Here is a 70,094-nt window from a genome sequence, read left to right as displayed (position 1 = left end):
GACAAACATCCTTTGGTAAGCAGCAGAAGTATTTATGTATACTTTCCTCTTTTTTGTACAGGCTCTTAAAAAGACAAAGATGAGCACAGCTCACAGATTGAGATTTAATAAAATTAATGTATTTTACTGCTTCATCATGGATATTCAGAAATGAACTCTATTTGCAAATACATGGCAATGAAGATCTATAATGACTACAAGTACAATTTGATATGTTGGGAGGAAAACAATTTTTCTGCACCCTCTTTTTAAAAAAATTTTTTTTGAAGTTTTTTTTAAGTTTATTTGAGACAGAAAGCAAGTATGTGCGTTCATGTGCACAAGACAGAGAGAGAGAGAGAGAGAGAGAGCATGAGCAGTGGGGAGGGGCAGAGGGAGAGGGAGAAGCAGACTCCCCACTGAGTGGGGAGCCCAATGTGGAACTTGATCCCAGGACCCCATATCGGGACCTGAGCCAAAGGCAGATGCTTAACCGACTGAGCCACCCAGGCACCCCTTCCTCTATCCTCTTAAATTTAGAGTCTGGGGGCCTGTGAATTAAACCAACAAGACAGATTAGCAGGAGAAGGGCATGGAATTTTCATTAATATTTACATGAATAAGAGTTCACAGCAAAGGGAACTCGAAGAAGTGGTTGGGTGTGAGGGCTTACAGTCCTAGAGGGGAATGTTGGGATACAAAGGAAGGCGGTATGGTCCTCAAGGGACAATGGACTGTGGGAAAGTAGCTAGGACTTACAGGAACAAATTAATGAAAGAGAAGGCTTATCTTGGGAAGGTCTGTCCATACAGACTCATCTTGGTGTCTGTGTTCTGTCTCCAGGACTGAAGGTGGCTCTGCCCTTTCTGGTGTGGGGGAAAACACATCCACAAAGAAAAACTGACGCCCTGCCCTAGTCAGACAAAGGGAGGACAAGGGATTGATTCTTTCTGCATCTGCTGATTCTCTCTTGCTTTCAGGTCTGAATAATCCTTACGCTGAAGTGGCCTATTTGGGGGTAGGATATGCTGCTCCTTTTAGGTGCCCCTGCCTTAATTCAGTGTTCAGTTTTACCCACCATTCCTTTTTTTTTTTTTTTTTTTAAGATTTATTTATTTATTTTGTTGAGGGCGGGCCAGAGGGAGAGGGAGAGAGAGAAGCAGATTCCATACTGAGCCTGGAGCCTGATGCAGGGCTCAATCTCATATCCCGAGATCATGACCTGAGCGGAAACCAAGCTAGGCACCCAACCGACTCCACCACCCAGGTGCCCCTATGCACCATTCTTTTCAGCGATTAATCAAATGATAACTTAATGAAGGGGGCAAATAATATCTTAGTATCTTAGTAATCTTGACCTTGTGCATTTCTCCTGAAAGTACCTTAAAGACCTCCAGGGCCGGCCCATGGACCGCACTTGGAGAGTGCTGTCCTCTGTACTGTACTCTTCTTTTTTTTTTTTTTTAAAGATTTTATTTATTTATTTGACAGAGAGAGAGAGATCACAAGTAGGCAGAGAGGCAGGCAGAGAGAGAGGGAGAAGCAGGCTCCCTGCTGAGCAGAGATCCCAATGCGGAACTTGATCCCAGGACCCCGAGACCACGACCCGAGCTGAAGGCAGAGGCTCAACCCACTGAGCCACCCAGGTGCGCTGTACTGTACCCTTTATTTGTTTACCTTTACTGACAAATAAATTGTCAAGTACCCCTTGGTCGATCTCACGGCCAAGGGTAAACTACAATGCCTTGGCATAAGATCCAAAGCCTGCGTGAGTGGCCTCGCCTGGCAGCCTCCCGGGGACCCTCACCCAGTATTGGGACAGCAGCCATGCTAAGGGAGCCACTCAGAATTCTCAGCATGTATCAGCATGTGCAGCTTTCCTCCTGGCTGGCTCCTGTTTCTCTCAAGCATTCTTTAAGCCCCAGTCCCACAGGCACCTCCCTTGACTCTCTCAAGATAAGACAAGGGCCACCCTGCTTGGTGAATGGCTGGGGATGCCCAGTGGAGTTAGGATACAACGCAAACAGCCAAGCAGCTTCCCCGGGCCTGGGCCGACATAAGATCTCTGGTGTCAGATCTGAAAATCTAGGCAGGGCGGTAGGGGCAGGTGCTGGGGAGAGAGAGGACTGCCAGGAACTCAGGAGGGGACCTTGGAGGAAAGCCACTCCTTTCTGTTACCAGGGTCCTGGCTCTCTTCATGCTTTAGGGATTGGGTGTTGGGGGATGGTCTTTCTGCGTGGCTGTTTGGGGCCCTAGTGGGACAGGCCTAAGGCTGCCAGATTAATAATATACATGGCCCAGTTAAAATTGAATTTTGGATAAACAATACCATTTTTTTAGTATAAGGATATCCCAAATATTGCATGGGACATACTTACACTAAAAAAAATAGTCAGTGTTTATCTATAATTCAGATTTCACTGGGAGTCCTGTATGTTTATTTGCTGAATCTGGCAACCCTAGACCAGACCATTACGAGTCATTGTCCCAAGCAAAGTGAGCCCCTTTTCACGCACCACGTCACCTTGGTCTTTCCTGAACCTAGTCCTTGCTGCCCCAATGGGAAGCTTTTCAGTCCCAAAGCTGCCTGGCACCAGGGGCGAGCAGAGGCAAACTGAGGGCTTGGATGGATATGAGGTGTAAGGCCATGGCATTGGATAACTGTCTGTTCCTGCATGAGGGAGCTCTCCCTCACAGCTTGAGCCTCCTTCTATGGGGACACAACTTCCTTCCTTACCCCACTTCTTCTCCCCACTCTCCCCACCTGCCCCTGGTTGTCTCGCTAACTGTCCAGGCCTGGTGGCTCTGCAAACTCCCCTCCCCCACCCCGAGGGACTGGCCACCATGTCCCACAGAGCACTGAAACCCAGTTCTGGCCTCCCCGAGGGACCCCTGGCTGTCTGGGGTTTCCCCAGTGGGGTCGGCTCTGGAAAGAGGTTGGGGATGGTGATGCGCCCTCCCTCCCAGCTAGTCGCTCTCCACCAGCAACAGCTGCCTCTGGTTTTCTCCTTTTAAGGACCTGAGGGCAAACTCTCCTCCCTACTGGGAGGACTTCTTCCTTCCAAAGATCCCAGAGTGGGAGTGTACCCCCCAGCTTGCTTGAGGCCCTGATTTTCCTCTGATTAAGATGACCTTGACCCTCTTCTCTGTGGACAGAACAGCCCCCCTCTGTATTATGCTGAAGGTGCCTACTCTCCTTCCAGACCGGCTCAGTGTCCCCACAGAAGCTGAAACTGCCTCCTCCCAGCCTCTGACTGTCCACTCCTCCAGCCCAGGGTTCCCTCTGAGAATAGGCCGCTGCAGGAAATCTGTGGGAGGGGCCGCCGCAGTCCCTAGAAGACCCTACTCAGCTGCTCCAGGCTTTGATATCCAGAATAGGGACCATCTCCCACTGCAAGCACTGACTGGGGGAAATGGCAGCCGTCAAATCAGCGCAGGTTTGCCCTTCTGGAGGCGGAGGTGGGTGTACTCTGGAAGGGGTGATGCATTCTCCGAGGAAAGGTCACAGGAATGCTGAGGCTTTTGTGAGGTCTTGTGGGCCCTGTGACTGGGAGTGGAGCGGTGGGCAGAGGTTTGAGGGCCCACCTTCCAGCCCTGCCCTCCCAGCCGACAGCTGAAGAGTGAGAAAAGAGGCGAGTGACCCAAGAGGGCGCGGTGACTGAGTCAGGTCTAGAACCCAGGGCTCCCGGCCCTCTCTCAGGATAGGAGGCTGCATGGCCACGTGGCAGATTCTCCCTCCACTCCTGGAAGGGAAAGGATGGGGTTTCCTGGTGTCTTACGCCAGAAAGAGCCCTCAGGGCTAATTCAAACCTTCCTCCCCTCCAAGGCCTCAAACCTAGCTGCTGCTCTTGGATTCACAAGGTCGGTCCTCAGAGATGGGCACTGGGGTCCCGGCTGGATGCCTTCTGGCTCAAACCGAACAGTGTCACACAGATGTAGGTGTCTAGATCAGAGGGGACTGGCTGCCACCAGACAGCCACCACCCTTACACTTTGTAGGCCTGGGGCAAGAGTCCATATAGAGTTCCTACCCATGGCTGGCTCCCTTTCTCTTCTGAGGCCCGTTGTGTAGCCAAAGGTGGCAGCCACAGTGTATCTCAGCCCTCAGACTCTCCTCCCAATGTACTTGGACACTTGTTGCCTTGAGTGGCAGCGTCTGTACATCCCCCCCTCTCTTGCTTGGACAGCGCAACCGATGTTATATGACTTCTGCAACTGGGTCCCAAAGGATGATTCAGCTTCTGCCTGATTCTTTTTGAGACTCTTTCTTTTGGACCCACAGCTGCCACACTGTGAGAAAGCCCAGGCCTCGCCACTGGAGGTGGAGGTCTCTGACCACAGCCGGCATATGAGCGAGCAGCTTTTGGGCTGACTGTCACCCCAGCCACAATCTCCCTGCTACCACGAGACCCCAGAATGTCTGTCCAAGTCCTCTGCCCATTTGTAAATCAGGCTGTTGGATTTTTTGATATTACATTGTGTTTGTTCTTGATATGTTTGGGTATTAACTCCTTACTGGATGTATGACTTGCAAATATCGTCTCCCATTCAGTGGGTTGCCTTTTCACTCCCTCAATGGTTTCCTTCCCTGTGCAAAAGCTTTTTAGTTAGATATAATCCCATTTGCTTATTTTAGCTTTTGCTGCCCTTGCCTGAGGAGACCGGTCCCAAAAATATTATCAAAATCTATGTCAGAGGGGTGCCTGGGTGGCTTAGTTGGTTGGGTGTCTGCCTTCGGCTCAGGTCATGATCCCGGGGTCCTGGGATCAAGTCCCATGTCGGGCTCCCGGGTCAGCCAGGAGCCTGCTTCTCCCTCTCCCTCTGCGTCTCTCCCTGCTCATGTTCTCTCTCTCATCCTCAAATAAATAAAATATTTAAAAACAAAACAAAACAAAATAAAATGAATGCAGAGAACTGACCGGCTCTGGTTTCTTCTAGGAGTGTTATGGTTTCCAATCTTTCATTCGGGTTTTTCATCTGAGTTTCTTTTTGTGTCTGGTTTAAGAGAGCGGTCCCGTTTCGTTCCTCCCCATGTGCTGTCCAGTTTTCCCAGCACCATTTGTTGAAGAGCCTGTCTTTTCCCCATGGTGTATTCTTGCCCTCTCTATCATGGATCAGTTGAGCATGCGTGGGTCTACTGCTGGGTTTTCTAGTCTATCACATTATTATGTGCCTGTTTTCCTGCAGTACTATACTGTTTTGATTTCTTTAACTTTGTAATGTAGTTTGAAATCAGGGAGTGATACGTCCAACTTTGTTCTTCTTTCGCAAGATCGCATTGGCTATATGGGGTCTTTTATGGTTCCATACAAATTTTAGGATTCTTTGCTGTAGTTCTGTGAAATGCCATTAGTGTTTTGATAGAGATTGCATTGAATCTGTAGGTTGCTTTGGTTAGTGTGGACATTTTGACAATATTAATTCTTCCAATTCATAAGCATGGTGTATCTTTCCATTAATTTGTGTTGTCATCAATTTCTTTCATCAACATCTTATAGTTTTCACAATACACTTTTCCAACAAAAACATCCAGGTGGCCAAAAAGCACACGAAAATATGCTCCACATCACTTGTTATCAAAGAAATGCAAAGCAAAACCACAATGAGATACCCCTTCACACCCCTCGGAATGGTTAGAATCACAAAGATAAAAAGTAACAAGTGCTGGCAAGGGTGTGGAGAAGAGGGAACCCTCAGGCACTATTGCTGGGAATGCAAACTGGTGCAGCCACTGTGGAAAACATTATAGAGGTTCCTCACAAAATTATAAGTAGAACTACCATAAGATCCAGCAGCTCAGCTCCTGGATTTTCTTTTCCTGAAGAAAGGAGATACATGCCCGCTATGTTCACTGCAGCGTCATTCACTGTAGCCAAGATACGGAAGCAACCTAAGTAACCACTGATAGATAAATGGACAAAAAAGATGTGATAGACATAAATATTACTTACAGCCTTGTAAGTAAGTGCATGGGCTCCCCAGAGCTCCTGTCCATACTCTCCCCATGTTCTCCTTACAAACAACCACAATTGGGCATCCCTCGGGCCTAGATGTGCTGGTCTTTCTGCCTTTAGGAAGACAAGCTAGGGCTGAGGCCAGCTCAAGTCCAGGAAATGGGCTTGAGCGGGGAGCCCAGAGTGTAGTCAAGAAGGGGGGTGTGGGCGCCAACGGGGTTCTATGCTTGGTCCCAGCAGGGTGGGGAGCAGGCAGGGAAGGACCAGAATGAGGTCCTCCGAATCACAGGGCCCAAGCAGAGGCCCGCTGCCAGGTTAGGGCAGTTGTGACCAAGTATTTCTTCCACATCATCTCTCTCTCTCTCTCTTTCTTTCTTTCTTTTTTTTTTTTTAAGATTTTATTTATCTACTTGAGAGACAGAGAACAAGCAGGGTGAGGGGCAGAGGGGGAAGGAGACTCCTCGCTGAGTGGGGAGCCAGGAACACGGCTCGATCCCAGGACCCCGAGATCATGACCTGAGCTGAAGGCAGCTGCTTAACCGACTGAGCCACCCGGGCAACCCTGTATCATCTCTTCAACTTCCCCCAGCTCTGCCCTTCTGGGTTCACTGTCTTCATGCTGCGCTAAGAACACAGAGGCCGAGAATAAGGCTCAGGGCAAGGGCGCGTGAGCTCCAGCCAAGGCCAGGCCCTCTGCGTTACACCACAGGGCTTCCAAGGCCCTCCCTGCTCCAGATCACTTGATTGAGCCCTTCTTAGAGTCTACTTATCTTTGCTTCAAAACAAAACAGGACTGTAACAGCTTTACACTGAAAGGGGAGGCCCAGGGAACCTGAAATAGAAGGACCCGGCCTTGACCATGGAGGAGGATTCCAGAACCGAGGGCTGGAGGCGTCCAGCTGCCGTCCAGCCAGGAGACCGGTCGTCTCCGAGGTCATCAAACAAGCGGGCTGAGACTCATTTATCTCTTTAGCTCCCCACTAAGGGATCTCTTTATCGCCTGCCCAGCCTTTAAACCCAGTGTCCACCCCCAAAGAGTGTCTTTTAAAACCGTTCGGCCTTGAGAGAGGCAGTCTACTCTTTATCTCTGTTTTGTTCTGTGTGGGCTTCCCGGAGGGTTATCAGGGGAGGCTCGGGTTTCTCTGTCTCCTGTTATCTCCCTGCTGCGTTTCAAAGCTGCCCTCGCAGCAGCTCCGGGCTTGAGCTAGAGCCTTACCTGGCAGAGGCCAGCGGGCCTCCTCAGTGCAGGGTCCCAGATTCTGGGACCTGCCTGTCCCTTGCCTGCCTGGGCTCTCATCAAGGCTGGCCAGGTGTCATTTGTGGCCTCTCCAGGGAACTTTATGATACCAGGCAGAGCTTTGATTTGGAGAGTTCACAGACCACCCACTATTTTTTTAATTAGGGAAACCAACATAGGCTTCTCACTTCACTTTTGTATGTATGTTTATCTATTTGCCAAATACGTTACAAAAAGTAGCTTTTTTAATTTCTTTTTTTTTTTTTTTAAGATTTTGTTTATTTATTTGACAGAGAGTGACATAGAGAGAGAGGGAGCATGAGCAGGAGGAGCAGGAGAGGGAGAAGCAGGCTTCCCGCCGAGCAGGGAGCCCAAAATGGAGCTTGATCCCCAGGATCCTGGGATCACAAGCCGAAGGCAGATGCTTAACAACTGAGCCACCCAGGTGCCCCAACTTCTTTTATTTCTTAAGAAAGAAGGGACACTTTAATTCCCATTGAGTGGGAAGGCTATTATGTCAGATTAAAATGATTGTGTCCCCCCCTTCCAGCCCCACCCCCTGCAAGAAAGGACAGCTGGCATCCTCACATGACCCCTGAAGCCTGGGAAAACCTTGTCCGGCTGCATGGGCCCCTGCTCGGGTGTTAAGGCCCAGCTCTGAGAACACAAGGCTCTGGGAATTTCACAGAGCTGCCAGGTCCTCGCACACATTGTGCTCTTTCATGGCCCTCACTACTGCTCACGATGCTTCCCCTGGCACGCTCACACTCATCCTTCAGACTCAGCTCAGGCATGTACTCCTTTAGGCAAAGCCAGATGCAGGGGGGTGAGCTCTGGGCAGTCCACACAGGGCCCCGTCCTGCCTGTGTTGGGTCGAGGGGTCTGCTATTTGCCATCTTGAAATCCGAACAAGGGGCCTTGAATTTTCATTGTGCCCTGGGCCATACGAATTATGTAGTGGTCCTGCGTCCAATGACATCTTTCTGATATCACCTCTCACCCTGAGTTGAGTTCAGTGCCTCCCCTGGGCTGGCACAACCCCTCTGCTCCCTCCCTCCCTCACACCCCAGCCAGCCCTGATTCACTTATTTGTCTCCCCACTAGACTCTGAACCCCAGGAGGGCGGGGCAGAGTTTACATGGACCCCACACTGTATGTATTTAGCACAGAGCAGGTGCTCAGTAAATGCATGTTGAAGTGAATGGTCCAGATGGTTGAAGGCCTGGCCCACTTCCCTCTGTGATTCTGGCCAGAGCTGGGCCTCAACCCATTTCTCTTGCTTTGGGGCCAAGACAATCCTCCCTGCCCTCTCGCTCTCCTGACCAGTGGCTGAAGGCCAAAACCAACCCAGACCAAAGCCAAATATAAATTTGTTTTTCTGACCTAGGACCCAAATTAATGTATTTTGTTTTTCCCAAAGGTACTCTACCCTTTTCTAAAGCAGTTAAAGTCAGCTAATCCAGAACATCAGAACATCCTCAACTATCCAGGGCTCGGTGGGGTGGAGTTGGGGTGAGGACCAAAATACCACCCAAGGAGGACTGGGAGCCCTGCTGGGTCATGCGGGACTCACACTGGGCCCCAGATCCGAGGAACTAGTGAGGTCCGGGCCATCCGCACCCTTGAATGTGTGAGGCAGGAGGAGTAGCCAGTGGTGAGGCCGACTTTTCCAGGAGGAAAGGGAGGGTATGGCTTATACCAAGCCTGCCAAATTCACCGCACAATCCCCTTACAGCCTTTCATCCAGCTATCCATCCCCGTCGGTCTTTTGTTGTCTTTAATAGCAGTCCTCTCCTGGCTCTGGGACGAAGGTCCAAGTCCAGAAGCGAAGTCAGGGCCGGTGGTTATCTAGTGTGCAAGGGGCAACACTGGGCTGTGCTCTGAACTTTCCCCATTGGACCCCAGGGTCCTTTCTCCTCTCTCTTCTGTATTCTCACCCGGTAGGGTCCGGGCCCCATCTGACCAGTCACTAGTGGAGAGCAGACCACAGCCACCAGGTGTCCCTTGCCCATCCTGAAAGCCATGGCCACCAACAAATACTTGAACATGGTCTGGACGCCCAGCTCTGGGCTCAGTTACCCTGAGGAGGGTATATCCAGCTCCAGAAGCCAAGGGCCCTGGTCTGCCTTCTAGAGCTCTCGTCCCCCAGTATCTCAGAGCACCTGATTAGGAGTTATTGGAGAAACTAATGACCAGGCTGGGCAGATTCAAACTTCTGGATAGTTTGTTTGTTTTTTAAGATTTTACTTATTTATCTGACAGAGATCACAAGTAGGCAGACAGGCAGGCAGAGAGAGAGGAGGAAGCAGGCTCCCTGCTGAGAGCCTGATGTGGGGCCCAGGTCCGACGACCCTGAGATCACGACCTGAGCCAAAGGCAGAGGCTAACCCACTGAGCCTCCCAGACGCCCCACTTCTGGATAGTTTGAGCACAGATGATCCCTGCGTGGCTGCTCAGCAGGGAGAAGGGGGGGGGCGGGTGGGGAGGTCAAAATAAAAGGTTTCTATTTTCTAAATTCAAAAAAAGAATTCTGCGCCCAAGTCCCAAGATGTGGACAAAGCACTATAGGTCCATTTAAAACCTGGCCCAAACAATCACAGACCTCCTCACTTGCCACCCTGAGAGCCAGCCAACCAGTGGCAGGCTCACTCCAGTGTCTACCCCTCTGAGAGCCAGCCAATGAGCAAGAGCCTTACTCCCCAGCAGCGCCCCTTCTGAAAGTCAGCCAATCCCTAAGCTCCAAGGCTGAAAGTCAGCCAATCTGCAAACAGACCAGCTTCTGAAAGTCAGCCAATTGCTGACCAGCCTGCTCTTCCCACTCTATATAAGGTCATCTCTTGGCTTGCGGTGAGTCTGTGCTTTATTCTGAGTAGGGTGTCTGTCTGTTTTTGCAATTCCGCTTCACTGTTTCAGATACACGTTCCCAGCGAGGAGGGCTAGCACTCAGCATATGTCCCAGTGGCTCTTGGGGGCATCCGTGGTACCGTCCCCTCACCGCCACTGCACACACACCAAGGCTAGAGCAGACTCCCTGGGCCCCTGGCCATAGAGGCCTGACTGGTGGTTTCAGGACCTCCTGGTCACTTCTCTAAAATCCTGTCCCTTTCTTTTCCGAGCTGTGTCCCGAGAGGGTTGGGGGAGGGAGGCTGTGGCTGAGGAGGATGTGTGTGAGGGAGGTATCTCCATAAGGTCTTCTGTGGGTGCCCACAGGCAGGAGAAGTTCAGCCTAATGGGGTGTCCACTGACAGGAGACAAAGCTTGCTCTCCCAGGGCTGGTCTGAGAGGGACAGTGACGGATGGGAGCACACCCATGATATCACATCTGTTTGGTGTGACATGGTTTGATAGGGGAGGCAGGATACCTTAAGAGCCCTCAACAAAACTCTAGAGCCCCCAGGCCACATCCAGTTAGATCCCTCTTCCCTGGACCTGCACTAAGTGTTGAGAGAAGTCAAGAAGCAAGGGTAAGTCAAGAAAGGCTTCCCAAGGGGAGCGAGGCTGAGGAGGATGTGCAACTGACCCTAGCTGGCACTTGAGGTCAAGGGAAAGAAAAGGACAACACAGCTCACGCCTTTCTGTCTTCTCCCATTCCTGTCCCCCAGTATCCTTCAGGCTAAGTCTCTAGTGGGGTGAGCCCACAGCAGGAGATCCTTGCGGAAGAGAGCTTTTGTGGGCTGCAGGGTAGAGGAGGGAGGAGGGCAGGATGGGGCATTTAGAGTGGCCATAAGCAGAATCAGCCTGCTATGAAGTTTCTTGCTCTGTTTGCCCCTTTCTTCCCCTCCCCACAGACGCCTATCTCTGCAGCTCCCTTTACATCAGAGCCTCAGTCTTCCCTTTGTGCAGTGGGCACAGCACCTGCTCTGTCCCCTTCCTGCAGCGTGGCTACTGGTGCCTTGTCACTTGGCCTCCCAACCCCCACCCCATGCAAACCTCCAAGAGGCTGATTTGCAGAGCACTTTGCCTCTGTTTGCCAGGTGGCTTCTTTTGGAGCCAGCCAGGCATTCTTAGGTTCTGGCTCCAGCGAGCTCTACTCCATGCCTATCTGCCTCAGGTGGACAAGGTTCCTCAGTGCTTCTTCCTGGAGTCCAGGCTGGGACCAGGCTAAGGCCAGCAAGGTGCCTACAGTGGAAAAACAAAAAACAAAAAAACATAAAGAGGCAGTCACTCTTCAGTGCCAAGCCTGCACTTGTGACACTCTGAGAGTGAGTGCTTCCTGAAGTCTCGCCCCTAGATTCCTCATCTGCCTCCCCGGAGCCTCCACTGGGAGTGTTCTAGCCTCTGGGGTCTGAAATAAAATTTCATCAAATGTGCCCTAAAAGCTGTTAGTCCAGAGCCCGTTCTTGAGCTGGCCCCGGCTTCCGCTTCCTTGGCCCCAACCCCCTCTTGGAGGGGAAGCTGGAACAGGTAAGAAGGTTTGAAGTAGGTAGGACTATAAGATGAACCTGAGGCTCAAGGATGGGAGGGGAGCCCCCACCACATGCCAGAAACTGAAAACCATATTGAAGGGCTCTCCTTGGTTCCTGCAGAAGGAACCAAGCTGGCCAGGCTGTGATTGGGACCAGTGCTGATGTGAAACCCAGAACTCTGAGTTGAACTTGGTCCCAGAAGGGTCTGAAGGGCTCTGGGAAAGGCCAGGCTGGCTGGGAAAGGCAAGGGTTTAAATCCAAGGTCTCTGATAGGACTTAACTGTGAAAAGGGGGGCTACTGTAGAACTAGGAGAGACATGGCAGTAAAGGTCCCCAACCTACTGTGTGTGCCCAGTGAGGGGTTGTGTGTCCCCCAGCTGTACGCCTGGGCCTTGGGACCTGGCCAGGCACTGGGGTGACCTTGTTCCTCTCTTGGCCCTGCCTGTTCTTTGCCCTGTAGGTAGTTTATCATTCCTGACTCCTTAGGTATCCCTCCTACTTTCAAAGTGCATCCAGAGCCCAAAACCCACTCTGTGCCTGGGTCGCTATTTGTGGTCTCAGAAAGTATCTTCTGTGAGTCTAGCAGAAGGAGAGGCTGTCCCTGCTCCCTGGCCCTTCTGGCGATCAGATGGCAGGGGTCTATAAGGCAGTTGGAACCCTGCCCGTGTTGTAGGGTGAGTGCCCTTCTCTGGGGAGGTGCTAAGCCAGAGCTGGGCTCTGTGTGTGTGTGTGTGTGTGTGTGTGTGTGTGTGTGTAGGCGCTCCTGGATTATTCCAGGCCGGGCCTTCTGCATTCTCTGCATGGCTGGGAGGCCTGAGCTCACTAGACAAACAGCACCTTGGCAGCTGGCCTGCAGGGTATTGTTTCCAGGAGGTGCTTCCTCACTTGGATCGGCAAAGGTGAAAAACAGACAACAGGCTGAGGATTCTGAGCCTCACCGACCAGAGTGTCCACTGATCCCAAACTCTCTGCCTCCCCTATATTTCTCCTCCCAGCTCTCTTGGGGCTGAGGAACTCCCAGGACAGTCTGGACCCAAGCAGCCCCCCTGACACTTAGGAGACTTCTGATTGGCAGGCTTGGGCCTCGCTTTGGCTTGCCTCCCTCCAGTGATGGGGAGCTCAGTATGCCCCCAGAGAGTATGAGGGGTGAAAAAACAGAACAGACTTTGGAAATAGGCTGAGATGGTCACTTGGGGAGGCTGGAAGGACATGCGTATAAACCGGAACTGGTGAGGTAGACCCCACAACACAGGCCCTGCCGCTTCGACAGTAAAGGGGAGCAACACGCCACCTTGGAATGTGCTTCAGTGTGTAGGGTATTTGAAGCTGGACATTGGGGGGCCAGCAGGCTCGGGAAGGGCTTTTTACCTCCTCTTTAACTGCCTGAGACAGTTTGGAGGGGCACCTGGGTGGCTCAGTCATTAAGCTTATGTCTTCAGCTCAGGTCATGATCCCAGAGTCCTGGGATGGAGCCCCGCATTGAGCTCCTTGTTCAGCGGGGAGCCTGCATCTCCCTCTCCCATTCACCCTGCTTGTGTTCCCTCTCTGTCAAATAAATAAATAAAATCTTAAAAAAAGAAGAAGAAGAAGAAGAAGAATTTAGATAGGGGGCCTGTACCAAGAAGAGGGCTCTTACCAGAAATAACTTCTTACATCAGAAAGAATTATCTGCAGGGCATGGCCAACATCTGCTTACCAAACTTTTGCTCTTCCCGTCTTCCTGTGAATTGTCTTCCTCCACTTTGAAGTCCCAGAACCCTACCCCCTTCTTAGCTCAGAATAGCATATAAGCCTTGATTATCTTACTACCATTTGGAGGTCTCCTATTTTTATGGGGTTCCTGTATTTATGAAATGTGTTTTTCTCGTGCTAATCTGTCTTATGTCAATTTAATTATTAGGCCAGCCAAAGAACCTAGAAGGGAGGAAGAAGAAAGTTTTCTGACCTTACAACAGTGTCTGGGGCCCACTGACCAATGAGGTAGGTCCCAGGGAGAAGGGGTCCAGCTCAAAAAAAAGAAAGACCTTCTCTCAGCAGAACTGGAGGCCAGTGATCTGGGACATTAATGAGCTTTCTGTCACTGGAGGAGTACAGGGAGAGAGTAGCCCACAGGCAGGGCTGTGAGGGCTTCCGGAAGGGCCCTTCCTGATGGGACCGGACTCTGCTGACAGAGACAGGCCTGGTCCGAGGACCCAGAGGGGATCCAGTAGGACTGGCCAAGAAGGTCTTTGGCTTCATGCAGGAGAGAAGTCAAACGTGAGCCCAGAGGAAGTGAGAGCAGAGTTTACAGTGAGTAGTGAGCGATAGTGTACAGCAGGTGGAGGTTCTGGGAGACTCAGAAAAGGAGAAGTGAGGCTCCCCGCTGCTTGGGGTTAGGAGTTTATATTGGAAAGGGGTCCCGGGTATGTGTTCCTTCAGGAACCCAGGGTAGGGTCTGATCAAAGGTGAGTGTCAGATGAACGATATGTGTTTTTCCATAAATCACCAAAGGTAAGGGGGGTATTGGTGCCAGTGTTGACTGAGGTTTGTTCAAAGCTACTGTCCTGGAACGTGTTTGGGATCCATTTCCTCTTAGATGTTATCAGGTGTTTGGTGGCCTAGGATGAACCTTAGAGAATGGTTAACTTTATTGTCTCCCCTTGGAGTGGGATCCTAGCTGCTTTGCTTTACTCAGATACAAAATCTAGAGCATGAGTAAATGGGACTTAGGAGAGAAACAGCAGAAGGGAAGCCTTTCTTTTCTTTTTTTAAAAAAGATTTTATTTATTTATTTGACAGAGATCACAAGTAGGCAGATAGGCAGAGACAGAGAGGGGGAAGCAGGCTCTCCGCCAAGCAGAGAGCCGGATACGGGGCTCGATGCGAGGCTGGATGCGGGGCTCAATGCGGGGCTCGATGCAGGGCTCTATGCAGGGCTTGATGTGGGGCTCGATGCAGGGCTCGATCCCAGGACCCTGGGATCATGACCCAAGCTGAAGGCAGAGGCTTTAACCCACTGAGCCACCCAGGCGTCCCAGAAGGGAAGGCTTTTTAAAATGGAGTCCTTTGGGGGCACCTGGATGGCTCAATGGGTTAAAGCCTCTACCTTCAGCTCAGGTCATGATCCCAGGGTTCTGGGATGGAGCCCCGCATGGGGCTCTCTGCTGGGCAGGGAGCCTGCTTCCCCCACTCTCTCTCTGCCTACTTGTGATCTCTGTCTGTCAAATAAATAAATAAAATCTTTTAATAAATAAATAAATAAATAAATAAATAAAATGGAGTCCCTTCAGCTTCTCTATTTTACTCCTCTGGGACAATGGCCTGGCGTATCCCAGCTGACCTGTCTGAGAGAGGGCTGGGGGCTGGAGGGATGGGGCAGGGGAACCTGGGCATTGCCCACGTGGCCTGCTGTCAGGACAAGCCCCCCCCCCCCCCCCCCCCCGGCATCAGTAGTTGGCCCTTGGCTTCCTCCCCGGGTCTGTTTCTGTCCCAGCTCCTGTCACGACTCCGCAAATTCTCACAGCCAGGTGAAGGCAGGATTGTGAAGGAAACAACCGCCCCACCCCCCAACCCAGCAGAGAGCAGAGCGTGCAGTGCCCTCAAGACTCTTCAGGGCCTGGCCTGGCCTCCCTTCAGGACCTCTGGGACCCGGCTGGGTGAGGGGCCTCCCTTCTCAAGGCCCAGACCTGCTGTACCAGTGAAGCGGCCGGGGTCTGATGAACAGAACTTGCCCCTCCGTGCTGTCAGCCGGGCCTCTCCTAGGGAGAACTCCATCACAGACAGGCTCTGGGAGGGCCTGGCTGCCTCAGGGACAGGCGCTGACTGATAGGAAATGCACAGGGGAGGTTGTGGGGGCCAGAAGGGGTCCTCCTGAGTCCTAGGATCCTATAGATGGGACTGCTCTGGGTGTGAGGCAGCCGGGACGCATTCAAACGAGATGTACATCACCCCACGGTGCCCCAGCCAGTCTCAGAGCTACCCCTTCCTCTTCCTCCCATTCTGGGAAGCCACACTGGGTCTGAGTGGCCACCAAGGAGGCTCAGAGTTGGGTCAGGCTCTTCCCCTCAGCCTCACCCTCAGGCGAGGTTCCTTTCCTCCCAAAGCCTCAGTTTCCCCACATGAACCCATCTCTAAGGGAGCTTGTCTCCAGTGACCTGAGGCTTTCCAGTCAGGCCCTGGGGTGAGGTGGCGTAGGGGTGGGGAGGTCTTGGAGGCCAATGAAAGCCAGAAGCAGTCTGGATCTCCAGGGCCTGACATCCCAACAATGCGGCCTGTCAGCCTCCAGCTCAAAGGTGAAAGCCCATGGGCCTGGGGGTGAGCACAGTTTGTGCTAGTGGTATACAAAAATCAGGATGGTGGGAGCTGTACAGCCCAACCGCAGACAGTAAGGGGGGGCATCATACGCAGAGAATTTAAAATAATAAAGTCCATCTGCCTTTTATATTCACCCTGTGCTAGCAGTTTTTTTTTAATTTTTTTATAAACATATAATGTATTATTAGCCCCAGGGGTACAGGTCTGTGAATCGCCAGGTTTACACACTTCACAGCACTCACCATAGCACATACCCTCTGTGCTAGCAGTTTTAAACCATGTCCGTGATAAAAGAAACACTCCTCTCTGGAAGGCCTTTATTGGTCAAAGTTCTAAACAATTGCTACAATTACTACTGAATTTTTATGATAAATCAAATAAGTTCAAATTAGCACCTTTGCTGCTTATTCATGAATATTGTGTCACACATCAAAGTTCACTCAGAGAATTCCCTGTTACACACGTGCAGACCAAGCTGCCAGCACACGTTTGCAGTTCCTGGAGGTCCCCACCGCCGTTTCCGGGCCATTCCTGTCTCCAGCCCCCGCAAGACAGAGTGCTGGGTGTAAACTGTGAATTCCACATAAGCAAGGGTAGCCTGGTGATTGCAAAGACAAAGGAACAGACCTCAAGTGCCTTCAGTTCTGTCACTCTGGGACAGCTTGAAGGTCTTATTTCTGTTTAAAATTTAAACTAGTTAAATTGTGCAAAGAGGTGTAATAATTTTTTTTAAAAGATTCTATTTATTTGAGAGAGAGCAAGTGCATGAGCAGAAGAGAGGGGCAGAGCAAGAGGGAGATGTAGGCTCCCCACTGAGCAGGGAGTCTGATATGGGGCTTGATCCCAGGACCCTGGGATCGTGACCTGAACCAAAAGCAGATGCTTAACCCACTAAGGCACTCAAGTGTCCCATGATTTTTGTCTGATAAAAGCAAAGTTTAGTTTATATGGAATATATTCGTTTCATTTCATCATCTTTGTGGTACTGTTACGTCAAGGAGGAAAGTATTAAAGAATGGCCCACTGTGAGAGTCAAATGTGCTTGAGATGCCATTGGCTTGAGCTGGTCTGCAGAGGGGGACACGGCTGCTTCTCCACCTGGGAGACCCTGACCCCATGGGGAGGGCAGGAAAAGTGGTCAGCCTCCCCGGACAGAGAAATGTCTCTGCTGCCCTTCCCAGCCCAGCAGTAGGCACCGCCCCCTCTTCCAGCTGTGGGTGAGGTTCTCCAGAGTAGCCGGAAGCCACCCCATTGCACCAGGTCAAAGGGGCAGGGAATGGAATGGCTCCAGCTTAGCCCTGAGCGAGCTCTGATAAGGGGCAGAGGCCCCAAGTGGCCCAACCTCCGCCAGGGAGGCCAGTCTGAAAGGCATCTAGAAAACTGAAAGTTGCCCTCCCGCTTTGGCCTACATCTCCCACCCTACCCCATCTTCTCCTGTGTCTGATCAGAGGGGTATAACAGACGCCACTGTGTCATGAGGAGTATTCTGAGCTGAAGATATCTGAAAATCAACACATACAGGAAGAGGCGCTTTATTTCCCCCTGAACTTCCCTTATCTGCCTAAAATCAGAGCCTCCCAAAAGAATTCAAGGGTCATAAATCCCCTCCCCAGAAGTTTCACAACCACAGAAGATTGACTTCTGTCACCTGAGACCAGGATAAGAAGTCACCTAGACGGACAGTATCACAGAACGACCCTATCTCCCATCTGTTCTAGAGGCCCATTTATCTTTCCTGAAAGTCATTTGTTTTCCCCTAAGTGTCGTTCCTCCCTTCCCCCTTCCTCTATCGAGATGGTATCTAATATCTGGCGAGGGGCAAGTATCTGAAATACATAAAGAACTCAAGAAACTCAACAGCAAAAAACCACAAACAATCTGACTAAAAATGGGCAAAAGACCTGAATAGAGATTTTTTCCAAAGAAGACATCCAAATGGCCAACAGACACATGAAAAAGATGCTCCATATCACTCATCATCAGGGAAATGCAAAGCACAATGAGATGTCACCTCACACCTGTCAAAATGGCTGTCATCAAAAAGACAAATAACAATGATTGTGGGCGAGGATGTGGAGGAAAGGGAACCCTCGTGCGCTGTTGGTGGGAATGTAAATGGGTGCAACCACTTTGAGAAACAGTATGGAGGGTCCTCAAGAAATTAAAAATGGAACTGTCAGGGTGCCTCAGTCAGTTAAGCATTTGACTCTTGATCTCAGCTCAGGTCTTGATCTCAGGTTTTTGAGTTCAAGGCCTGCACTGGGCTCCACGTGGGGCATGGAGCCTACTTAAAAAAAAATAGAATTACCATATGATTCAGCAACCCCACTCCTAGGCATAGATACAAAGGGAGCAAAAACAGAATCCCCAAGAGAAGCCTGTGTGCCTGTGTCCACTGCAGCATAATTCACAATAGCCAAGACACGGAAACAACGTTAAGTGTCCATAGATGGATGAAAAGATAAAGACGTGGTACATATGTACAATGGGATATTATTTAGCCATGACAACATGGGTGGATGATGTGAGCATTATGCTAAGTAAAATGTCAGACAGAGAAATACAGATACTGTGTGATATCACTTTATGGGGAATCTAAAAAGCGGAACTCATAGAAACAGAATGGGGTGGTATTTGCCAGGGGCTAGGAGGATGGGGGAAATGGGTAGATATTGGTGAGAGGGTACAAATTTTGAGTTATAAGATGAGTAAGTTCTGGGGATCTAATGTACAGCATGGTAATTATAGTTAATAATACTCTATTATATACTGGAAATTTGCTGAGAGTAAATCTTAACTGTTATCACCACAAAAAAGAAATGGTAATTATATGGCGTGATTGGAGGTGTTAGCTAACCCATGGTGGTCATCATTTTGCAATACATAATTGTATTAAAATCAGTACATTTTACCACTTAAACTTACACAACGTTGTATGTCAATTATATCTCAATAAAGCTAGAAAATAAAATAAGGTGATATATGAGCTCCCCATTTTTTTTTAAGATTTTATTTATTTATTTGACACAGCGAGAGAGCACAAGCAAGGAGAGCAGTAGAGGGAGAGGGAGAAGCAGGCTCCCTGCTGGGAGCCTGATGTGGGGCTCGATCCCAGGACCCTGCAATCATAACCAGAGCCAAAGGCAGAGGCTTCACCATCTGAGCCACCCAGGTGCCCTATGAGCCTCAAATTCTAACTGCTTCTTTGAGCCACATTCCCATGAGCTCCTGCCTTGGTATACAAATAAACTTTATCTTTTCTCCTGTTCATCTTGTAGCCTGTCAGTTTAATCCACAGGTCCTCAATCATTGAATCTAAGTAGGTAGAGGAAAACTTTGTCCTCCCAAACAGGATTATAATAAAAATAGTACTAGATCACATTCGTTGATCATGTACTTTATACCAGGCTCTGTCCTAAACCTTTCTTGGTGTTACCTAATTTAATCCTCTCAATGTCCCTTTGAGGTGGATGCCACTGTAAGCCCCACTTAATAAAAACAAAAATTAGGGGCGCCTGGGTGGCTCAGTAGTTAAGCGTCTGCCTTCAGCTCAGGTCATGATCCCAAGGTCCTGGGTTTGAGCCCTGCCTTGGGTTCTCTGCTCAGGAGGAAGTCTGCTTTTCCCTCTCCTGCTCCCCCTGCTTGTGTTCCCTCTCTTGCTGTATCTCTCTCTGTCAAATAATAAATAAAAATAAAAACAAAAATTAAGACATAAAGAGGTTCACTTGCTCAAGGCACAGAGCATAAGCAGTGGAGCTGGGATTTGAACTTAGTCATACCTAGAGGTCAAGGCTACGGAGCTGGGGCTGGGCAACACATGCTGGGAGTGAGTCCTGCTTCTGGCTCTGCCACCACTGGCTCTGTAACTTGGGGCCTCAGTTTCCTTGTCTTCACAGTGCGGTAGTCATTCCCTCCTAGCTCTGAGGGTCCTCAGTCCTGAGTCACTGGGGCTGACAAGGAAAACACCAGCTTGAGTGTGATCTGTCTACATGGTTCACCGAGGCAATGTCATACTACAGGAAGAAGCCAGTGGCTGCAGGGGGGTGACTCTGGGCTGAAGCCTAAGGCTTGGGTGTGCCCGCCTTTTCTGCCCCTTCCTTGCTGTGGACCTCTGGACCACTTGCTTGTCCTCTCTGATTCTCAGTGCCTTCATCTTTATCTACCTGGTCTTGAAGATCTGAAGAGAAGGTGTAAATTATGTAGAATATACTCAAAACGTAGAGTGTATCAGTGCATAAATTAGGAGTCCCAGTGATGTTTTGACTACATCTGAGCATCCACGTACGATGATTGCCTAATTTAGATATTGATCAGACCTACAGCCAGATTTGAGGGAGTTGTGGAGCCTGCATACATGCCAATTCTATCAAGGGGAACACCTCAAGTTTAGCTAATCTGCATATTGCCAATCATAGTGAAGAAATGAATGGCAACCCCCTTACGGGAACTGTGGTAAGATTAAAAAAATATTATACATGTGATTATAAGTAATACATTTTATGTGATATAATATATGTAGTATGTATCTACAATATATATATATTCCTGGTACAGACTTCCTAAAACCTTTGGAACTTCCTGATAGGAGTGTCTTTTGTTACTAATAACAGGCTCTTGGACTAACCCTGAATTTATACTAATGAGGTGACTTGGGGTGGGGGGGCCTCCAGATAGTTCAGGATGGGGGCTGATCACCAGAATGGGGGAGGATCGCCACCAAATATGTGAATAGAGAGTGGGAACTTTCAGCCCCACCCCCACCCTGACCTCGGAGGAGGGGAAGGGCTGGCTACTGGATGATAAAAACTATTTTTTTAAAATATTTTATTTATTTACTTGACAGAGAGCGAGAGAGCCCAAGCAGGGGGAGAAGCAGAGGGAGAGGGAGAAGCAGACTCCCCACTGAGCAGAGAACCTGACTTGGTGATCGATCCCAGGACCCTGGGATCATGACCTGACCCAAAGGCAGCCGCTTAACTGGCTGAGCCACCCAGGCGTCCCTTAACTGTTTCTTTGTATCCTTTATAATGAGCCAATAAATTTAAGTCAAGTGTATTCCTGAGTTCTGTGAGTCATTCAAGCAAATTATTGAACTGGGGGGATGGGGGCAATTGTGGGAACCCGAGTTCATAGCCCACCAGAAGTGTGGATACCCCAGATACCCCATTTGCAACTGGTATCTGAAGTGGGGGTAGTCTTGTGGGACTGAGCCCTTTAACCTGAAAGATTGGACACCAACTCCTGGTAGACAGTGTCAGAACAAGGATGACTTGTTGGACACCCAGTTGGAGAATTGGTTGTTGGTGTGGAAAGAAACTCCACACAGGAAACAATTACAGGAAAGGAGTTCTCAGGGCACCTGGATGGCTCAGTCAGTTCAGCATCCGACTCTTGATTTCGGCTCACGTCATGATCTCAGGGTCTTGAGATGGAGCCCCAAATCCTGTGTGTGGGCTCTACACTCAGTAGGGAGTCTGTGGGGGATTCTTTCTCTCCCTCTGCCCCTCCCCGCCACTCTCTCTCTCTCTCAAATAAATAAAATCTTTAAAAAGGTGGAGAGGGAGTTCTCCACTGCTCAGAGTAGGAACCCTGAGCTTCCTCAGCCCCATGCTGGAGGCACGCTGTCTCTCAGCATCATGCACGAGAAGGTTTGAAATAAAGGGCAAATCTCCATCAGGAGACTCCGTGTGTGGCTCTGAAGAGCTTCACACCAGAGCTGATGAGAAGAACATTCTAGGCAGCCACAGTTAGTGAGAGAGAGCATCTATACCAGCAAAGCGGGCCACCATGGGCATCCACCTCAAGCCTGCCCTGCTTTTATTTCTGCCCTAAAGCAAGGTGTATGTGTGGCAAACATCTTCATAGAGACTTTTCTCTAAGTAGGTGGACTAATTCTACTTTCGCATCTTGTATGTTGAATAATCATATCATAAATGTGGAAAATGTAGAAATGCTGCCCATTTTGTCCTGGGGCCTCTGAAAACTAGTTTGCTGCAAGGACTAAGGTGCTAATGCTTTATTCCGGAGATGAGGGGAAGGGAGGGAGGCCAGGAGCGCTGGGCTGCAACACAGGGCTTGTGGCTGGAGATGCCTACAGCTAGCTTCTCGACCAACAAGCAGGGCGCTCTGCCTGGGGATGTGGCGAGAGGGTCACAAAGAGGAGTGGCACCTTGGAGCAGTCCAAGGAGGGACAAAGGAGGGAGAAGATATCTGCCCAGCCATTTCCCAGCTCCTATTTCCTACCGGTCAAGTTTCACCTCAGTTGGAATGAAACCGCCCATAAGGGGTTCATGGCCAAGTTCCTCCGTGGTGAGATCTATGCATGGGATGCGGCGTTTTATCCAATTCTGAAAGTGGAGACTGGCCTGGTGCTGCTGGCGCCCCAGACGAGAGGAGGAAGGCAGATTGCTGAGTGAGTCGGAGTAAGCACCCGAGGTCTGCGCCTGCAGGGAGTTCCGTTTGGGTTCCCAAGCTGCTTTGAAGCCAGTAGAACGAGAGCCATTGCCCACTGCAGGCTGCGCCGTTTCTCCACCTGTAAAACGAGGGACTGACTGAGGATGACCCTCATGTCCCCCTGTTCCAATTCTGACCATTTCTTGGCGAGGTAGGCCTAGGACCACAACTCCACAAGCCCTCTTCTGGCCCAGCCAAGCCAAGGCCCAGTAACCGAATCCACATTCCCCAGTCTCACCAGAGACCCACAGGTGAATCACACCCAGTCTCTACTGTTTGATTGCTAATAATCATAATAGCCTCCCCTATTACCATCTGTTACTATAGCAACAGCTGTGTGTCTGGCATATAAACGTGAACATACACACATGCATCTTGTTTAATCCTGACCACAACCTTGAAGATGGGCATCAGTTTCTCATTTTACAGATAGAGAAACTAAGGCTTGGATAGTGCTCTGGGATTTGTCCAAGATCACCGAGGAGTAAGAGGGGACTGGGGTAGACTCAAAACACTCTGTAGTTTGAATTTCTATGGGGAAGCCAATCGAAGAACATGCTAGAGGGGTGCCCATTTTCCCTTAATCAGACAGGTTTTCTCAAGATGCTATCAACTGGCTTGTGACAGGTGTCCCTGCACACACTTCAGGCTAAGGGTCCTAGGCGACTTCCTGTCTGGATAGTTGTGTGTGTGTGTGTGTGTGTGTGTACGCGCTCAGCTGGAACAGTCTGGCCCTTTGCTCCCCTCTTCAATGCAGCACAGCCCGAGAGCTCGAGAGCTGAGCTTGGGCCCCCATGGTGGGTCATCATCCAGACAGAGCTCAGGGGCACACAGCTCACAGGCTGGACTTGTGTCATCAGGCTTTGCCCACACTGTGTGGCCCTCCTCCGTGAGGAGATGCCCCCCTCCAGCAGCTGGCCTGGAGCATCTGGCCATGCCTAAGAAATTGAACCCAAACCACCCTGGTCTGGGGCTAGTGTGGTAGGTATGAAGAGCATCTCTTCCAAATCCTCTCAGTCAGGAAGTAGCTGCCTGGGACACCACGGTCATTCCCCTCAAGGGAACAAACGACCACACTTGATATGTGGAAATACTTTGTAAGCCAAGAAACTGCTGCTCTAAATTTGCTAAAACTGGGTCAATATTTGGCTTCAATCCCCAGGACAAATACCAGTATGGGAAAGGGTTTTATAGATGTGGATGCTCTGTAGACCAATGAATGTAACCCGTCACATGTTGTCCAGATGGGCAGTGAATGGGGTGTTTGACAATGTTATCTCTCATTTGTTTAGAAGCAAAAGACACATTTTTAGAAAGTATTTTCAGAAGGAGCAAAGCAGCACAATGCAAATGGAAGAGATGAGGCCCGATAGCTGGGTGATCAACGTTCCATAACAAAACTGTGTCTTTGTTTGTTTAACAAGTTCTTGTCCACTTGCAATGCCCTGTGAGTGCTTTCCCAAGTGCGGGAGCTTTCTCCTAGGAGGGAGGATTTGGGAAGCTGTTTGGCCTCTCCTCCCCCCAGGATCTCCCCAAGTATCTCCCAATTAAATAACACTGCAGTTCCTCCTGGATCCTGTGGGGGCATCCTTCCCTCGCTTGGCAGACACGCACTCAGGGTCGGAGTTGAGGACCCGTGGTTCAAGGCACTGGGGTCTATCGGCATTTAGAATTCTTCACCGTTTTAGCTTTGAATGTGTGGAAGCGAACTTCCGTGGCAGTGATAGAGCCGGTGCAGGGGCTTAGAGCCTCCTGCTCACAGCAGGCCCCCACCTCCCTGCCTCCCTGGACGGAGTTGTTGGCGGTGGCTCACTCACCGTAGGGTGCACCTGCCCACCTGGGCTCCCGCTCCTCCCCATCCTGCAGTCTCTGGCCCTCCTTCTCCAGACTCCAGCAATGAGGTACATCTGGCATAGCGCCAGGGACAGGGTGAGCCTCTCTCCCACTCCTATGCATAAGCATATCCTGTCCTGGAGATTGGGACCTGGGTGGGGACCCCAGGCCTTTGGGGTGGAAGATGGCCTGACTTGACTTCCTGGGGCAACTGTCTGGTGGCTGGCAGGGGGCGCAACCTCGTAGTTGGTGGGCCCCATGTGAGCGTGCCATCTTGGGGTTCATCCACTCCCCCCCCCAACTAGCAGGTCTGCACTTGCCCTGTGAATGTCCCCACACTGGAAGGAGTGCACCGTTCACTAAGTAAAAAGAACATTATGGTGGGTTGAGAGAGAAATCACAGAAAGAAGGAAAAAGCTTTCCTTCTGCACTTTTTGAACAAAGGACCCTGTAATTTCATTTTGCACTTGGCCTGGCAAATTATGGAGCCAATCCTGTAGGCAGTGTTGTGCTGGGGCCAGCAATCACTGGCTCCCAGCTCCATGATCTGTGATGTCATGTTAGAAGCTTGAAAGAGCCACGGTGATAATATTAACAATACAGAAATCAGGCAAATGCTGCAAAACAGAACTTTTTTTTTTTTTTTAAGCTGGTTGTTAAACATTTACTAGCATACTGTTGCACAGGGCATTAAAAAACACAGGAAACTTCTTACTCTTGTTCTTTTTTCTGACTAAACCTGTAGGCCCAAATTTCTGTGGGGACAGTGCAGAGCCAGGGAAGGAAGGCTAAGGGAGAAAATGGCTCACTCAGTGCCAGGACAGACCCAAATCATTTCACCACTGTCATAGGGATGAGGAAATAAGAGAAGTAATGGGACTCACCCACGAAAACACAGCAGGATAGCTGCTGAGCTCACGTTTGGACCCGAAGTCCTAGCTGTTGGGATAGGCTCCTTAAGAACCGCACAGCGCCCGTCCTTGCACAGCGCTCAGCATGGGGTTCCGGGTTTCAGGGGTAAACTGGGACAAGGGTGCTCAGAAGGAGCAGGCAGGAGGGGAGCTGGGCGGAAGGACCCGGAAGTCCTAATCCTGCAGTTTTGTCCTCTTCCAGGATCTTCACAGCCTGAGGCAGAGGCCTGGACAAATGAGCAACAGGACAGAACGTTCCAGCAGCCACTGACTACATCAGAGGCACAAATATTTGCTAAGACCAGGGGCCTCCCAGACATGCTGGCAGGATTGGGGAAAGCAAGTGTATGGAGCCTCTCCCTCTGGGGCCAGGTAATCCAGAGAAGGGAGAAGCCCCTTGAAGGAGTGTCTCTGACTCCATTCTCTTTGTTAAATTTGTATATGAGTATCTCACACCCATAAGTATGTAAAGTCCGATCACAAAACACCTTCTCAGCCATGAACGGAACAGAGCGCTGACCCCCATTTTACAGATGAGGAAACTGAGGCCCACAGAAGGAAGAGACTATGCAAAAGGGCTGGGAGATGGGAGAACCTGAAGTGGAGACAGGACCAGATTGCTGACATCCAACCAGTAGTCTCCCACCTGCGCTGGATCTGCAGCTCCCCTACTCAAGAACTTCCCTTGAGCCTTGCGGGCTTGGACTAATTGCTAGTCACTAACTGACCCCTTCTCTGGTCAGACACCCCCCCCCCCCCCACCGCCTGCTGCAACCTTGCTTCTTACAGCTCCCCTGGGCTGCTCCTGTCCAGAGGAAACTCTCTTCTCTTCCGGCCTCCAAGCTCAGGGAACCCTTCCAGCCCCACACCCTCTCCTAGTCTTGACCCTCCTGCCTTGCCTCGACTTCCAGTCCGGAAGGCTGTCCTGCACTGCTCCTGTCACGGGGCTCTTGCCCTCTCAGGAGTGGGATCATGAAGGACCAGGAAGCAAAGGTCTGGATCCTAGTTGCAGCTCTGTCACCAACTTGCCAGGTGACCTGGGGCTACCCTGCTCTCTCTGAGTCTCACTCAGATCGCTTGTCTGGACTCAGCTCTCCTGCCTCACCAGGGGACTGAGAGTCTGGGTGGGAAAATCCTAGCAGTGGACACAGGCCACAGCTGCTGGGGCTCTTGTTGGCATCCGCATTGCCCCAACTTGTGGCTCCATCCAGATCCATTGTCATCCAGGCACACCTTGTCATTGACTTCTGCCTCTTCCCAGGCCATGGGGTGGGGGGTGGAGGGGGGTGAGGTGGAGGGGTGGGCAATGCTATGTCTGGCCTGAGAGCTCAGCTGGGGTGGGTCCCTGCTCTCCTCCACTGGCCCCAAGTGAGCCAGACATGGGGCTGGGGGCTGGAGGTTGGGGGCAGGGTGCTGCAGCAAGAGAATTTGGAGGCCACCTTGTGTCCCAGTCCTGAGGGTTCTGCCCTTCAAAACTCCAGGGTGTTAGCAACTTTTCCCAGGCAAGAGCAAACTCCCTATCCACACCAGCAAAATTAGAAAGAGCCCCTCGGAAATGCTGGAGTCTTTTTCCCCTCCCTCCGAAGCAGACTCTTGGAGGGCTCAAAGAAGTGCTCCCCACAATGCCTAGAATCAGAGACTGTCGCAGCAATGCCCTGTATTGTACAGATGAGAAAACTGAGACCTAAAGACATAAGGGGACTTGCCACCACCGCTGTGGAGACGCTGGTGTGTTCAGATGGAGGGTCCTTGTCTTGAGGCTGCATGGGCCTCCCAATCACCAGCTTTTTATTTAGTTCGAATGTTTTTTGGAGGTGTTTTGGAGGCTCACGCCCTTTCGGACTCGCCGCCGCCACTGCTCCCGGTCTTAGCACGTCTAAGGCGGAAAAAGGACCGATCCCCGCGGGCACGGAGTGACCTCCCGGAACTGGTTCCGAGGCTTCGGACTCTTCGGATATCCCAGGTCTTGGCCGCCCTCCCAGAATAACGGGGGCTGGCTCGGAGGGCGGGCTATGGGGCGGGGCCGGCGGCTCTGACTCCGCCCCCCGGGCAGGCCCCACTAGGGTAAACAGGCGGCCGCGGCGCCTGGGGGCTTCTCCTGCAAGCCAGGCGCCGAGTTACATCACAGTTCCCGGGAGCTTCCCGCCTCGGCGGCCAGGTCCCCGCGGCCCTTGCCCGCTCGTCCGCCCGCCCGCCCGCCGCCGGTGTCCGAGGAGCAGAGGGGACCAGGGACCGCAGGGCAGGGAGGCCTCCGCGCTTTCTCGGGAGGCCCCTGGGACTTCGTGGAAATCTGGCTCGGCTCGAGGGTGGGGGCTGCGCCTCAGTTTCCCCAACCGAAACCAGGGGGCTGAGTTAGGACTGTGCGTCTCCCAGTTGGGCGGGGGGCGGAAGGATGCGCCCTGAACCCAGGGAGAGTGGCGGCTCCTGGGGTGGGCAGTGACTCTGGCCGGGCTTTCCACTTTGGCGGGGTGGGGTGCTCGCTGAGCGACGTAACTCAGAACGCAGTTTCCCCCCGCCCCGCCCCCCGCCAAGGCCTTAGGCACCACTCAGCCGCGCAGGGGACGGATGACTTTGTAGTATCCTAGCATCCCCCTCTCTCCACTTGCTGCGGACACAGACCCTCTAGGTAAAGTGAAAACCGTAGTCGCAGCGTGCCACCTTCCTGCTTGTTCGTGCCAGCTTTGTAAAAGATACTAGATTGCACAAACAGGAGGCAGTTTTCCGTGCAACATCAACAGCTTCCCCCTTGAAGCCTGAGAGGAACAGGCTGCTTTAAGGAGTCGGGGGCCCCTCGCGCTTGGGAGACGCTCAAGCAGAATGTGGGCCAGAGCCCACAGGGCCATAGTAGAAAGGATGCTTGCTGGGATCTCCGGAGGCTGCAAAGTCCTGGGGCTCCAGGATTTGGTGATTCTGCAGCTGCGCTGTCCAATAAGAAAACCCCTAGCCACGTTTAGCTACTGAGCACTTGAAATATGGCCAAACCCCCAGAGCTGGCATGATTATTTTAAGACCTTTGAGAGTCAACCAATGCAGAAAACAGCTTCCGCAGAGTTTCCCTTATCTGACCAAAAGGATCAACTTCCTGGAAGTGAGGCTACATAAATTCCCTCTTCAAGAGAGCTTTGTGGCCTGGAAGAAGATGAGAGACCATTCATACCTATACAGACAAATATTATCACAAACTTTCTTACCTTTCTTATGTTCTCCTAAAAACCCATTTGCGTTTCCTAAAGAAATCTGCTTTACCCATTGAACTATTTCTCCCCACTCTCTCTTCCCTACTAAGGTATGTAAACCTCCGACTGTAATTAAGGAGACTGCTGCTTCCTTGGTTGGCTTCCGTATGCACAGGAAATACCCTTTTTTCTCCAGTTAATTTTCCTTTTGTCAATTTAATCTGTAGGCCCCAGCAGCTGCACCTCTGAGGGTAGGAGAGAAGTTTTTTCCTTCCTCCCCTACAGTGGCTAGTCCACACTGATAAGTGCAAGAAGTGTAGAATACACACAGGATTTCAAAGACAGCATGAAATAAAAAGATGTAAAATATAGGGGCACCTGGCTGCCTCAGTGGGAAGAGGATGCAACTCTTAATCTCAGGGTCATGAGTTCAAGCCCCATGTTGGGTATAGAGATTACTTAAATAAATAAAACTTTGGGGGGGGGGAGAATGTGAAGTGTATCATCAATAATTCCATATATTGATTACATGTGAAATCATATTTTGGATAAATTGGCTCCAATAAAACATATTATTAAACTTAGTTTCAGCTGTTTCTTTATCCTTTTTTCCTGTCTGCTAGAAAAACTTCAAAAGACATATCGGGGGGGCGCCTGGGTGGCTCAGTTGTTAAGGTCTCCCTTTGGCTCAGGTCGTGATCCCGGAGTCCTGGGATCGAGCCCCGCATCGAGCCCCTCATCGGGCTCCCTGCTCGGCGGGATGTCTGCTTCTCCCTCCCCCACTCCCCCTGCTTGTGTTCCCTCTCTCACTGTGTCTCTGTCAAATAAATAAATAAATAAATAAATAAATAAATAAATAAATCTAAAAAAAAAAAAAAGGCAAAAACATATGGGATTGGTATTATATTTCTATTGGAAAGAACTCCTAAATGTCAGGTAACCTTGTGTCTCTGGGTTTACTTTTACCAGGCAACCTCACAAGGATTTATTAACTGAATGCTCTGCGTCAGGTCCTGAGAGGCTCCGGCAGTGGGGGGGTGGAGAAGGAGGAGGCACCGTGCCAGCCCTCAGGGAAGCTGCCAAGCCCCTCTTGGCTCTCAGCTCAGCCTGGCTGGGTCCTCCTCCCCTCCTCCACAGGACATTCAGGCCTGCCCAAGGTTGGACAGAGGGTTCTGGGGCCTGCCAGGGCTCTGGGAACTTAGGGAAGGAGCTTCACGCGGGCCAAGGGTTCAGAAGACAGTGTGGCCAGTGGCCAGGAACCATGGCTGGCCCTTGAGAGCTGTTCCCAGGCCAGGACCACAGACAAGCTGTTCAGCTGCCCAGTCCCCGGCCTCACTGCCCAGCAGCCCCTGGCCGTCTTCTTGTGGCAACAGAGCCCTCCACCTGCTGTGCCAGCACCACAGGCTCACTCATTCTCTCTGACCCCTCCTGTTCCCCCCAGGCTCTGTTCAATTAAAAGATGTTTCTGATAATATTCAAGGGTACAAGCTGCAAGCTGGGGACAGAAGATATCCTGGACTCAAAAAAAAAAAAAAAATCACCAAAGCTGCAGCTGGTGTTTCTGATAGCAGCTCACACCTAGTAATTTGGAGGGACGGTCCTGCCTGGTGTGACCCAGGTTTAACCCATGCAGCTGATACACATGTGACAGCTTTACAGCCCTATAAAGCTACCCAGTCCTGTCCGTAATTAAACAACCTTATCTAACTTTCCTGTTTCTTCTCCTATATAAACTTGCTCATACTAATAATAGCGGACGCTCATCATGCTTGTAGTGTCCCAGGCTCTGTGTTAGTAGCTTACAAAGCTTAATTCATTTAATTTAGTAAATATAAATTTAAATTCGACAACAACTCCGTGATGGAAGTAGTACTATCCTCTGTCATTCATGGGTAAAGAAACTGAGGCACAGATAAGGAAGGTCACACAGCTAGAGAGGCCCAAAGTGGGATTGAAACCAGGCAGTCTGCTCCAAATCACTTCGTTACACACCTTCTCCCAGGATGCTGGAGGAATTTGTTGTGTTTTGTTCTCCACAACAGGCTCCTCTGCTAACCCGTTTATGATAAACCCATGACACACACTCATGGTCTAAAAAGTCTCCGAGATTGGCTTCAACAAATGAAAAATGATGAGATGGGAAAGGGATCAGACTTGTGGGGAAAGAAAAAAAATCTTTCAATATCATTCTTTTTTTTTTTTTAAGATTTTTTATTTATTTATTTGTCAGAGAGAGAGAGGAGCGAGAGTGAGCACAAGCAGACAGAGTGGCAGGCAGAGGCAGAGGGAGTCTATATCATTCTTTGTCCATTCCCCCACGTGGGTAGCAAGGGCTCCCTGACTAAGAACAGGTGAAGCTGTGGGAAGGTACAACAGAAGGGTGCTCTGGCCCGGGTTCCTAGGTGCCCCCGGCTTAGCAAAATGCCTGGCCGGGCTCAGAAACCTCTGGTCTACACATACGGGTGGGGTGGAGGGTTAAACTGCTATGAGTGAGGACAAAAGGACGAGTGTTTCTTTCAGAAGGGCCCTGCACACAGCGTGGGTCCTGGGCTTCTGCTCTAGACCCTCCAAAGTAGGAGAAAGCCCCATGGGGACTTTCCAGGCCTTCCTTATCCTGACCCCTGACTTAGTCTCCCGCTTTCTTCTGAGGCCTCCCTAGGCAACCACCTCTGGGCAGCCTGCCCGTGCAAGTGTATCCTATCTGTGGGCCCTCAAAGACCCAGAGATGGGGCCCGTGATGGGAGTCCCTAGCAATAGACTATGAGCAACAGAGCCTCTGAGCTTGTAACTAGGGTTTCGTATTATTTTAAGAAGTTCGAGCTGCCTCAAGAGTTTGTTCATTTATTTGTCCATTTGTTCCTATTGTTTATATTGACCCGTACACCAGATACGTTGGTTTTCTAATTTAGTGTCGCAATGTATCTCTCTTGTTTGTTTTTTAAGGAGTCTCCATGTTCAGCGTAGAGCCCAACGCAGGGTCCGAACTCACAAGACCAGGAGCCAGACACTCAACCAACGGAACCAACACAGGTGCCCCCATGTATTTAGGTATTTTTATTCCTTAATTACCAATGAGGAAATTGAGAGGCAATGGGTAGCTGGTACCCAGCCCCTGTCTGGAATCCGGCTCAGCAGGGGTGAGGCTGGGGCAGCGTGGGCTTCGACCTTGAACTGGATGAGGGAAGCTGGGTGCGCCTGTGGGCCACAGACCCACAGATGAGCCGCAGCCCGCAATGAGGGGCTTGTGAAAGAGAAGGCAGCTGGAGCTCGCACAAAGATGGGAAATAGGGAGGGAGGGGGTAGGGGCTTTTAAGGGCCTTGCAGAAGCAGATAGAGGCTAGAGGGATGAGAGGCTGGTGGGTGCCCAGTGGGAACCACCTGGCAGACGTCCCCCGGCATAAAGTGATGGGACTAACTTGAGGGTGGGGTGGGTTTCCCATGTCTTCTCCTCTGAGCTGAGCAGGAGGGAGGGACTCCAGCTGGGTGAGCTGGGCCTTCCCCCATGCCTAGGCACTGTCCAGGGCGGTTGTCTGTATGGGGACCACCTCCGTCCCTGGCAGGTGGGAGTGGATGAGCAAGTGAGCCTCTCGCATGGCATGTTCATTCAAAGTCTCCTCCCTTCCTCCCTTCCACAGTAAGAACATAAGAAATACATAAGCAGGGAAGCCTGGGTGGCTCAGTCAGTTAAGCGTCTGCCTTTGGCTCAGGTCATGGTCCTGGAGTCCTGGGATGGAGCCCCTCGTTGAGCTCCCTGTGCAGTGGGGAGCCTGCTTCCCCCTCTCCCTCTGCTCTTTACCCTGCTCATGCTCTCTTTCTCTCTCTCTCTCTCTCAAATAAACAAAATATTTTTTAAAAGGTAAAAGGAAGTGGGCTGACCATGTCCAGTGATGTGCCTGTGGTCACAGAGTTAGGCTGGGGTCCAGCGAGGAGGCAAACTTGCCTTTGCTGGTCTGGTGGAGGAACTTGGTGCAAAGCCCAGACCAGTGGGTGCCAGGAATGGGGTGGGGGGAGCAAAGCCAGAGAGCAGGGGGAGAGGGTGACTGAGCATCCCCACCCCAATACCCACCCTCCCAGCCCCTCCTCATTCTGAGCCAGGGCCCTTTAGGTCCCTCCTGTCTTAGGTGACCAGTGGTCGCTGTGGGCACACACGGAGGTCACGCACACCTAGGCCTCACAGGCACCATGAGAAAGCAGATGAATGGATGAGGGCAAGAACGCATGGAAAACTGGGTCTGGAGGTCTCTCTGTGCACAGGGGTGCTCCTGCTTGAATGTGACAGCCTTGTCCTTGGTCCTCTCAGCTCCTGGGAGTCCTGCCTGGCCAGGAGGCCTCCGTTCAGAAGGAGATGGCAGGAGCCCAGTGTTGGGAGGGAGGAACCCTAGGCTCACCTGTCTCCTGGATCTGCAGCTTCCTGGTGTGGAGACCTGGGGCAAGTCCCTTCGCCTCGGTTTCGCCCTCTGCACCACAGGCCTATGAAGCCGGAGCTCAGGAGAGGGCTGTGCAAGACGGTGCACTCAGCTTCGTGTGCTGTTAAGTCTCTGCACAGGTATTCTCCTCCTTAGAAGAAGAGTCAGCGGCCCTGGACGGAGTCCACAGGCGGGGTGGGGGGAGGACAGGAAATGGGGCAGGTAGAGGAGGGAAGGCTGAGCAAGGGCTGGAGGGCAGTGCACACCCTGGGCAGGCCTGTACGGAACGGGTGTTCCCGCTCATCCCAGGCCAGACCGTCCCCCACGGGCATGAGTGCCGCCAGCTGTGCAGCCGAGTTTGGGACCCCCCCGACCTCTTGGGGCACCTCCTCCAGGAATCACTGAGCATTGTCGTGTCCCAGCTCATGCTGGGGTCCCCATGTTCACAGTCTCACTTAGTCTACCTGATTGTCCCATGACATTGGTGACGGTTATCCTAATTTTATACCTGTATGAACGATGCTTCGGGAAGGTGAAGTGACTGGCCTAAGGCAACACAGCCAGGAAGTAGCAGAGGTGGGATCTGAGCCAAGGAAAGGCCCCCATCTTTCCTGGCCACTCCAGCACGCAGCGTGGGCCCCCTTCCCTCCAGCGCCCTGGCCCCAGGAGTACATTCCTGAGATCAGGGAGGGCCCTCATTCTGCTCTTCGAGGCCTGTCTTGACTTGTCACGGGGTGGGGAGAAGCACATCAGGTCACAGTGACAGCCCTGGCTCCCCAGGGCTTGGCTCCTGAGCCTGGAGCATGAGGTCAGTCCATCAGGGAGCCCCTCAAAGTCCACAGGGGTGCTGGCCACCTGAGGGGCTGCAGGAGGCGCTGCCGGAAGTGGCCCAGCTCTGGGCAGCTGCCGAGAAGGAAAGAGGGCTGTCCATGGGGAAAGCTGTGGTGGGGTGGGCCCCCGGGGCTGGGCCAGCCTCTCCTGTCCAAGCCCAGACCCACTTCTCAGGTTTACCAGTGTTCTCTGCCACCTTCCACAGTCCCCAAAGCAGAGTAGTGAGCAGAGTCTCCTTAGCTCCCTCAAAAGGCTTTCTGAACCCCTTGCCCTCGAGGGCTTCACGCTGCTGCTTCTGGATACAAACAGGGACCATGGTCTCAGGCTGACCATAGCCTCTGCTGGCTATGATTAGTGTGGCACGGAGATCGCAGGAAGGTCACATGACTCCTGGACAGCATTTCCCATCTCGAAGCCTTTTATCCCTATTAGGGCTGTCCTGGTGTGTTTGCTGGTTGTTGTCTCAGAATTGAGATAGGAATGGGGACAGAGCTGGGACTGGAAACCAGATGGGGCTGATGATGGGCGGGGCAGGGCTGGGGGCACCTGGGGCCAGGAGCCAGAGGCTTGAAAGCAGGAGGCTTTATTGGAAGGACTTACCTGACCCCCCTACCCACCGGCAGTGAGCCTTTGTAAGGTATCTGCCTCTCCTGCTGCTGGGGGAGAGGTTCCTGACTGACCACAGCCAGCCAGCAGCCCCAGGTGGCCTCCCTGTACAGCCTCAGCTTGCGGTGGGGCTGACTTCCTGACAGACTGGGTCCCCTGTGCCTTTCGCACTGGTTACTCAGGCCTGACACGCACTCCTTCCTGGAGCCTGAGCAACGGAACCCCCACTCCCTGGGCCAGAGCTGCTCTGAGTCTGGGGGAGGGAGATGAGGTGTGGCATCTCTTGCCTCTCAGCCCCTGCACAGTGCCCCTGCCACCTGCCTCCTGCTCCCTCAACGCTATTGCTCACCCCACACCCTGCCTCTTGTAATCCTTTCTGGCCCCTGGGGGCTGTTAACTTTCATTGTCCCTGTGATGGGGAAACTGAGCTCAATCAGGGGACATCTCCGCCTGCGCCTGACCCTGGAGCCGCTCCAGCGTCCTGTGACCCCACACTGACAGCACCTCAGGACTTACCACCTCCTTTTGTCTCTTGCCGGAGGCCTTCTCTGACCCCATCAGCCACAGGCCGACCCTCACCCCCCAGCTCCCTGATGGACCCCAGCTGGTTGTACCCCCTTCCCTAGGGGAACTTGGAGACTTGGCTGTCGCCCTACACTTCCCCACTGCCCATCCATGTCCTCGATACCTGAGGCAGCCAGGGGTCCCTGCATAAGCAGAGCTGGAGAGGAGGTGGGTATGGGTGCGGATACTCGATCCCAGGGATTGCTGGGAGAAGCCCTGTCCCGCCTGGGGTTCCGCTGCCTCCCAGCTTCCCTATTCCAGTCTGTGAGGGGTTCTCCAGTTGGGTCCACTGCCCTATGGGTGGGGGGTAAACCCATACCAGTGAGTGCCAGAGGGCATCTGTAGATGTCGGGAGACCCACAGGGGCCTTTCAGTCTGGCCCCTAGCCCTGTCTGGACTTGCCCTAGCCCTGGGCCCCTAAGGTCCCGGAGACCTCCTGAAACCCCTTCCCAGAGGAGCTGTTCAAAGGCAGACAGGCCTGATGAGGTGCTAATTACAGAGCTAATTGGAACCCGTGTGAGCTACAGATGGCCTGGCTGACAGGAGGCGGGGCCTGCGCCAGGGGAGGGGGCTGCCCACGAGGGCAAGGAGAGAGGCCCAGGTCCAGGAGCGGGCTGTGTTTGTTCAGGAATTGTTGACTCACTAGTGCTGACCAGCTGCTTTGAAATGCAGCCCGGTCCCCTCCGTCCCTTGGCCCTGGCTTTCCCCTCACGGAAGGACTCGTGTTCTGAGGCCCTATTTGTTGGAAGGGTTCTTCATGGAGCACTTTGCAGGGGTAGAGGGCCCTTAAGGAGAAGGGAGGCCCACCACCCTGTCCTGGGGCCTCCAGGACCGCAGCAGCCCAGCCAGACACTGGGCTGGGTGTCGTTGGAGGCTGCTTGTGAGAATGGCGGGGACATCACTGAGCTGGTTCTGGGTCTGGCTCTCACCTCATGCCGGCCCTGACTCTTTCTGGACTTTGGTCCAGTCCCTGTCCCAAGAGCAGGCCCGTACAGCCTCCTGAGGGGGCCAGAGAGCCTGGGGAGATGGACTTGTGCTCCGTGACCACAGAAACCTCCCAGATCAGGGATGAGACTGACCCCCAGAGAGAGGGCAGGGGAGTCAGTGGGGTCATTTTGCTGCAATCAGAAAGGCAAACAAGTGGCACCCGCCTCTCTCCCGCAGATGCCCTGCTTCAGTCCCCCTCCCCACTGCCCTGCACAGCACAGTCAATCTCAGCACCCTGGAGTTAGGGGGCACTCTGGTCACTTGGGGCTAGACCCCAGCCTCAGCAGGGCTGCTTGCGGCTATCATTCGCATGAGCCTATGACTCTCAGCAGACCCCAGCTCTAGCCCTGGCTCCCTATGGCTCCTGACCACAGGCAGTATCCCCTCTGGTCTCCCAGCCTTTGTTAAGGCTGTTCACCCCACCAAGAATCCCCTCTCTGCTCCTTGCTGCCCAGTTAGGTCCTCTCCACTCTGCCGGCTCTGGCTCCCTCTGGATCCCAACCTGCTCCGTGACCTCCAGCTTGACTCACACCCCAGCCATTGCTCTTCCTGCTCCCCCACTCCCCCCACCTGGCCCAGGACCCACACTCATGTAATTGGGAGAGAGAGCTGGGAGGATAATGGTCCCCAAACTAAAAGAGATGATGGGGGCACCTGGGTGGCTCAGCGGGTTAAGCCTCTGCCTTCAGCTCAGGTCATGATCCCAGGGTTCTGGGATCAAGCCTCACATCGGGCTCTCTGCTCAGCAGGGAGCCTGCTTCCCTTCCTCTATCTCTGCCTGCCTCTCTGCCTACTTGTGATCTCTGTCTGTCAAATAAATAAATAAAATCTTAAAAAAATAAAATAAAAATAAAAGAGATGATGGATATGAAAGGTAGTGATACCGACTTACTAACATGGTAACATTTGCTCCAAGTTTCTAAGTCCCTATTTCTGGGCCACACGCTGTGCTTGGTACTTTCTGTACATTGCCTCTTACGGCAACCCTCCAGGAGCTTTTCTATCTTCACTTTCCAGGGAAGAAACAGAGGCTCAGAGAGGCCAAACCACTTATCCGAAGTCACACAGCAACTCAGTTGACAGTCTGGCAACTCCCAAGTCATCCCCCTCACAAGGAGAGAGGGGCTGTCATTATTTTTTTGCCAACCTGTTTCTTTGCCCCTTCCCTCTCCCTCCCTTCCTCCCTCCCTCCCTCCCTGTTATCCTCTACCTGGTGAGTTTGCATCACTACTAGGGCCCCCTGGGTCCAATTAGGGGGCCTCCCCCAAGGGAGCCGACTGAGGCAATCCCTGCCCCAAGGGGGCCTCCCCGAGTCAAAGTTTTAATTAGCCATCACTGCTCTTCCTGAAACTCTGACCTGCCCACAGCTACACCAGCCCAGCCTGGCTTTGCCACAGAAGGCGGGCCTGGCATCCAAGCCAGTGGCAAAGCAAAGCTGCCCCAGCACGGTGAGGGGGCGTGCCTGGGGCCCCTGTCCCACCGCAGCTCCCCAGGCGTACCTCCGCCTCACCTCATTTAATCCATTACATGGATTAATAAATGGATTAAGTGACTTAATCCATTAAATGGATTAAATAAATTAATGCACTAATATTTGTAAAGTACTTAAATCAGTATCTGCTCCCTAGCAAAGGGCTATAGGAGTATTAAGTTGAAAATGCAAGGCAGCAGGGACTGCTCGAGGGGATCGAGGAGCAGGGTGGGATGCAAGGCTATTCTTGGACACGAAGATGGAATGTTCCCGGGTCACCCGGCAGTGGTGGCCAGTTCGAGGGCTGTAATGCTTGCCCCCTTGTAATGTGTGAGGCTTGGGGCTTGGAGGACGGGCATGGACAGGTGTGGAGAGGAGGCTCTGGGCCAGGCGCTGCTCTGATCATCTTATATACTGCACACTGCCCTATGAGACAGGGGCTAGCCTCCCATTCTACAGATGAGGCAACCGAACCTCAGACGAACAATTAACACGTCCAAGGCCACATAACCACGAGAGGTAGGGCACGATTTTGACCCAGTGTAGACCCAGGGATTCCGGCCTGCACACTGGGAAATTTGACTTCTCATGCCCCGCCCCCCATCAGGCCACAGGGTGGTGGTCAGTAAGGTCAACAGGCCACACCCCCAGTCCCTAAAGAGGGAAGCCTGCGCCACTCAGCTACCCCTCAGCTTCCCCCCACCTCCCAGAAACCTGAGGGCTCTGAGTATGGGTGTTGGTGTGGAGGGCCGTGAGGGGCCATGGAGGGGAGCTGGAGGCCCCTCTCCTGGGGCTGGGTTGTGAGGCTGAGCTGCAGTAATGACTAGGAGTTCTGAGTTTGAAGGCACCACCCCCCACCTCTCCCGGGAACATGAGGCTGTGGACCGTGACCCTGGCCTCAGCCGGCCAGGCCTCACGCCTCCCCTTCAGCAGCAGCAGCCACCAGTGCCAGCCCCAGCCAGAGCCAGCTCTCCCAACGCGGTTGCCTGGTAACCGGCCCTAAGTGACGGAAACCCCAGCAGGCCACTAACGAGGGGGCAACGCCAACCACCTGGCCCAGACCCCACTGCCCCGGCGGCCTGAGGAAGGTTTCCATGGATAGTCCGCCTGGCCTGCCCAAGGTAGGAGGGGATGCGCTCTGGCACTGGGGGAGGGGGCCTGGGCAGGGCCAGGAGGAGCTGGGTTGGCAGCCCCCCCAAGACCTCTGAACCAGGGAGCTGCAGGAAGGGAACTCCCGGTGGAGGCCGAAGCAAGGCAGGCGCTGGGCAGGAGTCAGGGCTGTAGGCACGGCCCGCCCAGGCCCAAACCACCATCCTGGAAACAGCTGTGCTGCTCTGCCCAGGGCACAGAGGTGGGGGGAGGGGACACCCCCCCCCCCCCCAGGGAGGCCCTGGCTGGGGAAAGGGAAGGAGGTGATTAGGAAAGCTGGCAGAAGTCCAGGCTCGGGCTAGGGGGAGCAGTCTCCTGCAACACGGAGGGGGAAATGCATCAGCCTCTCCTCTCCTCATTGAGCTCCCCCTCCTCTTCTCCTCGCACCCCCAACCCCAGGCTAGGGGCCTCCAAGGAGGGACTGCAGGCAGCTGGAAGCCCAGGTGGAGCTCAGCCAGGTGTTTTTCCATCCTGGGTCTGGAGATGGAGAAGCAGCGTCAAAACAAGAAGGAAGCTGGTGTGCAGACCAGACAGGTCTTCGGGAGACCTGGGTTCAAGGCGTGCCTGCTCCAGCCCCTGGGCACGCGTCTACCCCTCTCGGGGGGCCCCCGTGTTTCCATGTAGGAATGGGCGCAGGCAGGGCAGAGGATTGGTGTCACGGGCCCTGAGAAGCTGGGATGGGGCAGTGCAGGGGCTTTAGGGGAACTTTTGGCTGTAGAGGCTTTCCTCAGGCTCTCATCTCTGGGCTAAGGCAGATTTTTCTGCCCTTCTTTCTGCCCTTCAGATCAGCAGAGTCCTCCTTTTTGCCATTAATCCTTCACTCCCTCACCATGGCCCAACTCCAACCTGTGCTGGGCCCTGAGGTGTCTGCGTTCGGGAGGGCCCAGGCCCTGCCCTGGAAGGCGTCAGTCCCCAGGCTTGTGACCCGGCCATGTTAGCACAGGGAGCTGCGGCCAGGTTGATGGGCTAACGCAGAGGGGAGTTTGGGAGGCTATAAGGCTCCAGAATAGGTGACCAAACCCAGCCTACGGCTCTGGAAGTCTTCCTGGAGGAGTGGGTCTGAGCTGTCTTGAAGACAGGTTAGGAAAGAAAGAGCTGGATAAGCGGCAGAGGCCAGTGCTCTTGGCCAAGGAGAGCATAACCTGGAGCACAGAGGTAATGCCCAAGTGAGGACCTCAGGCTGGCTCTGGGGGGTGAGTGGAAGGCGGCGGGAGAGAGCCAGTCAGGAGGCAGGCAGAAACCTGACTGGGAAATTGGATCCTGAGGGTACTGGAGAGCCTTGGGAGGCCACCCCCCCAAGCTGGGGGTGGGGGTTGGGGATGGGTGAGATGTGGGCATTAGAATGACCTCCCTGGAGGTAGGAAGGTAATGTTTCCCACTGCTTCCAGCACTAAGCCAGACAGAGCCTGTGGCTGGACTCTGGCATAGCCAGAATGGGGGACCCTACCCTGACTCAAGGCTCAGCACCCTAGTCCTCAGGCCTCTCTTGGGCAGCCCACCCCTACACAAGCACTCATCACCCGGAAATGCCAGGGTCCATTTCACATCTGTTTCTTTAACTGCACTGGAAACAGCACTAGAAGCAAGGATGGGAAGGATGGTTAATCCACCCTGGCTATCAGTTAATCAGAGGGCTCCTCACTCCCCTGCACTAAGGTCCCCAAGTTATTGTGTCTGGGCTTTTTCTCTCTGGCCAGTAGGCTGGCAGGCACCGTCCTCCAAAGGAGCCCAGTGAAAGCCCATCTCCCTTTTCTGGACTTGGGGAGCACCCTCTGAGAGACTCTGATTTCCTCTGGAGATAGCTCTCCGAATGGTTCGGGGTCACACAGTTCTTTGTGGGGAGTCTCAGCTCCTCTGTTTCTTGGCTCTGTGGGCGACCCACTCCCCCCACTTCCTCTAGAGCTACCACCGCTTAAGGTCTTACTACAAAGCAAGCCATGAACTCATTGGATCTGCGTGAGACCTGAGATATGTTCTCATTCTGCCCGTTGGACTGATGAGCAAACTGAGAGGTTAAGGGGCTGCCTTAAGGTCACACAGCTCAATAGGTCAAACCTCAGTTGGCCTGTTTGTCAAACCCTGGCCTCATATGATTGTGTAAGAATTAAGTGAGAATTAAGAATTACTAGCCCAGGCCACACTCCAAGTAGGAGCTACTTGCCTAGCCCACCCACCCACACAGCTGTTCCTCTACTGAGTGGGAGCAGGGAAGGGAGGAGGAAGCAAAAAGTGCAGAGAGTTGCAACAGCAGTCAGAGGGCCTCCCTGGAGGACACCATATATATCATTGGGTCTGGAAGGATCAGAGAGAGCATTGCTGTGTGTCTCAAGGAAAGGGGCCGTGCTTCCCTGTTTGTCTGGCTATGCTGTGGCTGCCAGTGCCACATCTCCCTCCTCTGGGGTGAGAAGCTCCTGGGAGGAAGGAAAGAGATTTGTAAATAGCAAGTGTGGCCTCATTAGAGAGAACGACATTATTAATAACTGTAGGTCCAGCTGAGGTTCGGGGGCTGACCTTTTACCTCAGCTTCCCAGAGAGGGGGGGGGCGGGCGGTTGGTAATCAGTGTCTGGGGTGGGGCGGAGGAGGGCAGGCTTGGTGTGTCAGGGTCGGTGGGGAGGGGGGAGTGTGAAACCTCCCTTCCAGGTTTTTCTATGTGACTTTTCTTTGTTAACCCCACCCAGGAAGCCCACAGAAGGACAGACTGCTCCCTTCTCTGCTTCTGTTAACACTATCCCTTCCAACCACGATACCATTTCCTCTCCAAGATCACAGCCTAGTATTACCTTCCTTCATCCGACAGATGCCTGAGAGAGCCACTTTTCTTCACAGGCTCTGCACATACATGACCCTCGGGGTAGAGAAGAAAATGACAAGGTTAGAGCCTTCAGGAGCTCCCAGCTGACACCCTACAGAGCTTTTTATCATTTTCAAGTAATTTTCCACCCAGTTTTGTGCAACACTCACCTCATGGTTCCCATTCTGCAGATGAGGAAACTGAGGCTCAGAAAGTTACAAAGTGGCTCCCAAGTTCCTCTTTCTTTTATAGTGCAAGGTATTTAGGTGCTGCCAAAAAGGAATGGGCAAGATGCTGATTAAGGGGGCTATTGTCTTTGTGAAGTGTCCCTAAATTAAGGCAAGAGGGGCCGCAGAATCTTAACTGGCCCCTAGGGTCTCCCCTGGGCTTATGTGGGCCTGGGTGGGTCCCACTCAGGCTCAGTGAGACTGGAGAGAACACCAGGTGACCTGAGCACACAACCTGAGAGTCCTAAGCCCTAAGAACTGAGAATACGGCCCTCCTCCCACCACCCCTCACCCCTGCCCTGCAGCAGCAGTAGCAGCAGCGCAAAGGTGGGCAAAGGTGGGAGACAACGGGTGTTGTGCTAAAGAACGGAGAGGGGAAGGGCAGAGTGGTGAGGAGCAAGAGTAGGCACAAATAGCCTGTGATCTGAGCCTTGGGCATGACACCCAGTTGTCACGCACAGGTGTACTTTCCTGATGTGAAGATGTGGGAGCCAGGAGATCTGAGTTTTTATCCCAGCGTGCTGTGTAACCCTGGGAAAGCCCCAACCCTCTCTGAGTCTCTCCTCCTCAGATCACTCCAGACTCTCAGGACCTGTCGGGTCTCAACTGATACTCTCTCCCCTCCCCCCAGGTGACATCCACTTCCTCTTCCTTTTCTTACCTGCAGGGTCCAGCCCCTCCTCCTCAGCTCCAGCTGCTGCCTGACTCTCTGAACCTATGGCCTCCGGCCTCCTCTGCCCTCTGACTCAGGCAGCCCTGACCTTTGGGATCAGACAGGGTGGTTTTGCCCCATGAACTTGCTCTGACCCTTGGCATGTCCACCTGTCTCCCCCCTCCTCCACTGCACACACCTATCCCTAGTCCTTGAGCAGCCCAGGAACTGCTAGGGACCAGGTTTCTTTAGAGAAGGTAGCAGCACCGAGGGCCTTCACATCCAGAATTAGATGGCCCAAGGAGTCTGGGCAGATGGAAACAGCCTGTCCACCCCTCCAGCCCCTCTCTCTGCAGCATACCATTCCTGGTTGGGAACACTCCACCCCATCCCACCTCCCAGCCTTCACATGTTCAGGCCTCTCTTAGTGAGGGAGGTTTGCCAAAAAGGTTGAGGTACCCACTGAGGCCACTTACCAACGGCAGGCACCGTCATTCCTGGCACACTACAGTGATGGAGAAATCAACCCTTCCTCAGACACAGGTGGTACCCTAACAGGGACTGAGATACATTTGTCTGGAATTTGCCCTCAGGGGCCACACTGAGATGCGGGGACAGACTCAGGAGCCCTTCCCCAGCTCCCTAATGCAACTAGTACCGGCCAAGGGAGCCAGAACACCTACTGTGTGCCAGATATCTTAATACAACCTCTTCCAAGCCTTTACACCACCACCACTACGATATAATTCCACTTTTACTAAAATAAGGAAACTGAAGCCCAACAAGGTCAAGAGGCATGCACGAGGCCACGTAGTTAGAAAGTGGCAACGAATGAATGATATAACGGAGTGAATGAAGGCGTGTGCTGGGCGCGCTGAGCCACGGCTCAGGGATGCGGTGGGTACAGACGGTGCGCAGCACGCGCGGCCGTGTTCTTGTAGAGCTGGCCGCCGCAGGCCCTCCGCACCCCCGGGGCCCAGGGGATCGCGGGCTCCCAGAGGCGCGGCCCGGCTCAGCCTCCACCGCGCGGGCCGCCCCGCCCCCGCTCCGCCCCCAGCCCGCCCCGCCCGGGACCGCAGACGGCGCCCAGCGGCGGCGCGAACGGCCGCGAGGAGGGTGGCTCCGGGCTCGGTGCTCACCGCGACTTCCCGCTCAGGGCCCGGCCCGACAAGGACCCGCCGCCTCCGCAGGGCGGAGGATGCGGCCGCAGCCCCCGGCAGCAGCATCGAGAAGCCTGGCGCCCTGCAGGTAGGAGCTCGCCCGCTCGGGCGCGGAAAGTTGGGCCGAGTTTGCGGGCGGCGCGTGGAGAAGGGGCGGGTGGCGCTGCCCCAGGGCGCCCCTACCGGCCGGCCGGGGCATGGAGCGCGCCGGGCCTGGGCCGAGGTGCTACGGCTCTGGGCTGCGGCGAGCCCCGGGCGGGCGGGCTGCGGGGCGGGGGGCGCGCGGCTGCTCCGACTTTTCCCGGACTTCGAGGGCCCCGGGGCCTGGGAGCGCCCCGCAGCGCTAGCGAGGCTCTGGCGCCGGATCCGGCGAGGGACTGGCGAGAAGGAGATCGGGCTGAGCCCTCGGGCCTCCCGCGGGGCCCGGCTCACGTGGACTGCCTGGGCGGAGATGAGGGGGCGGCGGGGGGCTGGGCCTGGGGGGGCGGCGGCGGGCGCTGAGGCGCCGCGGTGCCCTGGACGCGCCCTACTGGGACGGGACGGCCCTGCGGTTTCCTTGCTACGGCTTGACTCACCCTCTGGCCGCAGCCCAGGCTGGCGGGATCGCCCCGAGGCGGTGGCTGCCCGGACACTGCGGCCAGGCCGCCCCCTGCTCGTCTTCCCTCCAGTCTTTGGGTGTCGGCTCTCGGGGCTGGGTGCGCGGGCCTTGCTGTGTGCACACGTGTGCTGGGCCCGAGCAAGGGGAGAACGCAGTTCTGGAGGGCCGTGTGTGCAAATGTGGGCCGTGCACGTACTTGCAGGCACGGGTTTGAATGCGTGGCTGCGGCCTATGGATCAGCCTGCTGGGGTGCACGTGCGCCCCAGCGCCAACGGACAGAGCATGGGGACACCCGGAAGCCCGCGGGGTCAGGCGCGGCGGCAGCCCCAAAGCCAGGTTGGCTGAGGGCCCCAGGCACCACCGATATGGGCGGGGCGGGTAGGAGAAAGGTGGTGGAGGCCTATCTTGCGACCCTTCCCCCTCCAATGGAGCCTAGGCTGCGCCAGGTTCTGTAGGGCCCAGAGCCTCAACTGGGGGAGGTGTGAGGACCCCGGGAGGGGCCCTGATTCAGCGCTCTAGGGGCCGGCCCCAGTCCAGCAGGATGGCTCTCTTCTTCCTGGTCTTTCTCAACTCCCAACGTCCACTGGCCTTAGGGAGAGTCGCTAGGAGATGGAAAAGCTGTTTGCTTCCCGTGGTGCTTAGGGCAGGGAGGGCACAGTGGTGGTGGGCTCTTTTCCGGGACCCTGCTCTGAGCCCTGGCCGACGTTGGTCCTCCCAGCCCTCAGGCAGCAAACAGCTTGGTGGCCCAAAGGGCAATGTGACCCTGCTCCCCGGGGTCCCCCCTTCCCCAAGCAATTGCTTGCCTCCTCCGTATGTGTGTGTGTGTGTGTGTGTGTGAGTGAGTGAGTGAAGGAGGCACCTACATTTTGGCTACTGGCTTGAGTGGGGAGGGGCCTCCCTCAAGGGAGTGTACACTGGGCTTTTTCTACTGACAGGAGGTAGTAAGGTCAGCCCCATACCCTTCCTAGTCCTCTGCTGACTCCCTAGAGCTCTGTCTCTCCCTCAAAGACTCCTGAGGGTCCCACGTGGCTTCACCTCTATTGACTGGGTCCCAGGGTGAGGGGGAGGCTGTCTCAGGAAGTCTCCAGGGCAAAGGGCTCGCAATGGGCAGAGCCCTGGGGAAGAAGACTCCTGGGGCTGGGGTGGGTGTGGAGCAGGCTCCAAGGGGCATGTGGGGGAGGTGAGACCAGAGCCAGCACTTAATTAATCCAGAGCTCCCCGTGGGGGGGAGGCTCTTACTTAGCACCCCCCAAACCACACAACTCCTTCTTGCAAGGTTGCTGTGCCCCAGGATGGGGCTTTGCGTCTGGGATGCAAATCTCTGTCATAGAGCATTGCTATCAATACCATTACCCTGATGTCCCGTCTGGTCTCTCCTAGGGAGCATCCCCTTCTCTAGGCTGGCCTAAGGTGTTGGATTCTGGCCAGGAGAGCCAACTTTTTCAGAGTCCCACCTGACTTCCATGGTGTGGTTAGGCAGGGATGGGAGTGGGCATTGGCCCTCCTACTACCCTTGGCTTTTCTTGTCCCCAAGATGTGTTGGTCTCCTTATGAGCCTGTGGTTGTCATTGGCCACCAGCCAGAACGGAGGAGGGGGCTGGAAGAAGGGGCTGGTCATGGCTTGCACCTGACCCATGGCCTAATCATAGCAAGAGGGAGTTGATTCATCCTTTCTAAGCCACCTGAGGATTTCGGGAACAGGGTGCGTGCTAGGGGAAGTAGAGGCAGGATGATGTGGCCGGAGAAGGCTGGCCTCAAGTGACACTTCATGGGTCATTGGGCACCTGCTGCCTTGAGGAAGCCCAAGCTTGACTTCTCTGGGCCTGGGTCCCAGTCCTTGCTTTCCCTTGCTTCAGGGCCTTAGTCTGCTCTGGCATTCAGTGTTTCTGTCAGGCAGTGGGGGTAGTAGCCCTAGCACTCTGGTCCTTGGGGACTCCCTCCCTGTACATTTGCATCCTCCCACCTCCCTACCTTCTTGTCCCTGGGGCCGTACCGCTGCCCTTGCATGCCTTGGAATAGCCAAGGGCAGCCCAGGGGCTGGGATGGAACACAGGCTGTCCTCCTGGACGCTTTGGGACCTTCCTGCTGGTGCCACAGCACCATCTACCGGACAGCCTCCGCTCTCCTGCGGGGGAGCAGGCCCCTGTGAAGCCATGCTGCGCACTGCTTCTCTTGGGGAATAGTGCTACCCTGTGGAACCGAGCCTGGTATCTGTGTGGCCCTGGGCCTAGGGACCTGGGTTCCAGGCTTGGCTCTGACATTTTTGGTAAGATTGGCCAGTCAGACAGACCTAAAGAGTGTCTTCGGAAACTTGAATGCATAGACAATGTCCAGTTTCACATCTTGGCTGTAGTGGGCATCTTGAGATCCCCGTTGAATCGGGAATAAGAGCTGTAGGGGGAGGTAGGAAGTCTTCCTCTTGTCCCATGTCCTTTATCAATGACTGGGATCAATAGGTCTCCTCGTCCGTGTATGGGGAACAGGGGTAGCCAAGCGAGTGCATCCTCAGACTGCCTGCAAAGTCGGAAACCGCAGGAAAGGGGTCTGGGGAGTCACGTGGGGAGAAGCTGAACAGAAGGGGCTCCTGGAGTGGGACTGGGGGGGATGAGTTGGAAACCTCTGTGTTGTCTGACTCATGCATTCATTCATTCATAGGCTTTATCGAGCATCTGCTAAGTGCCAGTTTCTGAGGTGCAGCGATGAGCCAGTGAGAGCAGCAGCCCTCACTTGCTTGCCTATAGCCTGTTCTAACAGCCCCTACCTTTCTCTCTCTCCCAGGTCAGCAGTCGAGTAGCTGGGGCCCCTGAGGGCTTGAAGCCTTCACGGTGATGGCGGAGAAGCGGCCCCTGGGGACCCTGGGGCCTGTGATATATGGCAAGCTGCCCCGCTTAGAGGCAGACTCCGGACCTGGGCACAGCCTGTCCTCTTCTGCTGGTAACCAGGACCCCTGCAGCTACAAGGGTGCCTACTTCTCCTGCCCTATGGGGAGTGCTCCCAAGGCAGGGTCTGAGCGGTTGCCATCTTGGACCCCATATCCACCCTTGTACCCCACCAGCATGGCAGGACCCCCTCTTCGGACAGACAGCCTGTTGACCAGTTGCCTGCTCTACCGCCCAGCAGCAGAAAGCTCTGAGAAGGTGCAGGACCCTGGCCCTGTTGAGCTCCTGCCCTTCAGTCCCCAATCTCATTCCTACCCAGGCCCACCGTTGGCAGCACCCAAACCTGTCTACCGCAGCCCTCTGTGTTACGGGCTCTCAGCTTGCCTGGGGGATGGGGCGGCGAAGAGGCCACTGGATGTTGACTGGACGATGGTGACCGGACCCCTCTTACCCCCGGCTGACCCGTCTTGTTCTCTGACCCCAACTCCTGGCAAGGGCCAGTCCCTAGATGGTACCTTCTTGCGTGGTGTGCCAGCTGGGGGATCTGGCAAGAACTCAGTGAGCTTCTCCCCTTGCCAGGCATTTCTGGAGAAGTATCAGACCATCCACGGCACAAGCTTCCTGGCCTCCAAATATGCAGGTCCTTACCCTGGGGACCCCAAGCAGGCATTGTCTGATGGACCTCCCAGTCCCTGGACCCAGCTGGCCCAGCCCCTGGGGCCAGCCTGCCAGGATACAGTGCCTACCCACTACCCGCTCCCTCACCCTCCACAGGCCCTGCCTTGCCCACCAGCCTGTCGCCACCCGGAGAAGCAGGGGAGCTACAGCTCAGTGCTTCCCCTACAGCCTCTGGGAGCCCACAAGGGGGCCGGGTACCCAGCTGGTGGGCTGAGTAGCCCCTACCTGAGGCAGCAGGCTGCCCAGGCACCCTATATGGCCCCAGTGGGCCTGGACACTTTTTCCTACCCCTCTGCCCCACTCCCGGCACCCTCACCAGGCCTCAAGCTGGACCCACCTCTTGCTCCCCGGTGCCCAATGGACTTTGCCCCTCAGACTCTGGGCTTTCCTTATGCCCGGGATGACCTCTCTCTCTATGGAGCATCCCCGGGGCTTGGAGGGACGCCGCCTTCCCAAAACAGTGTACAGGCTGTGCCTTCCAGTGTGCAGCCCAGTGCCTTCCAGCGAGCATGCCAGTCCCTGCCTGCCAGCCAGCCCTGCTCAGATTCCATGAGGCCTGCGGAGAAGCCAGTCCAGGAAGCAGAGGAGAAGGTGTGGCTGCCCAGCTGCAGGAAAGAGCAGCTCCAGCCGCAGCTCAATGAGCACCCTGGGGCACCCATTGTCATTGGGGATAGCCCAGTTCCACGCACCCCTCCGGCGCTCCCACCGTGTGCCCAGGAGCGCCAGTCTCTGCTGCAGAACAAGGGTACACTGCCCCCCGGCTCTCCGCCGATGCCGATTATTGACAATGTCTTCAGCTTGGCCCCCTACCGTGACTATCTGGATGTGCAGGCTCCCGAGGACTCGGCTGAGCCTGACCCAGCCCCAGCCCCCAGTGAGAGCCCTGCCAAAGACTGTGGGGGGACCCTGCCTGCCCAGGAGGCCCCTTCAAAGGCTCCCTGCTCACTTAGAGAGGAGGTGGCCCTGGACTTAAGTGTGAAGAAGCCCTCGGCAGAGGCTCCTGTCCAGGTTCCTAGTCCCGAGGTGCGTGCCAGGCCCACGGCAGCCCTGGATGTGCCAGGTGTGGGGAACACAGTCTCGGATCTGCCAGAGCTGGAAAAGATAGTCACGGAAGCGCCAGGGCTGCCCGGGGTGCCGGCAACCACCGAGGCCACCACCCCAAGGACCAACTTCCACAGCTCCGTGGCCTTCATGTTCCGAAAATTCAAGATCCTCCGGCCAGCACCCTTGCCGGCAGCCGTGGCCCCATCGGCACCCACCCCAGCCCCTGCACCCGCCCAAGCTGTACCCACCCCCACGACCGTGCCCCTTGGTCTCCAGATTCTCACGCAGCCCTTGCCCGTGGCATGCTTCAATGTGGCGCTGCCCAGTCCTCCCGCCGTGGCCACGGCCCCCACTCCCATGCCGGCTCCCTCGCCTGCCCAGGCCCCGGCCCCAGCCCCGACTCCAGCCTCTCCCCCAGCCCCAGAGGACTCTCCAGAGCAACACTTCACGGGCCTGCACGCATCCTTGTGCGACGCCATCTCGGGCTCAGTGGCACACTCTCCGCCCGAGAAGCTGCGGGAGTGGCTTGAGACGGCAGGGCCCTGGGGCCGGGCGGCGTGGCAGGACTGCCAGGCTGTGCAGGGGCTGCTGGGCAAGCTGCTTTCGCAGCTGCAGAGCTTCGTGTGCACGCAGCAGTGTCCCTTCCCCCACGTGGTGCGCGCCGGCGCCATCTTCGTGCCCATCCACCTGGTGAAGGAGCGCCTCTTCCCCCGGCTGCCACCCGCCTCCGTGGACCACGTGCTGCAGGAGCACCGCGTGGAGCTACGACCCACCACGCTGTCCGAGGAGCGCGCACTGCGCGAGCGGGCCCTGCACGGCTGCACCTCGCGCATGCTCAAGCTGCTGGCACTGCGCCAGCTGCCCGACATCTACCCCGACCTGCTGGGCCTGCAGTGGCGGGACTGTGTCCGCCGCCAGCTGGGTGAGCATGGGGCGGCCCCAGTAGCCACCGGAGCTGTGTGAACGAGTGACAGGTGTGTGGGCTGTGTGAGTGGTCACAGCCGGGCCAAGGGACTGCCTGGGACTCAGGGCAGGGGAGCCCAAGAACTGGTGCTGGGGAGGGGCCTGGCCATCCCCCGGGAGATCCTGTGGACCCCCACCCCCACTCCTACCCCCCCATCCCTCCTCACCCCGGCACCACTGGGGCCTTTCACGGCCTCTTCCCTAAGCCTCTGAGCAGGCCTGCTGCTCTGTCCCTGTGGAAACTTCTCTTAATTTTCCCCGATGCTGCAGCTTCCCAGCTTCCCTCCTCTGCCGGGCCTTCTCCCACCTCAGTGTAGACTTCTCCTTTGGGTTCTAGGGCTCTGATGAGGCCCTGTCCTCTTATCTGAGGTCTCTTCCTCCTGTGTCCGTGTCTCACCCAGCTTCCCTTCTTCTGAGCTTGAGCCCTGAATTACTAAATGCATGCTGGCCTTTTGCACTCAGTATCTCTCCGACCCTTAACTCCTCCCAGACCCACACTCCTAAGCTTTCCCCTAAACCCTTTGCCCCCCACCCCACCTTCTCCCCCTCAGTAAATGGTACCTGATTCCCAACAGCAGGCAGGGGTCCCCGTCTCCCTCCAAACACGGTTGCCTTTTGAATGTGCCGTGTTTCAGTTGTCCCAGTATTTATAGTCACGGAAGCGCCGCCGTAAGTTGGAGCGATGTTTCTGGTTTGCTTTTCCCCTACTAAATGACGTCTCGTGCATACTGTTCTCCAGCTTGCTCTTTTTCTGTCCTGGAGCATCATGAGCTCAGGCCGCTTAGCCCTGCTCTGGGCAGCTGCTGCGTGCTGTGTACACTCACTACTGCTGGGACTTTGGTGATGGTGCCAGGTGTGCCCATCGTGGCCTCTTGTGCATCAGGACACCTGGCACATGGAGGCCTGAGGCATGTGACCTGCTCTGTAGCCTTCCCTCGCTGCTCCGCCATCCTGCCACCAAGCCTCTGTCTGTGCTGTGTCTCCACGGGAATGGTTTCTTGTCCCCTCACCACCTGGCAGCCTTGCCCTGGGCCCTTACCTCATCCTGGCTCCATGTCAGGGTGGGGAAGGCGCCCAAGGCAGTGAGGCATACATGTGGAACTTGGGGTCTAGGTGACAAGCATTGCTGACTCCTGAGCACTTAAGTTGGAGCACTTGCCCAAATGGGTTCAGAGAGAACGTACGTGGGAGTGTTGTTGAACGGGGGGGGTGGGGTGGAGTGGAGTGAGGGGTATCATGCGTGGCTCAGAGGCTCCAGCCCAGTCTTCTCCCGGACAGTTGGGCTTTCAAGCCCAGAGAGGACAGGGCCGTATTTTCCGGGCTGCTTGCTGGGCACTCCACAGTGCCCTCCTGCCCTGCCCGAGCTTGGAAGAGTCTGGGGCCTAGTGCAGAACTGACGGGTACCCAGGTTCTTCCTGCTGCTGGCTGGATTTGGCACCAGTCACTCCCTCCCTGAGCTGTGAGTCTTCCCCCGATCCTGGGGGGGAGGTCCACCCTTCTGTAGGTGTCCTTCGTGTTCTCCCTGACAGCCTCACTTGCCACGAGGTGTGCTTTTGGTCAGAAGCCCCCTCCTGCCCCCTCTGCTGCTTCCTCCACTCCTGGGCCCTGGCGGTGGTCTGGTAGAAGGATGCCACTCTTAGGTGTAACAGAGCCCTCTCTCTCCATGCCCTAATTTCCCTGCCTGTACAGGCCAGTGGTTCCTGTCTTGTTGGCCCTTTTCCTTTGGTTCTTGGACCAGATGCTTTGCCTGAGCGGTACCGTCATCTGATAGAGCCCTGGCGTCACCTGGGGAGAAGCACACCTTTCGGCTTCCCGCACACATGGGGAAGTCATGATGGCCATGACCCTGCTGGGGCCCTCCAGGCCTGAGGCAGAGTGGAACCACTGGTCTAGGTGGCTTTGCAGGCCAGGAGGTAGGACCTGAGGGTGTTGGGGTCTGCGGCCTGACTGTGTGTTCGTTTTCCAGGTAACTTTGACACTGAGGCTGGATCTGTGCCCTCCTCAGAACCCACCATGGCCAGAGATGAGCCGGAGAGCCTAGCCCTGGCCTGGAAGTCACCTGTCCCCAAGGCCAGGAAGCCAGGGAGGAAGCCATCAACCCCTGGCCCGGAGAAAGCAGAGGCAACCGCTGGGGAAGGGTCCCACGGTACCTGCCCTACCCCTGCTGCCAGCACCAGACCCCCCGGCCCCACACTAAGGGCCCGCTTCCGCAGCCTGCTGGAAACCGCTTGGCTCAGTGGCCTAGCACTGCCCACTTGGGGCCACAAGGCCTCAGGGCCAGACCGGTCTGTGCCCCACCCACAGGTGCTGGGTGGCCAAAGCCATCACCTGTAGCCTTGGTGGCTGTTTGGACAGCTGCTGTGTGGGGGTCACTGTCTGGACCCCAACCTTTTGTAAGGCCAGCTGCCCAGGGCTAGGAGTGGACATGCCGTTGGAGCTTCTCCTGCTCTGCTGCCTCCCACCCCCACCCTGCAGTGGGCTGAGAGCCCCTGAACTTTTTACTTGAGGGCCTTTATAATTAGAAAGGACTACTTCTGTTTCTTCCTTAGAGAAAATGTGTGGGCTTTGGAGCTCAACAGACTTGGGCTTGAATCCTAGCTCCTGTGTTCTTGCTGTGTAACCAAGCAAGTCACTTCCTCCCTTGAGCCCTCAGTTCCCAGTTTGTAAGATAGGACAACGCAGCCTACCTCACAGGGTTGTTGTGGGGGTGATGCCTGACACACACCCATTAAGGTTTGCTCTCTGCTCCCTCCCCAGGACAGGGGCCTAGATCCCAGCCAGGGCCTGGAATAGGAGGCTAAGGCAAGTAGAACCTTCTAGAAAGTCTTTTTGTCTCATAGGACTTGGTTATTTAGGGTGGTACAGTGTACAGTGTGTATGACTTACACTTTCTAGAGTCGTTTCCCAGGAAAGCCTGGGGCTATGCCCTAATGTCTGGGGTTGGGCCCTGACCCCCCCAGCCTGGAAGCTCTCTGGGAGCCTGCCCTTCCCTCCTTCACTACAGGGGGTGCCCGGATACAGCCTGGGGCTGGCATCCTTGTTCTGGGCCTGCTGCTTTCACCTCTGGGAGGCCCCAGGCCTGTCCTGAATTGACACCAGTGACTTCCCTGAGCTGCCTTGTCCCCCCGGTGCATCTTCCTGAGAAAGTGGTATGTTTGCTAGAAGCCAAGCAGCTGCAGGGACTCAGGGACTAGACAAGACAGGCTGAATGACAGCTGGATCCTGGGAGGTCTCCGAAGATAACGGACTGGGGACACTGGCATTCCCCAAGCCAGAGCCCCATTAGTCACGCCTGCTATGAGTGACCTCCTTGCAGAGTACTAAACTGAGCCAGAGGCTGGCAAGCTGGGCCCTTGGCCTGGCTAAGGTTTGTAAGAAGGCTGTGGGCCCGGGAGGCAGGCCATTAAACATTAAAGCATTTGGGTTGTTTTTGGATCTGAGGCCTGGCTGTGTGTTTGGGCCGGGGGTGGGGGGTCTCAAGTTTAATAGGCCATCACCTAGTCCTTGGCAGTTCTCCCTGCTTCCAGCCCAGAAGGTGCCGAGGCTCCCTGGCACCATTGTGCTGGCTAGCTGTGGCCACGTGGGTCCTGGTCACACACCCGCTGGGCGGCCTCTCCCCTGCTCAGGGAAAGCCCCTCCTCCCGAGACCCTTGGGGGTCCTGGTGGTCTTTGGGTCTGTGGCGCACTGTCCCAGTGAGAAGTGCTGGTCACCACTCCCTAGCATGTGCTCCTCTCCAGCACCAAGGACATGCTCACTAAGGCATCCCTGGAACAGTGCTGTCACCCCGCCCCCATGCTGGCAACTCCATCCTGTGGAAGGACAGCTCCTCACACCTTAGCTGGTGTGGGGAGATGCTGGGTACACCCTCCAGAGACCCTGTCTCTGCTGGGCTCTCCCCGCAGAGGTTTGTTCTCGGGGCTTGCTGGGGTGGCTTCCTGGTTTCCCATCCCATCTAGACCGAGGGCCAGCCCACTAGGACGGGTTAGGCCTGCCGGGTCAACCCCAGTCTTCGTGAGCCTTCCCGGAGCCCAGCTACAGCATCCCTCCTGCGCCTGCTGACAGCTGGAGCCTGGCATTGCACGAGGCCGTTGACTTCCTAGAGGCCGCCAGGATGCCGAGCGGCCGCCGCCATTGCCCTGCTGCCTGTCCAGGCCCCTGAAGGGCACAGGCCAGGAGAGAGGCAACTCCCAACACGTGGTCACCACAGTGACAGAACCCGGGGAAGCAGGCTGTGGAAGCTCGACAGGGGCCTGACCTAGCTTGGCGACAAGGAAGTGCCCCTGGGTCCCAGAAGAGATGCTGCCGGAAGTGGGCCTCAGAGGCAGGGTGGAAGAAGGTAAAAGCGCTGGAGAAGTGCACCAGGAGTGCAGGGAGCGGGGAGCGGCTTGTGTGGAGGCCTGGGGGATATTTGGGAAGGGGAAAGCAGCCTGCTCAGCCCCATAGGCTAGGGGCTGTAGGGCGCCTGTTTCCCAGAGAGCTGAAGTGCGGCCTGTCTGCTTCACTTGAGGCTACCTGAGTGGGGAGCATAGATGGGGTGACAACACGGGTCAAGTCACTGAACCCCGGGCCCTCTGCCACCCCGTCAACTTCATCCACCTCATTGTTGAAACCTTCTGGAGTTGGCTCTGTTTCTTCTTTTTTTTTCTCTTCCTTTTTCCTTTTCTTCCTTCCCTCCCTGCCGTCCTCCTGCACTTGCTCGCCCACCTACCACGCCCCTGCTCCCCGGCAGGCACACTTCTCACCGGCAGCCCTGGGCGGGCTCCAAGGCCTCGGCATAGGCAGAGCCGCTCAGCACCCAGGGGCACCTGCCCGTCCGCTGTGGCACTACAGGGCCTCCATGGTGCAGAGGCTGGGTTTCAGCGTCCTGGCCCTGGGCCTTGCTGGGGGAGGGGGCTGCTTCCAGGAGACAGCTCTGGCCTGGGAGCCTTGGTCAGGTGGGGCAGGGATGGCACTGCCCAGGACCGCGCCTGAGGGAGGCTGTGCTCCCGCCCCTCATGGGGGTTTTCGCAAGTCCTGTTCCGTGCCTCAGTCAGGGTGTTGACGGCTGACAGCGGAGGGTGTCGGTGGCCCCCACCTGTCAGCGAAGCTAGAGCGGGCCCACTCTACCTTGGCTGATCATGGCTCTTCAGGCCCTGCAGTTCCCCTGTAACTGTCCAAGGCTTCCGAGCTGGGGTAACTCTTCTCACACAGAATCATCTGGAAAATGTTTGTCCAGGCCCCGTCAAGAACCCCTCAGCAGAGCCCAGAAAGCTGGGTTTGAACCCAGCCCCCACGGTGATCCTGGGTCAGGTGTTCAGGGATCCTTTTGAGTAATGCTGACAACTCTCTTCAGGTGACAGATAAGGAAACAGGTCCCCTCACTTGCTGCTGGTCACATCAAGTCAGGAGCTGTGTCAAGACGCCGCAGATCCAGTCCTGGGTTTTTGGGCCGGCCGGGAGGCCAAGAACGCTTTGCGCCTGCTGCTGCTTCGCCCCAGCGGCTGAGCTCAGACCTGCTCCCCGGGCTTCTCTCCGCCTCAGTTGGCCTCGCTAGACAACATGTAGGTCTCTGGCCTGAGTTGAGAAAGGGAGGATAGCGTTCAGGTGGGCCTGAGGCCTGAATGAGGCCCTGCCTCCCGGTGGCCCTACTTGGCACTTGGACCCAGTAGGAGTCGGAGGAGCCCAGCCTGCTAAATTCCCCACCAGGAATTAAGCCTCAGGCCTGCAAGGTAAGTGACATGGGGCAGCTTTGTCTCGAGCCCGGAGCCTGTGTCGAGCCTGTATGGAGCCTGTGTGCGGCCGCTGGGGAGGGGAAGGAAGGAAGAGTGCAAGGCTCTGCTTGACTGGGGGATTATGAAGACCCCCTTGGTAACCTCCAGGTGCTTCCAGCCCTGCCTAGTTCTCACTAAGGGGGTTGGGGTGAATGGGCTGGGTCTCCCGAAATCCCCATAGGGGAAACGGAGCAGGGCCCAACCCACCTGCCTGAATGTGCCTCTTCTGACCCCACAGTCCTGCCAGAGGTGGGAGTAGTATCTCCAGCCCCTGGGCCACCCCTCACCCATGCCTGCTGCTCCTTCCACCCCAGCCCCCTGAGGAAGGCCACAGGGACACCCCAGTCAGGAGGCACTGAGCCCTGCTGCTGGCTCTTGTCCTGTGTGCTCTGTAGACCCTTTCCTGGGTACCTCTCCCAGCCCAGCCAGGTGCAGCCCTTCCAGGCCCCGAGGCAGGGGAAGGTGTTGCAGACCCCCTCCTATCTCATCTCTAGCTGGACAGGCTCTCTCGCCTCTGCCTCAGTCTTGGGAGGGCCCAGCTCCCGGGCTTCTGTGTCTTCTTGGGGCAGTGAGAGCCTGGGCTCCTGGGAAGAGGGAAGAGAGTGCTGAGCCCCTGAGTCCCTTGAAAGACCCTCAAGAGGCCCCTCCTACGATTACTAGACCAGAGCAGAAGGTCCCTTGCTTCTTTCTTCACTAGTCACCAGATAAAATCTACAGACCTCTCCTCAGATGGGGGTGATGGGGACAGAGCAGGTTCCCCTCCTACCCGTAGTTCAGAGCCTGGGACTCCAAGCTTGGCAGCGGCTTCTCCTCAAACCATATAAACCTCCCAGACCCGAGCACCCTGTCAGAAGAACGGGAGCTTTGGTCTGGGGCCCCTCAGCACAGAGGCCAGAGGCTTCCATCAGCCTCTGCCCTTCATCCTGAAGCATCCTTACTCCTGGGTTCCCATCCACCTTGAATGGGTAGGAGAAAGCCCTGTTTCAAAGAGGCCTGGGTCCCCCAACAGACCTGGGCCCTGCCTGCCTTTCTGTGAGGCTTGGCGCCTTGCTGGTATAGGAGAGCCGGGGTCGCCTTGTCCAGCCTTCACTGCCACCCCTTAGCTTGCCACCTGCTGACAGCAAGGACACATCAGGTCTCCCAGCCCTGTCCGCTACCACCCTACCACTCTGGCATCACCAAGTCAGCAATGGCAAGGAGCCCCAGCCAATAAAGGTCTGGTCCTCACCAGATCTGCCTGGTGCTGCCCTAACTCTGCCTTGCAGCTCAGGGGGAATCCCAGGCCCCCAACTTCTGGTAGCCCAGGCCTTTCCGGTTGTTGCCAGCTGGACCTGTTCCCTCTGGAGTTAGCCTAGACCTTTCTGGTCTTGTTGGCGCCTCCGATCCCAAGTGCCGGGTCTACCAGGACGGGTGAGGAGGCCTCTCCCACTTCCACCGATCCCATGCCCTGTACACCAGGCTTGCTTTCTATATACTGCCGTTCCCTTGGGGCCTCCAGACCCCTGCCATGTGGGCCCTAAACCTTCAGCAGAGGAAGTGCTGAGGCTTCTGCAACACTTCCTCTCATGCTGGGCTCCCTCCCAAGGACCCTTCTAGAGCCTGGTGCCATGGGCCTGGCACAGCCCAGGTCCCCTTCTTCCTCACCCATCAGGGACTCTGTGTCCGTCAAGGCCCCTGACTGCTGAGGGACCCACAAGAAAGCTTCAGACCAGCCCAGATCCATAGCCCCCGTGAGCCTCTGGGCAGAGGTTTAATGACCCTGGGTCATTCCTGTCAAGCAGAGAAGCTGCTTGGCACCAGGCCCTGGCTCCCTGGGCTGAGCTGGGCAGTGGGAGTGTCTCCGAGTCCACCTGGGCAGAGGGGCCCAGCCCTGAGCAACGCGTACTTACAGTTCCTGCCATGTCCCTGTCCGATATCCCACCTGAAGGCCCCAGCTCTCTTACCTCGGCTGCCGGGTCCCCATCCCAGCTCACCCATGGATCATGGGGAGACCACCCCACAAAGCCACAGCCAGCTGGGAGGAGTGCCTGGTGTTTCTGCACCCCCTTTTTATGGTGCCCACTTGGGCAGAAGGCGCTTTGGATTCTGTGGGGAGACTATGGGTCCTCATTTGCCAACCCCTGGGTGGCTGGGCTCCCACCTCAGAAAGCTGTCCCAGAGGATGGGACTATTCCCGTCACCAGAGGCAGACCTGAGTCATCTAGGCCCAGCCCTACCCTCAAGCAGAGCCCTTCCATTCTTGTTTTCCCAGCTGGTCAGCAGACCCAAAGTCCCAGTGAGGTCTGGATGGCCTGTGTCCCATCCCACTGTGTCCCTTGCCCCTGAGAGGGGTCTGGGTCCAGTCGTGGCCTAGAATTTGGATACCTTTGAGCTGGAGGCCACATCTGGCAGGTTCCAGGACAGCCCACAGGCTTGTCCGTCAGGGCCCCCACACTCCTCTCCACGTCTACGTCATGCGTGTCACCTGTGCACCACTCCCGATGGGGCCAGACTCTGTCAGCGTCCGCCAGCTCAGCTGGGAAGTTGGCCAAGGAGGGAGAAGCCTGGTTTGGGGGCGAGTAGAAGAGGGCCTGAACCAGAGTGTTTGGGAGCTCCTCTCTGCTGACCTTCCTTTCTCCTTGGCCTCAAAGAAGGCGGTTTTCTCCATGTCCCCAGCATATACAACACCGCCCCTGGTCTTCCCATCCCTAGAATGCATTATCCACTTCCCTGCGCAACTGACAGCTTTGCTTTGCCCTGGGATCCTTGTGAAATGTGGTTATCCTTGCTTTCCTCATCAAAGAGGGTCAACTGAGGTGGAGAGGTGGAATGGCTCCCCCGTGGCCCCAGGCCATCTCTGGGTGGTCATGTCAGGGGGTGCCAACCTTAGGGGCCTCCCTCAGCAGTCTTCTCTCCTCAGGCACGTGCTGTCCTCACGCTCATCTTCCTAAGAGCCAGAGTCTGTTTCTAGTAAGTCTTGGTTCCATGGGGTGGATGGGGCTCCAGGCCTAGGGTTAGGGCCCTGCCCTGTCTACCTCTCAAGCCCCTTTCAGATGAGGGAGAAACCTGGGTCTCCATTGCTGCTGATGTCCACTAACTGCTTCCTCTCCACACCCGTTCCCTGCAGCCAGAGGTCGGGCTAGGCGCAGAACTGGGTGGAGGTCTAGGGGGAGAGTCTGCCCACCAGCTCCTACCTGGGCCCTGTGGCAGCCACCAAGTGCCAGCTCATGGGCCTGGCCCCACTCAGCCCCACCGGTGAGTGGGAGGATGCTCGCTATCTTCTAGAACATGCCCACCACACTTTGTACCTCCTGGATTCCCTGGCAGACCTGTTACCCGCCCCTCTGACTGTCCTGAGCCCCAGCTCAAATCTTCCCTGCCCACAAGAACCTTTTCATGAAGGGTCATCCCCCCAATCATACACCCCCTTCCCTTCAGAGCTTTGGGTGAGGGTTCCTGTGAGGGTTGGACGTCAGGGATGGCCTAAAAGCATCCGGAGGAAGGCACAGATACCTGTAATTCCCACACGGCCAGGCCTTCCTCTGCTTCTGCCTCACCTTCCAGGACAGCCCAGTGCCCTGATTCCTTTGGTCATGGGCCTGCTGGGAGCTGTGGTTGTCCTTGCTTTATTGGGCTTCCAAGGCAATACTGAACTCACTGTGAGATAGAAGGGAAGACTGGCCTGGCAGGAGTTGTCCTGGGTGACCACAGGGTCCTGACCAGGTCAGGGTCACCACAGCAGGGCCTGGGTCTTGGCACAAGGTGACTGGAGATGGGGGTGGTGCTCTGTTCAACATCCCAATGCCCTTCCAGTTTTGTGCCCAGCAGGGTATATCCAGAGCACCCTAGGCCCAAGAAGCTGCCCATCACCTTGGTGGTCCTGGAATCAATGCCCTGCTCATGACGAAGGCCAAACCCGCTGAGTCCTGAAAGCGGGTGGAGCCCCTCCACCTTCCACAGCCTTTGAGGTGGGAAGATGTTCCTAGAGGCATAAGGGATGGGAGCAGATTGGGAGTATGGGCTTCTCAACCCCAAGGCTTGGTAGTCTGTCCTCCCCAGGGGAAACTTTGAACGCCAGGGGTGGGACCTCTGAAACTAGCCCTTCTGCTGTGAGTCTCCTGGCTCCAAAAAAAGAGTGCTTGTTCAAGGTCACTGTGTAGGGAGGGCAGAGTAGGACTTGGGCTCTTCCTTACTCAAACAACTTTATGTCCCCTCCCAGGCAACAGATAACCAAGGCAACCTCTCCACTGGGATTTCACCTTCATTTATATCTGGAAGGGGTGGGAAGGAATAGAGGGCTGGGGGCCTCCCAGCCCTACCTTCCCGGCCACCTCTTGTCCCATTGGAGGACAGATGCCCTCTGGGCTTCAGCATGAGTGGCTCATCACTGGGCCTTGAGTCTTAGAGTGCTCCCATGTGCTGCTTCTTTTTTATTTTTTTAATTTTTTTATTAACATATTATGTATTATTAGCCCCAGGGGTACAGGTCTGTGAATCGCCGGGCTTACACACTTAACAGCACTCACCATAGCACATACCCTCCCCAACGTCCATAACCCAACCACCCTCTCCATGCCCCCCTCCCCCCAGCAACCCTCAGTCTGTTTTGTGAGATTAAGAGTCTCTTATGGTTTGTCTCCCTCCCGATCCCATCTTGTTTCATATTTTCCTTCCCTACCCCCAACCCCCCCCACATTGCCTCTCAAATTCCTCATGTCAGGGAGATCATATGATAATTGTCTTTCTCTGTTTGACTTATTTCGCTCAGCATAATACCCTCTAGTTCCATACACATCGTTGCAAATGGCAAGATTTTATTTCTTTTGGTGGCTGCATAGTATTCCATTGTCTATACATACCACATCTTCTTTATCCATTCATCTGTTGATAGACATCTAGGTTCTTTCCATAGTTTGGTTATTGTGGACATTTGCTGCTATAAACATTCAGGTACACGTGCCCCTTCAGACCACTACATTTGTATCTTTAGGGTAAATACCCAGTAGTGCGATTGCTGGGTCGTAGGGTAGCTCTATTTTCAACTTTTTCAGGAACCTTCATGCTGTTTTCCAGAGTGGCTGCACCAGCTTGTAGGTGCACTTTTGGTATACCACCCACAGTGTAGGAGGGTTCCCTTTTCTCTGCATCCTCACCAGCATCTGTCATTTCCTGACTTGTTAATTTTAGCCAGTCTGACTGGCGTGAGGTGGTATCTCACTGTGGTTTTGATTTGTATTTCCCTGATGCCAAGTGATGTGGAGCACTTTTTCATGTGTCTGTTGGCCATCTGGATGTCTTCTTTGCAGAAATGTCTGTTCATGTCCTCTGCCCATTTCTTGATTGGATTATTTGTTCTTTGGGTGTTGAATTTGCTAAGTTCTTTATAGATTTTGGATACTAGCCCTATATCTAATACATTGCTTGCAAATAACTTCTCCCATTCTGTCAGTTGTCTTTTGGTTTTGTTGATATTTCCTTTGCTATGCAAAATCTTTTGATCTTGATGAAGTCCCAATAGTTCATTTTCCCCTTGCTTCCCTTGCTTTTGGTGATGTTTCTAGGAAGACGTTGCTGAGGCTGAGGTCAAAGAGGTTGCTGCCTGTGTTCTTCTCAAGAATTTTAATGGATTCCTTTCTCACATTGAGGTCTTTCATCCATTTTGAGTCTATTTTTGTGTGTGGTGTAAGGGAATTGTCCAGTTTCATTTTTCTGCATGTGGCCGTCCAATTTTCCCAACACCAGTTGTCTAAGAGAGTCTTTTTTCCATTGGACATTCTTTCCTGCTTTGTCAAAGACCATAGAGTTGAGGGTCTATTTCTGGGCTCTCTATTCTGTTCCACTGATCTCTGTGTCTGTTTTTATGCCAGTACCATACTGTCTTGATGATGACAGCTTTATAATAGAGCTTGAAGTCTGGATTTGTGATGCCACCAGCTTTGGCTTTCTTTTTCAATATTCCTTTGGCTATTTGAGGTCTTTTCTGCTTCCATATAAATTTTAGGATAGTTTTTTCCATTTCTTTGAAAAAAATGGGTGGTATTTTGATAGGGATTGCATTAAATGTGTAGATTGCTTTAGGTAGCATAGACATTTTCACAATATTTGTTCTTCCAATCCATGAGCATGGAACATTTTTCCATTTCTTTGTGTCTTCCTCAATTTCTTTCATGAGTACTTTATAGTTTTCTGAGTACAGATTCTTTGCCTCTTTGGTCAGGTTTATTCCTAGGTATCTTATGGTTTTGGGTGCAATTGTAAATGGGATTGACTCCTTAATTTCTCTTTCTTCTGTCTTGTTGTTGGTGTATAGAAATGCAACTGATTTCTGTGCATTGATTTTATATCCTGACACTTTACTGAATTCCTGTACAAGTTCTAGCAGATTTGGAGTGGAGTCTTTTGGGTTTTCCACATAAAGTATCATATTGTCTGCAAAGAGTGATAGTTTGACTTCTTCCTTGCCGATTTGGATGCCTTTAATTTCTTTTTGTTGTCTGATTGCTGAGGCTAGGACTTCTAGTACTATGTTGAATAGCAGTGGTGATAATGGACATCCCTGCTGTGTTCCTGACCTTAGCAGAAAAGTTTTCAGTTTTTCTCCATTGAGAATGATATTCGCTGTGGGTTTTTCATAGATGGCTTAGATGATATTGAGGTATATACCATCTATCCCTACACGTTGAAGAGTTTTGATCAAGAAAGGATGCTGTAGGGGCACCTGGGTGGCTCAGTGGGTTAAAGCCTCTGCCTTCGGCTCAGGTCATGATCCCAGGGTCTTGGGATCGAGCCCCGCATCAGGCTCTCTGCTCCGCGGGGAGCCCACTTCCTCCTCTCTCTCTCTGCCTGCCTCTCTGCTACTTGTGATCTCTGTCTGTCAAATAAATAAATAAAAAAAATCTTAAAAAAAAAAAGAAAGGATGCTGTACTTTGTCAAATGCTTTTTCAGCATCTAGTGAGAGTATCACATGGTTCTTGTTCTTTCTTTTATTAACGTGTCGTATCACATTGATTGATTTGTGGATGTTGGACCAACCTTGCAGCCCTGGAATAAATCCCACTTGGTCGTGGTGAGTAATCCTTTTAATGTACTGTTGGATCCTATTGGCTAGTATTTTGGTGAGAATTTTCACATCTGTGTTCATCAAGGATATTGGTCTGCAATTCTCTTTTTTGATGGGGTCTTTGTCTGGTTTTGGGATCAAGGTAATGCTGGCCTCATAAAATGAGTTTGGAAGTTTTCCTTCCTTTTCTATTTTTTTGGAAGAGTTTCAGGAGAATAGGAATTAATTCTTCTTTAAATGCTTGGTAGAATTCCCCTGGGAAGCTGTCTGGCCCTGAGCTCTTATTTGATTTTTTTTTTTAAGATTGTATTGATTTATTTTACAGAGAGAGAGCATAGGTAGGCGGAGAGTCAGGCAGAGAGAGAGAGGGAAGCGGGCTCCCTGCTGAGCAGAGAGCCTGACGCGGGGCTCAATCCCAGGACCCTGAGATCATGACCCAAGCTGAAGGCAGCGGCCTAATCCACTGAGCCACCCATGCACCCCTGTTGGGAGATTTTTTGATGACTGTTTCAATCTCCTTACTGGTTATGGGTCTGTTCAGGCTTCTTTGTCTTCCTAGTTCAGTTGTGGTAGTTTATATGTCTCTAGGAATGCATGCATTTCTTCCAGATTGTCAAGTTTCCTGGCGTATAGTTGCTCATAATATGTTCTTGTAATTGTTTGTATTTCTTTGGTGTTGGTTGTGATCTCTCCTCTTTCATTCATGATTTTATTTATTTGGGTCCTTTCTCTTTTCTTTTTGATAAGTCTGGTCAGGGGTTTATCAATCTTATTAATAAGCTCCTAGTTTTGTTGATTTGTTCTATTGTTTTTTTTTTGTTTGTTTGTTTGTTTGTTTCTATTTCATTGATTTCTGCTCTGATCTTTATTATTTCTCTTCTCCTGCTGGGTTTAGGTTTTCTTTGCTGTTCTTTCTCCAGCTCCTTTAGGTGTAGGGTTAGGTTGTGTATGTGATACCTTTCTTGTTTCTTGAGAAAGGCTTGTATTGCTATATATTTTCCTCTCAGGACTGCCTTTGCTGTGTCCCACAGATTTTGAACAGTTGTGTTTTCATTATCATTTGTTTCCATGAGTTTTTTCAATTCTTCTTTAATTTCCTGGTTGACCCATTCATTTTTTAGTAAGATGGTCTTTAGCCTCCATGTATTTGGCTTCTTTCCAAATTTCCTCTTGTGATTGAGTTCTAGCTTCAGAGCATTGTGGTCTGAAAATATGCAGGGAATGATCCCAATCTTTTGGTACTGGTTGAGACCTTATTTGTGACCCAGGATGTGATCTATTCTGGAAAATGTTCCATGTGCACTAGAGAAGAATGTGTATTCTGTTGCTTTGGGATGGAATGTTCTGAATATATCTGTGTTGTCTATCTGGTGCAGTGTGTCATTTAAGACCTTTATTTCCTTGTTGAACTTTTGCTTGGATGATCTGTCCATTTCAGTGAGGGAGGTGTTAAAATCCCCTACTATTATTGTACTACTCTTGATATGTTTCTTTGATTTTTTTTTATTTTGTTATTAATTGGTTTATATAGTTGGCTGCTCCCATGTTGGGGGCATAGATATTTAAAATTGTTAGATCATCTTGTTGGACAGACCCTTTGAGTATGATATAGTGTCCTTCCTCATCTCTTACTATAGTCTTTGGCTTAAAATCTAATTGATCTGATATAAGGATTGCCACCCCAGCTTTCTTCTGATGTCCATTAGCATGGTACATTGTTTTCCACCCCCTCACTTTAAATCTGGAGGTGTCTTTGGGTCTAAAATGAGTTTCTTGCACGCAGCATATTGATGATTTTTTTTTAATCCATTCTGATACCCTGTGTCTTTTGATTGGGGCATTTAGCCCATTTACATTCAGGGTAACTATTGAGAGAGATTAATCTAGTGCCATTGTATTGCCTGTAATGTGTCTGTTACTGTATATTGTCTCTGTTCCTTTCTGGTCCACTATTTTTAGGCTCTTCTTTGCTTAGAGGGCCCCTTTCAATATTTCCTGTAGAGCTGATTTGGTGTTTACAAATTCTTTAATTTTTGTTTGTCCTGGAAGCTTTGTATCTCTCCTTCTATTTTCAATGATAGCCTAGCTGGGTATAGTATTCTTGGCTGCATGTTTTTCTCATTTAGTGCTCTGAATATATCATGCCAGTTCTTTCTGGCCTGCCAGGTCTCTGTGGATAAGTCTGCTGCCAATCTAATATTTTTACCATTGTATGTTACAGACTTCTTGTCCCAGGCTGCTTTTAGGATTTTCCTTTTGTCACTAAGACTTGTAAGTTTTACTATTAGATGATGGGGTGTGGACCTATTCTTATTGATTTTGAGGGGGGTTCTCTGCACCTCCTTGATGCTTGTCTCCTTTGCCATGTTAGGGTAATTCTCTACAATAATTTGCTCCAATATACCTTCTGCCCCCCTCTCTCTTCTTCTTCTGGAATCCCAATTATTCTAATATTGTATCATCTTATGGTATCACTTATCTCAAATTCTCCCTTCATGGTTCAGTAGTTGTTTGTCTGTCTTTTGTTCAGCTTCTTTATTCTCCATCATTTGGTCTTCTATATCATTAATTCTCTCTTCTGTCTCATTTATCCTAGCAGTAAGAGCCTCCATTTTTTTAATGTACCTCATTAATAGCTTCTTTTTATTTCAGCTTGGTTAGATTTTAATTCTTTTATTTCTCCAGAAAGGGCTTTTATTTCTCCAGACAGGGTTTCTCTAATATCTTCCATGCCTTTTTCGAGCCCAGCTAGCACCTTGAGAATCATCATCCTGAACTCTAGAACTGACATATTCCCAATGTCCATATTGATTAAGTTCTAGCCTTCTGTACTGTCTCTTATTCTTTTTTTTTTGTAGTGATTTTTTCCACCTTGTCATTTTATCCAGATAAGAATATATGAACCAAGAAAATAAAATACATAAGGGCTGGCAAAGATCCCAGAAAAATGTGTGTTAACCAACTTAGAAGAGACCTCCCAACTCATAGGGAGAAGAAAGGGGGTAAAAAGAAGTTCAAAAAAAATTTTTTAATTGAAAAAATATATATATATATATTAGACTGGTGAATAGAACAGAGCCACCCACTTGATTTTGGGTGTATTTTGGTCTCTTGAAGGAACTATCTCCCAAAATTTAAAGAAAGAAAGAAAAAAAAATATACACACACACACACACACACACACACACACACACAAATAAGGGTAAACACGGTGAAGGGATAAAATATGACTGTAAAAATGAAAATTTTAAAAAGTTCTTAAAAAGGAGTTGACAAGATAAGTTGGTTGGGAAAAGAAAGAAAAAGAAAGTGGAGAGAATTTGCTCAGGCTGGAGATTAGAACAAAGCTCTGTGCTAGATTTAGGGTATATTTTGATCTAATTAGAAGAAGTTGTATCCCAAAATTTTTTAGAAGAAAAAACCCTATGTGTATACAAAAAATAATGTTAGATACAATATAGGATAAAATATGACTATAATAATAAAGGTTCAAAAAGATTTTTTTTAAAGAAAGGTATTGTTAAAATAAACTAGTTAAAAAACATTAAAAGAGGAATGAGCAAAAGTTAAAAAAAATTTGAATAAGAAAAAATAAAATTAAGGGGCGCCTGGGTGGCTCAGTGGGTTAAAGCCTCTGCCTTCGGCTCAGGTCGTGATCCCAGGGTCCTGGGATCGAGCCCCGCATCGGGCTCTCTGCTCAGCAGGGAGCCTGCTTCCTCCTCTGTCTCTGCCTGCCTCTCTGTCTACTTGTGATCTCTGTCTGTCAAATAAATAAATTTTAAAAAAAATAAGGTATTCTTTAAAAAAAAAAAAAAAGAAAAGAAAAAATAAAATTAAAAAAAATTTAACTTTGCAAGACTAGAGAATCATGAGGAGAGAGCCATGAATTTCATGCTTTGCTTTCCCCTCCTCTGGAGTTCTGCTGTTCTCCTTGATCAGTGAGCTTGGTCTTGGCTGGATGTTCTTGCTGATCTTCTGGGGTAAGAGCCTGTTGTAGTGATTCTCAACTGTCTTTGCCCAAGGCAGAATTGCGGAGTCCTTGCCAGGGGCCAGGCTAAGTAATCTGCTTGGTGCACTCTCGGGAGCTTTTGTTCCCTAATTGCTGTCCATAGAATTCTGAAGGACGGGAATGAAAATGGCGGCCTCCCAGTCTCTGGCCCAGAGGAGTCGAGAGCTCAGGCCCCACTCCTCAGTGTGCCCTCAGAGAAAAGCGCTCAATCACTCCCATCTCCCTGGTCTCCTGCCGTGCTCTGAGCTCACCTGGCCTGTGACCGATCATTTCTGTCTTGGGCACACAGCCCTGTTTGGAGTCTCCAAACCCAGCAGATTCCTGCCTCCAGAGCAGGAAGGTGAGTCTCCCCGGATCTGCCACTTGTGGCGTCCCTGCTTAAAGAGCAGTGGCCTGACTGTGCCACGGGTCACAGTTTAAGGTAACCCCGAGCTGAGATCTCACTCCTTGGCTCCATCTCTGTAGCTGGCTTCCCCGCTCTAATACCTGTAAGCTCTGCCACACTCAGACACCCCTGATCCTTCTATGACCCCATGGGATCTGAGACCACACTGTCCACATGAGGGCTCCACCCCCGCTCAGCCTCTGGAGCGATGTCCCTCAGTGGAACAGACTTTTAAAAGTTCTGATTTTGTGCTCTGCTGCTCTGCCACTTACCGGGAGCCAGCCCCTCCTCCCATGGTCTATCATCCCGTCACTTCAGATTCACTTCTCTGCAGGTCCTACCTTTCAGAAAGTGGTGATTTTCTGTTTCTAGAATTGCTGTTCTTCTCTTCGATCTCCTGTTGGGTTTGTAGGTGTTCGGAATGGTTTGATAACTATCTAACTGAACTCCTGTGACCTGATGTCATCTCAGCCTGCTACTCCTCCACCATCTTGACTCCTCCCCTGCTTCTCTTTTTTTTAAGATTTTATTTATTTGTTTGACAGTCAGAGATCACAAGTAGGCAGAAAGACAGGCAGAGAGTGAGAGGGGGAAGCAGGCTCCCCACAGAGCAGAGAACCCGATGTGGGGCTCGATCCCAGGACCCTGGGATCATGACCTGAGCCAAAGGCAGAGGCTTAACCCACTGAGCCACCCAGGCTCCCCTCTTTTTTTTTTTTTTTAAGGATTTTATTTATTTGGGGGCACCTGGGTGGCTCAGTGGGTTAAAGCCTCTGCCTTCGGCTCAGGTCATGGTCCCAGGGTCCTGGGATCGAGCCCCACATTGGGCTCTCTGCTCAGCAGGGAGCCTGCTTCCCCCTCTCTCTCTCTCTGCCTGCCTCTCCACCTACTTGTGATCTCTGCTTGTCAAATAAATAAATAAAATCTTAAAAAAAAGATTTTATTTATTTTATTTGACAGAGACACAGTGAGAGAGGGAACACAAGGAGGGGAAGTGGGAGAGGGAGAGGTAGGCTTCCTGCTGATCAGGGAGCCTGATGCAGGGCTTGATCCCAGGACCCGGGGATCAGGACCTGAGCTGAAGGCAGATGCCCAAAACCAAACCATCCATGTGCCCCTCATGTGCTTCTTGATCCAGGTGTCCAGGACCTTGAATCTGTCTCACTAGAGTTCCTCATGCCCCCAGCCTTGGGTCCTTCTCCACTCCCAGCCCTGGAGGATCCCAGGGCATAGCCATCCCCGCGGCTCTGACACCAAGACAGGCTTTGGCCATTGTAGTTCCCCCTGGAGCCTCAGGCCATTGCTCTGCCACTGTCCAGCCCCTGGAGGGACACTTGGCTATAGCTCCTGGGCCCTGGACCAGACCTGTGCATCCTTCTATCCCGGATGAATCATCTTGGCAGATTGGACACAGCTTTGCTGGATGTCCTAGGCTGGGCTAGGCCCCTCCTCACAGTGGCAAATCTTTTCCTTGAGGCTCCAGCAGGCTCTGAGCTGAAGGTGGGGTGGGATCTGATGTCAGTGGACGAGAGATGTCCCAGGACATCTGCTTCAGTTCTTGGCCCCTGTGGTCTCTTTTGGGCATGACACCTTATCCCGTGCAGTTTCCTGCAATGGCCACAAGAGCCTTCCCTAGCACCCTCCCTACCTCAGGCCAGTGTCAGGACATCTGCCGTTCCAGGCAGAAGCCCAAGGACAGAGCCAGGCCTGGGGACTTGTCCCCGGGTGCTGAAGGCCCTGGCCAACCAGCCATGGGTCCACACTCCCTCATTGTGGCTGGTGAGTGACACACACTGCCCTTCCCCAGCCTGCTGTCCCCCTGGGTGGGCCAGGTGTGACCCCACCAGATCTTTGTCTGCTTCTAGCTTCTCTGCCCACCAGGCTCTCAGGTGAATGCAACCATCCTGCCTATTTCCTTGACTGTCCTCAACAGGAAATGTATAGAGCCACTCAGACATCACATCTTTTGTCAACCAGGCCCTTGCCAGAGACGTGACCACCTCTATAGGCCTGGGGTCAAGCTCAAGGTATCCAGAGGTAATGTTCTCCTTCTGGGACCTAGCCCCAGTGGCTCCCATAGACCTTTCTCTATCCAAGCAATGGCCTGATGGACAGCTTCCCCTTTTCCAGTGCAGGATGACTTACAAGGGCAGGAGAGTGGGGAGGAAGATCAGGCAAGAGCTCTGTTCCTGCCTCCCCCATTTAAAGTTCATTGGAAGTGAGGTGTCCATCCTGTCTGCCTCCCCCTCCCTGGCCTACTGTAGGTTCCATTTTGAGGTTCCCAGTGAGTGTCAGAAGTACAGGTGGTGGTGCTTGGCCTCAGCATTCCTCCTGACCTTCTGGGCCTGGGCAACCACTGACTTAAGAGAGCCTTGGCCAGCTTGTTTCCCACACTGCCACCTCCCAATGCATGGGCTGCATGCTTTGTCCTCTGGGTGAGCAGAAGGAATATGCAGAGTTCCTACCTTCTACGTTCAGATCCTAGTAAATTCCCTGCCATGGGACTGTGGTGCTGAAGAATGCAGGTTCTGGGGTCATTCAGACAGTTGGGGTTTGAGCCCACCCCAGCAACTTTGTGACCTTAGGCAAGTCACTTCACTCCTATGCCTCCCCTTCTTCAGCCATTCTGTGGGGACAAGAGCGCCAAGTTCACAGGTACTTGGTGAGTACTAGGCTTTTGGCAAGAACGGAGCTCTGGAGGAGGTGGCAGGCAGAGTGACTGAGCCTCTTATCAATCTGGAGAATGAGGTTGCATGGTGCAGGGTTGTTGCAAGAATGTTCTGTGTGCTGCTGGCAGTAGGTCATGGGAAGTGATCCTGCAGCCTCATCCTGCCCAACGGGGAAGTCCCACTTAGGAAAGACCCCTTGTATGTATGGGGGAGCTGGTATTCCCAGCCCCAGGCCAGACCCCTCCACTGACCTCCAATGACCCATCCAGCTGACCCTGGTGGTGGCTGTCCCACTCGATGGCCATCTGGATGACTCACCTCTCTAGGTGGACCCTTCCACCTTACACGTTGCAGGTACTATCATGTCACCTCCAGAGAAGCCAGGCCTCTCTGAAAAGAAACAAATTGCAGAGGACACAAATAAGAAGATGTACCCATGCCCACGATTGGAATACTATTGTTAAAATATCCATACTACCCAAAACGATCTATCAATTAATGCAATCACTATCAAAACACCAATAGCCTTTTTTACAGGACTAGAACAAGTAAGACTAACATTTGTATGCACCACAAAACATCTGTATGAACAGCCAGAGCAATCTTGAGAAAGAACAAAGTGGGAAGTATCACAATTCCAGATTGTAAGATACACTACAAAGCTATAATAATCAAAACAGTATGACACTGACACAAGAATAGACACGTAGATCAATGGAACAGGATAGAGAGCCCAGAAATAAACCCACAATTATATAGACAAAGAAGGCAAGAATATACAATGGAGAAAAGACAATTTCTTTAATAAGAGTGCTGGGAAAACTGGACAGCTACATGCAGAAGAATGAAGCTGGGGCAGTTCCTTGCCCCCCCCAAAATAAAATAAATACCTAAATGTGTGACCTAAAACAATAAAACTCTTAGAAGAAAACATTAGCAGTAATCTGTTTGACATTGGTCTTAACAACATTGTTCTAGATATGTTTCCTCAG

The 70,094-nt window shown here is 53.2% G+C and overlaps 1 protein-coding gene across 2 annotated transcripts; it reads left to right on the top strand.

Moving 5' to 3' along the window:
* Window positions 1-43,048: 43,048 nt before the first annotated feature.
* LOC308346438 (uncharacterized protein C15orf39 homolog) lies at window positions 43,049-52,683 on the top strand. Of its 2 annotated transcripts, none has more exons than XM_080809372.1 (3): window positions 43,049-43,174; window positions 46,463-49,207; window positions 51,215-52,683. In XM_080809372.1, exons 2-3 carry the CDS (start codon window positions 46,513-46,515, stop codon window positions 51,580-51,582), a joined length of 3,063 nt encoding a protein of 1,020 aa, XP_080665498.1. In that variant the 5' UTR covers window positions 43,049-43,174; window positions 46,463-46,512; the 3' UTR covers window positions 51,583-52,683. The 2 variants fall into 2 exon arrangements, with proteins under 2 accessions (XP_080665498.1, XP_080665499.1); XM_080809373.1 differs by having other exon boundaries at window positions 46,463-49,259.
* The last annotated feature ends 17,411 nt before the right edge of the window (window positions 52,684-70,094 follow it).

The sequence above is a fragment of the Martes martes genome (assembly GCF_963455335.1).
Source record: "Martes martes genome assembly, chromosome: 7".
NCBI classification, from domain to species: Eukaryota; Metazoa; Chordata; class Mammalia; order Carnivora; family Mustelidae; genus Martes; species Martes martes.
This window is presented reverse-complemented; position numbering and strand designations above follow the sequence as displayed.

Coding starts and splice junctions, on each gene's coding strand:
- LOC308346438 (XM_080809372.1), top strand. CDS start 46,513: ATGGCGGAGAAGCGGCCCCTGGGGACCCTGGGGCCTGTGATATATGGC. Junction 49,208..51,214: donor CTGTGTCCGCCGCCAGCTGG/GTGAGCATGGGG, acceptor TTCGTTTTCCAG/GTAACTTTGACACTGAGGCT.